Source organism: Miniopterus natalensis, chromosome 2 (genome assembly GCF_054644295.1).
Source record: "Miniopterus natalensis isolate mMinNat1 chromosome 2, mMinNat1.hap1, whole genome shotgun sequence".
Classification (NCBI taxonomy): Eukaryota; Metazoa; Chordata; class Mammalia; order Chiroptera; family Miniopteridae; genus Miniopterus; species Miniopterus natalensis.
In genome coordinates, this window is record NC_142082.1 from 148,183,707 (window position 1) to 148,255,795 (window position 72,089).

At 42.5% G+C, this 72,089-nt stretch overlaps 1 pseudogene; it reads left to right on the forward strand.

Moving 5' to 3' along the window:
• The first annotated feature begins 15,520 nt into the window (after window positions 1-15,520).
• On the forward strand, window positions 15,521-15,673 carry LOC148093874 (U1 spliceosomal RNA; annotated as a pseudogene).
• The last annotated feature ends 56,416 nt before the right edge of the window (window positions 15,674-72,089 follow it).

The window sequence follows — 72,089 nt, forward strand, 5'->3', positions numbered from 1 at the left end:
GGACTCTGGGTAATCAATATTAGTTTATCAATTGTAACAAATGTATACCACCCTGGTGAGGGGTGTTGATGCTGGGGGAGGGTATGCACCTGTAGGGCCACAGAATATGTGGGAAACCTCTGTACCTTCCCTGTAGATCTGGTGCGAACTTTAAATTGCTCTAAAAAAATGGTCTTAATTTTAAAAAAAAGGCCAAATTAAACATGTTGTGCTTATTTCCCAGGGTGAGCAAGAAACTTATTTATAGTTATTATTGGGGCTCCTCCCAATTCCCTTCGGTTGTACAGAACCCGGGAGTTTCAGTGGTGCCTTGCTTTACGGGGAGGATGGCCCAGCCTCAGCCCAGCAAGGCCACAGCTGGCATCTGCGCCGTCCAAGCCTTAGAGGCAAGCAGCTCTATGGTGCCTGGACCAAGGTTGGGCCCAAGAACCTCGCCCAGCCCTGAAAGCCCTACCCTCAGGGGCCTGATCTTCATGAGTCCACTTCTATGCCCTATAGCTTAGATACAGAGAAAACAACAACACAATGTACTAGCTCAAAATATCATCCTGCCCCATCTACAGGATGGGACAACCGCATCCCTCCTGCCTCCCCTTTCTCAGGGATGTTGACAGGACTGGGTGAGGCGGGGTCTGTGAAAGCACTTTTTCCACTATGCACGCTGGACAGTGGAGGAGCCACGGCTCTGAGGACCGTGGGGGGGCGACATTGTCCCTCACTAGGGTTTTTCCTCCCACATCTAATGTTTCCTTGGGTTGAGCAGCAGGTGAACAAGTTGTGCCCAAGTGTGTTTAGGGGCTGTGTTATCAAAAACACAAGCCTTTAGATCTTAATCACATTCAGTGAATGAGATGCCCTCACTGTGAAGCATCTGAGAACAGAGTCAAGCTGAGTGGCCCACGTGGCCCTGTTTCCAGTCATTTCTCCTTCCACAGCGCATTTGCATGGGTTCAGAGATGTTGCTTAAATTACTTAAATGGTTCCTCCTGGACTTTTTCTTCTCTTTGTTTTTCTCTCTCTCTCTTTTTTTTTTTTCTGTATAACTGACTTCAAGTTCAGTCTGACTCTGATGTGACTGGCTGGATTGAGAGAATTACAAGATTTGAAATCAAAGCCTGGGATTCAGTTTCCAGCGTTGCCACCTTTGTGCTGTGCACTCTTGGCCAGTCACTCAACTTTCCTCAGTGCCCTTTTCCTCACTTGTAAACTTTGGGCTAACCATGCCGACCTCACGGTTTGGGAAAGGCAGAGGTGAGGTCATGTGGCTGGAAGCACACTGTGAATGCAGTGCTTGTCAGGAATTGGTTAGATTGTGATTTTTTTGGACTTGCATCTTTAATACCTTGTCACTGCTAACAATCTGATCACTTGTTAGATCATCTTTTGTCCCTTACCCAAGGATGTTATGACCATCGAAAACGTACTAGTGTTTAAGCCCATGGAAAGGCTTTTTCTAAAGTCAAAGTTCATATTTTGAGTTTTTTGTACTGGTTGGGGACCCAGTTAGGAGCGGGGTTTAAAGGTTTCTTTAAAATTATCCTGGGAGTACGGACCTCCCCTGGACTCCCCCACCTGAGGAAGAGGGGCTCTGAGGGAGGTCCAAGCAAAGGGGTTCTCAGGGATACATCTGGGCTGCAAGGCTCAGGAGCAGGGCTTTTGGAGTGGAGGTGGGGCCAGCAGCTTATGTCTTTGGAGGCTTTTTCCCTTCCTGATTGCTCCCTTCCCTGTTAGTCCCTGAGGCTGGTGTCATTGAATAGGCTCCATCTGCTTCCAACAGGTGTGAATGACTTGGAGGGACGTGCTCTGCAAAGCCTAGAGGCTGGACAATCACGCCTGGATGTGCATGAGAGAGGGTGTCTCGTTAATAATCACACCAGGCTTGCCCCGGCGAGCTAAGGCAGGGGTCACTCTCCCTAGGGAGTGGTTTCAGGAAGGCCTTTGTCTTGCTGTTCTCTTCATTGACATTCTTTTTCTGCACATCTTTCCAGGGAGTGGGAACTTTCAGGAGCTAAGATCAAAGGGAAGACCCAGAGGAAGGAGCCATGGAAGTTTCCTGGAGTTTTTGGTTCAGGGGCAGGAGGGTTAGCGTTTTATATAAGGTTTATGGTGAGTACTTACAGTAACCAGCAGTGGGCATTTGACTGCCTTGACTTTGTCTTCCTCAGGGGCCCAGCTGGAGGTAGAGTCTGGCTGTGGTAGGATGGGAATCCGAGGTCCCCATTTCCATTCCACTTATCACAAGTTGTACTGGGGACCCAAAAATGAATCATAATTCATACAAGCTAACATTCATCGGATGCTCACAATGCAAGTTTGCTGATCATTTTCATGGGTTATCTCACTTAATTCATACACCCATTCCAACAGGGAAGTTGGTATTGTGTCCATTTTTCAGATGAGGAAGCTGAGGTGTAGAGGATAAGCTGCCAAGCTCGCAGTCGGTAAGTGGTAGACCTGGATTTGGATTTGAGGTCTAGCTGTAAAACTAGCTCTTAACCATGACCCTGGCGATCACAGCCCCTCCCTGAAGAAGTGTAGGGCCTCTCAGACGGTGAGCTGTTAAGTTCACGCTGCTGTGAAAAGCACTGTCATACGGACTTATCCACCTGAGAGTCCACGCACAGAACAGGGCGCATGACCCCTTGCAAGGAGAAGCTGAGACACCTTCAGAGATGTGACAGTTTAACCATCTCACCGTCTCTATATTGTTTAGCTTCTGAAGCTTCCCCCAAAGCTGGCTTGCTCACACTTTCTCTCTAGCCTGACAGTGTAATTAGGCTTCTCTGCAACTCCTCTCACCTCTCCTTAAAGGTGGGAACTAGCTGCTCAGGACCTGGCTGTGTGTCTTTTCTGTTGCTGGGTTCCTGGAAATAGACTGAGGCTAAGGTAACAAAAAGCCAAGTGAGGGGAGACATTGCTTAAGACTCTCAGGCATTCATATGAAAATATTTTTTCACATTTCAACGAATTTTCACGGAAACTAAGAACGGGGAATGTGTTTTAAAGGCTTGACCGTCTCCTCGGCTTAGATAAACGATGTGACAAAACAACAGCAGAAATAGACACTTGCTACAGAAATGGGCCAACTTACAGCATTTTTCTTATGGCAAACATTTACAGGTGTTTTTTTTTTTAAAGTAAGAGATGAGTCAGATCCATGGAGACAACTGGTACTTTGAATCAAAGCCTGTCACTTAGGGTGCTTGTTGAAATTGAGATACCTGCACCCCAGGGTGGTGGAGTGCAAGAAGAATTCATATTTTAAAAACGATTTCAGGTGACTTTTTAAAAGGTCAGTTAAAGTTTGAGAGCCATTGCTTTTAATTAATTACTTAATCTAGTCATTCAACATTTTTTAAAATATAATTTTATTGATTTCAGAGAGAGGAAGAGAGAGAGATAAAAACATCAATGATAGGAGAGAATCCTCGATTGGCTGCCTCCTGCACCCCCTCTTGGGGATTGAGCCCCCAACCCGGGTATGTGCCCTGACCGAGAATCGAACCTCAGTCTCCTGGATCATAGGTTGATGTCCAACCTCTGGGCCACGCTGGCCGGGCAAGTCATTCAATATTTAATAAGCCCTGTGATCTGTCACTCATTGCAGGGCTTATAGACTGGGACTCTCCATTTCAAGGACTTACATTCCAGCTGGTGAAGTGTAGGGAGGGTTCATGAAGTCAAGCTATTTAAGCACCGTAGGAATTCTGGGCTCTCGGGACTGGCCCTGGAGGTACATGGCTCTACGGTGAGGACCTAGGAAGTAAGCTCCCTGGAGAGAAGCTGCTCTGACCGCCAGTTTGTGAAACATTGGGAGAACACTCGGATAGCCGGGTCAACATCAAGTCTTGATCTCTAAAAGGCATGAGCAGGGCCCCCAAGGAGCGCATCGAGTGGCCCAGTCTGCTCTACCCGGCCCTGGGCTGGAGCTGGCCAGGAGATGTATTTGGTGCTGCCTAGCAAGTGTCTCATAGCCTGGTGCCAGTTGCCAGGGGAACTTAAAAATATCTGGAAGAGCTGGGCTCCCCTTTTGTGGCCATTTTGGCTGGGTGAGAACCTTACCTACTATGGTGAGAGAAGCAGCTGCTATCCTGGTGATGGGAAGCCACGGAGGGCCCTGGATTTGCATGTATCCACAGCATCGGTTCAGCTCAATGAGCTGATAAAATTGATTTTCTCACTGCATTGACTGGTTGTCATGCTGAATCGCTGAGGTGATTGACTGGTTCAGCACCTCACAGATAGAGCCACAAACTCCAATGACTCGATCACATTCTAAAACATGAATTTTAGAAATGCAGTTTTTTGCCTTTATCAGTTTTGAACCCATCTGAGAAAGTTGCAACTTTGCTAAGAAATGGGTAAAAATCTCTTATTCGGTGGCATTGGCAAAACTTGGTATAGAACATTTGTGGTTCTGGATAACAGTTCATTCAGCTGAATTTTACCCTGACGTGGCTTTGAGAATAGGATGAGTGATAGTTAAATAAATTAGATATATCCTACTTTGCATTCTGTAGGCTAGCGGATATTTTTTCCTATTTGCTGTAACCACCTTCACATTTTGAGTCATCAAGCTATTAATTGAAGGTTGAGACCAAACTCTGGAGGGCTCTCAATGCTAAGCACAGGGAGAGCTTTTCCATAGAGCACCATTTTTACTTGATTTGCTAGACACCACTTGCGATTTTTGAAGTCTGTGTAGAAAACAAATATACTCCGCTTTCAAGTAGGACATGCCTGACTAGAACCCGCAAATGATGTTAGCATCACTCATATAGCATTAGTGAGATCCCTGTCATTAGGAAATGTTATTTTATATAAAAAAGTTGATAATAGGAAACAAAGATGCTAATATAATTAGGTGATGAGCTGATAATGGGAATTTTTTTCATATCACTGATTTTCATTCGTCACCAGCAAAGCTGATCTCCCTAATATGATATGATATTATAATAAAGCCTAGGCAGAGAGTCAGCAGTGGAATTTATGATGCAAAAGAAAAGTCAATAGCATTATAAATCTTAGAAACTGATTATATTTCAGCTGTCAATGCTCTCGGCTAGAATATCTCCTTTAATTCCCATGTCTTAGTCCTATTCACTTTGCTGATCCTGAGCAAGGAAATGAAATAGATTTAAATCTTTATCTTAAGGATAACTTTAATGAGTGACAGTCAATTCCACATGGCCTGGTGGCTGCAGATCTGTCACCTTTGCCTGGCTAAACGCCCATCCAATTACGTGTACATTTAAATGCAAGTAGTTGGCAGGGTGTAGTCAGCAGAATTTAATTCTGTGAGATATAAACCGAGTTTTCTCTGATATGATGGTTTTAAGTAATAAATGGCTGCCTGAAGGTGTGGGGCAACCATCTGAGTATCATCCATGAATTATTGGCAGGCTTCTGTGATAGGTTAGAGAAGGCAGGTCCTTCTTTTCAATGAAAGTAGAGTCTGGCCAATGAGAATTTTTGAAAAAACATCTCCCTGGGTGGGGACAGGGGGCAAAAAGCAATGAGATTCTTTGGAACCATCCCATCATCCAATGAAAATCTCTTGAGTTTAAACAAAAATATGTAAGCAATCACGTCAAAGTAGTGACTCGACAGTTGCTATGACTATCAGTGGGTTAGAGACATTCTCAAAGGGATATGGCAGTCCTAGCAGCCTGTGAGATGCACCACCAGGAATGTTAAATGATGGTTCTCCCTTCTAGCTTATAGATTAAAAAAGAGGTAGCATTGAAGCGTTTTTTTCTCAACAGTATAACAAATACTGTGATAAGATGTGAAAGTCTTAGTGTGAGTCTGTTTCAGTGGCCAATGCATTGCCTATAAATCTATTATTCATCATTGATAATATGGAACAGCAAACTTGAGAACAATGAATGTGGGTAGCTAGGTGAATTTGTAGGTATAGTCCAAGAACTGGGTGAAAACCATTACTGAGAAAGCCTTATCCACTGGGGTCCTAATATATATACCAAGATCAACTATAGTGTGGAGGAGTAGGAGACCCTTCTAGCAGCTGTTTTTGTTTTTTAAATATATCTTTATTGATTTCAGAGAGAGGACAGGAGAGGGAGAGAGAGAGATAGAAACATCAATGATGAGAGAGTCATTGATCGAGCCCGCAACCCGGGCATGTGCCCTGACCAGGAATCGAACCCTGATCGCCTGGATCCTAGGTCGACGCTCAACCGCTGAGCCACACCCGGCCGGGCATAGCAGCTGTTTTTAAAAAGCTTTATTTGGGGACATGAGGAGAGCTTTGTTTCACTCATGCTATGCCAGAGCTATGCCACCCAGAGAAAGACCCTGTCCGCTTAGCTTCCATAAATATTTTTACCTGCAGAGTTTCCAAAAAACTTTATAAAGCAGTATGGCTCCCCTCATCTGCATAGCTCATGTTGGCTTCAGAATACAGGAGAGAAACCTCACGCTTTATGTGTGCTGGGCCAGTTCACTTCTTCATAAGATAGTCACTTGCATAGTTCAGGGCCAGAGAGTGCCCCTCCTTCTTTCCAATAAAATACTTGACTTGAACATTTCCACTTTAAAATGTGCATTGAGCTCTTGGCTTACCATGAACTTGGCTGGGCTAAACTTAGACTTGATTGGACTAAGGTTGGGTCAGAAGCCACACGTGCAGCTTTGCGCTCCGTGTTGGTAAGAGTTGCTTGGAACGGGCAGTAAGAGGAACAGCCCCAAGGAGGCCAGTGGAATTCCCGCCTCTCGCTGATTTAATCGACCCTGTTACCCTAACCTCATAGGCTAGGTCCACCTCTTTTGGTTCCCAGTTATAGGCTCTGCTTCAGCCCGCAGCCCATCCCGTGCCTGCTTTCCTTGGCTTGGCACCTAATGTGCCCACTGTGTGCTCAGAGGCCACCTTGGGCTCATGATGCATGAGGGCCCACTTCTGCCTCTTGGTCAGTTTCTCCCAGGAAATGTGGCAAGTGGGCCAGAAATAACTCACCATATGTGATTATTGTGTAGGAGTTGGCTCCTGGCTTGTAATATTTTTTTTCAAAGGATATTTGATTATAACAGGGCTACTTTTACAGTTTTTCCTTTTCTTTCATCAACATGTTGCCCGTGAATTGTTTGTCATTAATAATTTTTTTTTTTTGCATAAACAAATGTTAAAATACATCTTTCCAGTGAGTTTCTAGTAATGGACACTTCCCAGCCAGAGCATGTGTCAGGCATTGCAGCAATGCATCTGTTCAAGTAAAATATAAGATAAAGTGGGGGAAGGGAAGGGAAGAGAAGAGATGGGGTGGAGGAGGGAGCCAGAGAAGGGCAGAGATGTAGCTACAGCAGTGCCTCCTGGCATTACAGTAACTACAAGCCTAACTTTTTCCGAGTCCTAAGCATCTGCCACACATTTGTATTTATATATATATCTTTATTGACTTCAGAGAGAGGAAAGGAGAGGGAGAGAGAGAGATAGAAACATCAATGATGAGAGAGTCATTGACCGGCTGCCTCCCGCAGGCCCCCTCCTGGGATCGGGCCAAAACCCAGGCATGTGCCCTGACGGAATTGAACCCCAATTGCCTGGATCCTAGGTCAAGGCTTAACCGCTGAACCACACCTGGCCGGGCGTGCCACACATTTTTAAATGCTGTCCTTGAAGCTACTCTGTGAAGTTCATTTCTATAGCCAATTTAGAGGTAGAGAAATTGAGGCTCAGGGATTTTCTCAAGGTTATACAACCAGTAAGCGTAGGGATTTAAATTCAGATCTGTCTGACTACAAAGCTTTTTTTTTTTTTTTTTTTTTAAATTTTAACAGTTTATCTGAGCCAAAGTGATGACATATGCTGGGAGCAAGATCTCCAGAGAGTAACAGTTTTGCAGCTTCTTTTATGCATTTGAAATTAAGGAGAAAAAGTAAGGAAGTTCACACGAAGGAGAAAAATGCAAGGCAGGGACAGGGGTAGAGGCTGGTTAAGAAGACTGCGCGCTCCCCCGACGGCGCTCCGGCCATTTCAAAGGTGCGCTCCTGTAGATGCGCAGACGGGAGGACAGGGCTTGCTGGAGGCAAACATAAGCCTTTACTAAAGAAGTTACAGACCTGGGGTGTGCCTACCCACAGTCGCCTGCCCAGCCAGGGATGAATGATCAGATCATCCTGTGAGGGCACTTTTCATAGAGACTTCCCCCGTTTTTTGTCCACAGCTCCTCCTTTTGGTCGTACATCCATCCCAAGGGTGCACTGGTGACCGGCATTTGACCCGATAGTGTGTTGTCACAGCGCTAGGAAAGTGGCTTCAAAGCGTAAATTCTTACTCACCTGGGAAGATTGCTTACACAGTTTATAAGTTGATTAAAAAAATACTTGACCAAAATTTGTTAAGAATTCAATATGTCCTTCAATAAATTCATACTTTATGAATTACACAGTGAAAAACACTTGACAAGTAGCAGCACTCCCGCTGAGAGGTGAAGGCTGGCCCCGCGCGTGGTTTGAGGTGGAAGCGACACTGGTGGCCTCCAGGGCAGGGTCCTGAGAAGCCTTGCTGCTCCCATCTGGCTCTTTGTAATTCTCCTTGTCTGAGCGCTGCCTTTTGCAGCCTCGCCACTCCACCTAGAAGCCGCATCGACGTGGAGAGCCACGTGGAGGGGTTTTGATGGACGGCCTCAGCTGAGCTCCCAGCCAACTCCAGGCAGTGAGCCCGTAAGTGGGCCATCGTGGGTGTTCCAGCCCAGTTCAGTCCCCAGAAGACAGCAGCCATCCTGGCACCCCAGCAGACGCCATGCGGTGTGAAACCACCTGTCAACCCAGAAAATTATGAGAATCATTTTTGTTTTAAGCTGCTACATTTTGGGGTGGTTTGTTCCACAATAGACCACTGGAACACAGGTCCTTTGTGACAATATGACTTATGTGTTCTGCTCACAGCAAATGACTATGCTCATACTGATTTGAGGATCCCTGGCAATAACTGTAGGCCCGTAGAGGTTTGAGGCCAACTATCTGGGACCAGAGAAGAGATTCATGGGAAGCTTCCTGTAGCGACACATCCCCCACATATTGGTTATCTCCAGATCCATCCTGGTCCCAGACAGTGCTCTTCACTGTCTCACAGGAGAAAATTCCCATGAGGCACAGTGGAAAGCCGAGTTAAAATGCACACACATATGCTATTTAGATGATCTCAAATGAACACTATGTATCTGGGTGACATTTGAAAGAAGAAGCCATTTGGATTTCTCTCTTCCAAAGACAAGATTCAGGCTAAATGATGCATCAGTAAGTGCCTTCTGCAGGCGTTCTTAATAGCCCCGGTTTATATGCCTATAATTCTAACATGGGGTTTTAGAATGCAATAAACAAAGAACAAAGTGCAACCATTTTATGATATTATTAAAATAGTGCACATAATTGTTGTCTAGTAATCAGAATATATTAAAAGACACTTGATTACAATGAGTGCTATGCTTTAAATGTTTTTCTTCTCTCAGCATTGGTTGAGAGAAAGTTTTACAATTATTCTTTTGAAAACATGACCCAAACCTTTACGGTTTCATTATTATTTATTTATTTATTTTTGTTATAATGATAGTTTCTATATTTTGTAGGGCACCTTTGTGCCCTACATCATGGTAAATCCTTACACAACCTTGCAAAGTAGTTATTACCATCCCCTTTATAAAAGGGGAAACTGAGGCTTAGAGAGCTTAAATTACTTTCCCAAGGTTACTCAGTAAATGCAGAGCTGGGAGTTGAGTCACAGTCTGTCGTATTCCAAAGGCATATACTCATGCTGTGTTATGATGACCGCATCTCCTATTGCCCTTCTAAAAAGCTTATGATTCAAAAGGCAATTTGTAATAAAGAGCCAGGCTGGTGAGGGTTTAAAAGCACTGCCTGCCCTTTCAGGTATAAAACATTTTGTTAGAAGCAATAACAGCGTAATTATAGCAAATGTCTCCACCTTCGCTGTCACCACTGTGCACGGGTCTAGGTTACAAGTTCGGAATTTCACTGATTATTGGTGCATAATTGGCTTCATGTAGGTGATAAATGTATTACTGATTGATTATAATGACTTGGTCATATTTGAAATGTCAAAGTAGAAAATTGAATTGTCATATTATCGCATGTTCTCATTCAAGCACCAGATAAATATTACAAATGATGCTTTCCCACTGAGTACTATATAAAGAATTTATGGAATATTAATAATACTGTTCTCCACAACCTTCATGCTTGGTGGATGACCCCAAATTGAAATCACGTTTGACTTCTGAGGAGTAAACCTGCCGACTGATCTGCTTCAACCGCGTCTCCGCTGCGCGCAGCTTTGTAGTGTGACTGCTCCTAAGGCCGGTGCCCGCCTCTCCCGGAGAGAACTGGGCGTTTGTGACCTGCTTGGCTCTGCTTTCTTGCCTCTTCCTTTTCTGCTCACCATGCTCGATGCCAGTCAGGGGTGAAATCAGATCTTCACGGAGAAGGAAGTAGTGGCTCTGAGACCGAGGCTCAGTCCTCAGTTCTACACACGGTGAGGCCCTGACAGCTTTTGAAAATGCTGCTGTAAGGAAACTGCAGAAACCCAGCATTTGCTGTGAGCCTCCCTATCTCCTAAAAGGTCTGACCTTCTTGCTTCCCATGGGCACTAGGGCTCTCTCTTCACAGACCAGTTAAAAAGAAGAGCCTGGGAGGAAATCCCTTGAGATGACAGGCTGGGGCAACACATCTCAGCGGGTGGGACTCAAACCTCTGCTCCGGGCCCTCCAAATGATTAAAGGGATCTTCGAGTTCCCCAGTGCACCAAGCATTGCCTGTAGACTGAATAAACGAAATGATTTAACTCCTTTTTAGGCATATGTAGAAATTGCTGCACTTAATAAGAAAATGCAAGTTATTTTAAGGTAATACTGAATTTATGGTGCCTTTTAACAATATGCATTTTCTTAACGGATAGTAAAAATAATATAATAGAGGATGGGTGGATTCCCCCCTCCTCAAATTATTTGGAGTCATTGACGGGGCCAAGGAACCATTAGTTCAATCCTGGCTGTTCTGGGAAACTGGAAGGGCGGCCAGGAGAAGGCAGCCCCTGCTCACCAAACCCTGCTAGCTGATGAGGCCGTTGAGGAAAACTTACCTTCTAGTGTTTTTACGATTCCTTTGGTCAGACTGGGTGTCGATGCTCCTTAAATGCTCCAGATCTGATCCGGGACTCAGTTCAATCATCCTTTTAGATGCTGTGATCTTCAGGTCTCCGTGGTGTAAACCTAAATATTTTTCGAGTCTCTGTTTCACTGTACGCCCCGTCCACAGCATGTGCTCAGTAAATGCCCCCTGACGCTGGTGAAGGGGTTGCTTTACTCACCAGGCCTTCATTGTCAATCACGCTCCTGTGGAGGCTGGGCTTTCTGGGTGAATGGAGAACCCCTGGGTGAGAAAGAAGGGAAATCAGCACTTGGAGAAGGTTATTGAACGGGTGTCTTTTCCGCCCCTCTTTGTTATTTAGAAAAGGGTCAAGATGCAGTCTAATCTCAACCAGCCACCTGGCTTCCAGAAGTGGCTTCCTACAACAGCTTGATTTAAATCTCTGTATCCATTTTCCTTGCATGAACATTTATATGTTTGAAGTGGAAGTGCGGAAAGGTATGGATACCCTTTAACTTGTAAACGTGGAGTGGGCATGAACCCCAGGAGATAAGTGTTTTTGGAGCCACCACATTCCCTCTTTCTTTGTGTTCTCTGCCTAATGCCCCTTTAGTTATTAGTGCCAAGGTTTAACTAGGTCCACAGCGAAGCCATATTATGGATAACCCAGCTTTGGTTGGCTAACCTAAGAGCCCAGCAAACATTTGTGGTTTTGCTTTTACGAGAAATGTCAAACAACTGTCTTTGTGACCAAACTTGCTTGGGGCTGGTGAAGCCGGCTCCAAGGGCCCCCTGGGTCAACCCGTCATCAGTACACGGTTTCATGCAGGGTAGTGCAGACCAGCGCCCTCGAACATTAGTGAGCTTCAGGGTATCCCAGCGGCCTTGTTAAAATGCAGAGTCGAGCCCCACTCTCCTAGATTATAATTCACTGGATCAGGGCTGCGGCCCAGGAACCTCTGTGGAGGCACCGAGGAGAGCGTGAGTTGGAGGTAGCAGAGCGTGGAGTTAGGGGTGTGGGTGCTGAGGCCTGACAGGCCTGGTTCTGAATCCCTGACAACCTTTCAGACTTAAACGAGTTACTTCACCTCTCTGACACTCAGTCTCCTCATCTCTAAAATGGGATAATGTTGGTATCTATCTACAAGGGTTGGTGTGAGGACCAAATGAGAAAATGCAGTTAACGTGCTCAGCACATCTTAGGGTCTTAATGAACATTAGCTTTTATTATACATACATAAGAAAAGTTGTATTAAATTTTCTTTTTCCCCATTGTCATAGAATTTATATTTTGAGATTTTGTTTGTTTCTTTTTTTTGTTCTGTTCTGATAGTCGCTAAGTTACATAGAGAAGTAGGAAGTACCCAGAGTCCGATGAAAAGCAACAGAATTTGTTGGGAGGGGTATAGACTATGTATTCTTCTAAAAAAAAATAAGAAAATCCCTGAACATTTCCAGTTTTATGTATTTCGAAGAGAGAGCCGGGGCATAGCTGGAGGAGGGCATGGACCATCAGCAGGACTTCATGATCTGGCTTTGCCACCGGCCTGCTATACAATTTTGGGCAACTTAGGACCTCTCTGTGTGCCTCGGTTTCCTCATTAATAAGTTGAGAGGATTCTGAGAGCTTTTCTGTGGGGAGCAGTGCAGGGGCTTTTGAGCAGAGTGTGGGTGCAATGGGTGCAGAGCACGGCAGCTCTTGGAAGAATTGCCTGTGCCGGAATCCCCCTTTGTTACTAACAGTGTAACTGTGGGCCATTTATGTCACCTTTTGGACCTCAGTTTCTTGATCTTTAATATGGGGGTAGTTATTATTAGATCTACCTTAACGGATTATTAAGAGCATATAAGCAATTAACACATGTGAAGTGTCTAAAATAGAGCCGGGCACACTCGAGCGCTCAGCAAATGTCAGCTATTAGCGTACTGATGCACCGTCAATGTGGAAGCAAAATATTCCTTTTAGGGAAAAGCTTTTTCACTGGGAGAATTTAGATTAGTCTCAAGTCCTTGCCAAATTCAGCCCTTATCTTTCATTATTTCTCAGGCTAAATCTTTTTTTTCTGAGCGAGGTTCTCATCACTGTCCTCAGTACTTCCATTACACTTACTGAGAACTCAACACATGGCCGCAGAGTGCTCTCAGAGCCTGTCACAGTTCATCTTCGCCACCACCCCACAAGTGTGCGTCCTCTCCACTCTCAGCCCACGTATCTGGTAAGTAAGTGGCAGTGGCTGCTCCAAAGCACATACTCCACCCCTGTTTCACTCTCTCAGAACCCTGCATATTCTGTTCTCTGTACTGTTCATTTCACCCCAACCCCACCCAACCACAGTGCCTTCTCCTTTTTTTTGCATTTTTAAAAGTTTATAATCATTTAAGTTCTGATTGTATCTGTCACCCCGATAAATTCAGTAAAATTTTTTTAAAAAATGCTTTCCCTTCTTTTCCAATTCTATTCTTTCTATGATCCCTGCTGACCTATCTTGGCTTTGAAACCCTCAGGGTAGCCTTTACCTCTATTGGACCTCCTGTTATTTTCTAATTGTTTCATCCATGTGTGTGTCTTTCTGAGAGACTGTAAATCCTTTGAGGAAAGGGTCCATGACATCCCCTAACAGTGCAGTTTTATGTCAGACAAAGAAAGGTAATTACTTGTTAAATTGAATGCAATATGCATGTGTATTAGTTTGCTAAGGATGCTGGAACAGAATATTACAGACTGGGTGGCTTAAACAGCAGACATTTATTTTCTCACAGTTCTGGAGTCTAGAAGTCCAAGATCAAGGTGTTGACAGGTTTAGTTTCTTCTGAGGCCGCTCTCCTTGGCTTGCAGATGTCCCCCTTCTCGCTGTGTCCTCACATGATTGTTTCTGCCCTGCGCATGCATCCCTGGTGTCTCTCCGTGTGTCCAAATTCCCTCTTCCTATAGGGGCACCAGGCGCAGTAGGTTGGGGCACATCCTAATGGCCTCATTTTAACTCAGTCACCTCTCTGAAAGCCCTGTCTCCAAATACAGTCACATTCTGAGGCACTGGGGTTAGAGCTTGGACATATGAATTTTGGGAGGACAGAGTTTAAGCCCACAACAATATATGTCTTTAAAATAACTCATAGCTGGCCCTAGCTGGTTTTGCTCAGTGGTTAGAGCGTCAGCCCACAGACTGAAGGGTCCCAGGTTCGATTCCCGCCAAGGGCACGTACTTCAGTTGCAGGCTCCATCCCCATTCCCAGTTGGCGCTTGAGTGGGAGGCAGCCAATCTATGTGCCTCTCACATCAATGTTTCTCTCTCTCTCCCTTCCACTCTCTCTGAAAAGCAATGGAAAAAATAACCTTGGGTGAGGACTGAAAAACAAACAAAGAAAAAAACAAAAAACTCTGTTGTACTGAATGTGAAATGATAAAATCTTTAGAATTTCTATAAATATATGATCTTATATCACGTATGATATATCATATGAGTATCTCATATAGTACATTGAGGTATCCTCAGTGTATCTCTCATATAGGGAGATTTAATGAAAATTAATTTCAAAATTTACCAGGCTTGATTACAATAATTTTCAGGTGTCCAACAGGTAAGCTAATGATAGCTGTGTGGCCTGCCTAATCACAGCCCATCTGGGAATTTAAAATAACATTTATTTTACACAATTAGCACATATATTGTAGATCATTAAGGCCTAACCACCCACCCACATCTACTCCCTCCTCAGGTGTCACATTAGCAGGTGTGAATCGAATTAGTAATTTGTGATGGAAACTGAATGTAATCAATTATACCATCTTGAGCTGTTCAGATTTAGTTCCATTAAATTCCATCACAAAACTGGTCCATCATAAAGTACTGAAAACAAGATGGAAAGAAGCATAAATAAAGGGCTTCCGCTGGGAAATGCTGTTATGAGAGAGGTTGTGAAAAGACTGTCTTTTGGTTCCTCAGACCGGGTATGAGTCCCAGCTCTGTCACTTTGTGGTAGTATGACTTTGGGCAAGTTTCTTACCTTGACAAAGGCTCAGTTTTCTCACCTGGGTAGTGGGGACAATGACAATCACTGCGTATGTGTGTTGTGAGAATTAGATGAGACGATGAGAGGAAAATGAATCCTCCGGGGTGCGAACAGCATGTGAGCAGGGACCTTGTCTCCTTTCCTCGTTGCTGTATCTCTGGTGTTTAGAACAAGGCTGGAAAATGGAGGTGCTACATTTTAATAAATAAATATTTATTGAATTATTATTTAACCTATTGAATGAATTAATGACTAAAGACATTAATAAGACAAAAGGGAGAATTCCCACGGAGCAATAATGACCATTTCCGTGGACAAAGACAGTGGTTCTCGTGTCTGGCTGCGCACTGGATTCACCCGGGGAGCTTTGAAAAAGGCCGATGCCATACTCACCTCGCAGGGGAGATATTATGATCACCAAGGTGGTTTTCCTAGGGTGAGGCTTATCCATTGCACTCCAAATGTGCTTACCCCTGCAATTTCCCCAAATGCGGGAAACTCGACTATATAATTTGTGGTAGTCTGTGTTCACACTCTCCCTGTAAAAAAATAAGCAAATGAATAAAAATAAAATAAAATAAAAAATGCTGATGCCAGGACCCCATGCCCACAGAACTTGGTGAATTGGTTTGCATTCGGCCCCCAGCAGTGGAGTTCTTTTTCCATAACACATATCTTCTAATATACTATTTAATTAATGAGTATGCTGTGTAATCTTTTCATATGGTAGACGTAATATACTAAATGTAATAATATAATGTTTTGTGTTATTGTTTATAGTCTGCCTTCTCCCTCTAGTATGTAAGCTTCGGAGTGCAGATTTTTGTGTGTGTTTTATTTCTTGATGTATCCTAAGTGCCTAGGACATCTTTGATACAATAGTATATATTCAATAATAAACAAATGAATGAATAAAAGAATGACCAAGGCACATTATCCAAATAATTTGGAGGTAGATTAGGTTGATTGTTTTTTAGGTATCAGATTTTCTGCACAAAAAGAGATGTACTTTGAAGCAAATAATAAAGTGATAAGGGTGAAAAAAACTTAATTAAAAAGGGAGATGTAAGGTCAATCAGTTGGTGGTAGGAGGTGGGTTGGAGGGGCTATAACCAGAGCTGGTGGGTGCTGGAGAAGGGATCCCACACCTCCCGGGATGAGTCCTTGGCAGGGATTGGACAATGGAAAGCCCAGAGAAATCTGGTGAAAATTCCAGAGCAGGAAACTTGTGCTTTGTTTTCTGGGTGAAGCCTGAGAAAACAGAAAGCCTCTTAGACCAAGAATCTCCTGTACCAACTGGGCACCGAGTAGATTAAAAGTGACAGAGTGGTTTACTTAAGAAGAGAAGAGTTGACAGCCCACAATCATCAAGTTTCCTTGTCTCCGAAGTGGTGTGGAAGGGTAGAGAAAGTTTTCTGTGTCCTGAAGAATGGTGCAGAAGTGGCTGAGAGTGGCCAGATCTGAGAGGCCTAGACATCAAGACAGGAAGGGTGCAGGTGACCAGCAGGTCCTAGTGCCCGAGGAACAGGGTGCAGCCTGTATGGCTCAGCAGCAGTATGGTTAGTGCCCAAAGAGCATGAAAATCCTGCAAGATATATAGTAGTGGACACAGCATATGACCAAGGAAGGTGGAGACGGGGAAAAGATGCTCTCTACCAATGCACAGGAAGGCTAGCGAAGCCCCCATGACTGAAATAATCTCTGGGCAAAAAAAGAGTTAATAGGAGAGGGTGAGAACTCTGAATTGATTGAGTTTTTCTGGAAGGGACTAGACAAAGTTTTCTGTTTCAGGTGAAATGGAGGTTTGAGAGCTAAGGTAGATTGAGTTATAGGGAAATGATTTTTTAAAAGTTCTATTTATGTACATCTGAGTTTGTGACTGCAAAATTTATACCCATAAGTAAGTATTTTAATACTTTTTATCATGAATTATGCACTTGACTCATGTTTGTGTTCAGTTCAGTTTCCATAGCCGCATACTTACCAACAGAGTGCCCACTTGGCTGCCATGCATGGATCACACGGCCCAGCTCTGAAAGTTCCTGCCGACATCTGGCCATGTGAAGTCGTTGGGTCTGAGGCAGATCTTGGATGCAGTAGCCTCCAGACAGCGGCTTGTCGGATAGTCTCCGTGTTATATCTTAATTTCTCAGTCAATTTATTGAATCTGTTTGATTTCTGTGGCCAATCATTTCTCAAGACAGCAGGAATTGGACTGGAGCCCAAAGATGATTCCAGAAGGATAGTGAGCTGGTCTCTCATGCAAACACTGATCTGACCTGAAAAATATTCTGGTTGTTACAAGGTTCAGCTCCTTAGATCAGAATTTAAGAACCTACACACACTAATCTCCAAACATTCCCACAAGCACACATGAAATTCTTTAATTTCCAGCGTGTATCAGACTCTTTCAGTGTCTCAGCTGTCCTTTGCCCTGGGAGCGGAGTGCAGCTGTCCTTGATTCCAGGGTCACCTCCTTATTTAAAAACTTTCCATGCCTGACTGGTGTGGCTCAGCAGTTGAGCACTGACCTATGATCCAGGAGATAGCGGTTTGATTCCTGATTAAGTCACATGCCTGGGTTGTGGGCTTGATCCCCTGTGGGGTGCGTGCAAGAGGCAGCTGATACACACACACACACACACACACACGCACGCACACGCACAAATGGCAACTATGTGAGGTGATGGATGTGTTAACTAACCTTATCATGGTCATCAATTCATAATATGTATGTATATCAAATCATGACGTTGTACACTTTAAACCTACAAAATGTTATATGGCAATCCTATCTCAATAACGCTGGAAAAAAGAAATGCCGATTCTCAGGCTCCACCCGAGCCCTGCTGTATCAGGAGCTCAGAAGTGGGCCCCGCAGCCTGTGTTTTCATACACCCCCAGGGGATGCTGTGCGTGCCAGCTGCTGCCCGAGCTGGGGGTTGCCAGGCAGGGGGCCCGGCAGGCTGCGGCGGTGGAGGAGCGACCACAGGGCCTTGGCTAAGGCTGGGCTGGAGGGAAGTCTCAGAAGGGGAGCCACTCCTCTGTCCCCCACCTGTGGCCGTCCTCACAGGTTTCTACAGCCGAGCATTTCCGCTAAAATTAGAGCCCTGTGAGGAATAAGTACAGAGCTCTGCCACCTCGCCATGGAGAAAATCGCCCTGACGCTCTGATGCATGAAGCGGGGTGACCTTGGGGGACTGCAGGCCCCTGGCGCGTCCTCTGGCGTCGGGGCAGCTCCGGGAGGATTCTGCGGCAGAGCCGGCAGCGCCACCTCGCGGAAAGTCGGGGGAGCGAGTGTTCCCGGGCTTTGTGAACCCTGTGGAGGAAATCATGGTTTATCTATGTTCGCTTTTGAATGTAGTTGGATTTTTATTACAGATATTTTTCAAAGATGCAAGCAAGTGGGGACAGCCCTGGGGGAGCACGCACCTCAGAAGAATGTCCCCGCGGCGACCTGATTGGCAGAGGGGGCGTTCACATTTTACAGAGGGCCTGAAGTTGGCTTTCACAGGGGTCAAACCGGAATGGAACTGGAAAGTTTTAAATCATGACTACAAAGTGCCTGGTTTTAAAAGGAAGATTTAATTAATTTATTTATTTATTAATTTTTAAAAATTTATCTTTATTGTTGAAAGTATTACAGATGTCCCCTTTTGTCTCCCCCTTCCCCCATCCCTGCCTTCATGGCACTATTGTCTGTGTCCATGGGTTATGCATACACGCATATGTGTTCATTGGTTAATCTCTCCCTCTTCCCTCCCCTCTGACATTTGTCAGTCTGATCTGTGCTTCCATGTCATTGAATCTATTCTGTTCATCAGTTTAGTAAGTTCTTTAGATTCCACATATAAGAGAGATCATGTGATGTTTGTCTTTTTCTGCCTGGCTTATTTCGCTCAGCATAATATTCTCAGGTCCATCCATACTGTCCCAGATGGTACAAGATCCTTCTTCTTTACAGCTGCGTAGTATTCCATGGTGTAAAGGTCCCACAGCTTTTTTATCCACTCAGCTACTGATGGGCACTTGGGCTGTTTCCAGATCTTAGCTGTTGTAAATAATGCTGCTATGAACATAGGGTGCATATATCCTTTCTGATTGGTGTTTTGGGACTTTTAGGATATATTCCTAGAAATGGGATCACTGGGTCAAATGGCAGTTCCATCTTAAAAAGAAAATTTAGCATAAGTGAATCACAGGGCCACCTAAGTGCTGTGGAGAGATTCTGATTGAGAAAACAAGGAAGAATTAGGGTTGCATCTAATTAAATGGGCTAATTAATTGAACAGACCACACCACTTGCTGCTTTTTCAGAATTCCCCTTCTCTGGTACAATTTAGACTAGAACTGTACCCATTTATCATCCCTGGAACCCGGCTCAGCGGCAGTGCCTCTTGCAGTTGCCCTCATCACCAACGCTGATCATCAGGGCCAGTTCCCCAGCTGACTGACTGTGTGCCTCTTGGCACCAGTCATCGAAAGGGGCCTAAGTGACTGTATTGTGTACATCACGAGGAGGTGCACTTCTCTTGGAGATGTGGCTGGTGTCCCACTCCTACTTGAATAGCACAGAACTTCGAGCTGTTGGCGCTAAAATGAAAATGGACATTCTAATTAAAAATTTTCATTCTGTGATTTTGCCTCATAAACAAAGGCATTTGCTCAGCTTTTGCAAGCATGTTGAATTTAGGGACACCGTTCTCTTTTTCCATGTTGGTATGAAGTTAGCCACGGGGGAAAATATGTTCTCAATAAATGAGGAATGTATTTCTTCTCCAACATACCATTGAAACAGGGCATAGGAAAATGTTTTACAATAAAAAGATGCATGAAGATGCCAAATGATGGTACTTTCCTTGTATCTGATTTCGTAGTTCTCCCTGTTATAGGATAGTGCAACAAAAACACTGGTCCTGGAAGGAAAGCATGCCCCTGGAATGGGAAAGCAAAAGTCAAATATGAACATTTTTGTTGATAAAAACTGTACATTTAAAGGTTTTAGATAGCATTTTGAGTGACACTGTTAGCTCTCATTCGTTGATGATTGCCATGTAGTACCGTGCCTAGAACTTGGTGTTTGTTTACTCACTGGTTAATTCACTCACGTTTATTGAGTTACTAGTGTGAGCTCTGATGGCTAACAATTCACACAACTTAGCAAAGACCTGCCTACTAACTATATAGTTCACAGCTGAGGAAACTAAAACTCGGAGACCTGAAGTCAGAGGTTCTCAACTTGGCTACATTGGAGTCATCCGGGGGGCTCTGTGTTTGAAAATACTGATGTCTGGTCCTGACCCTAGATCAATTAAACCAGGATTGCTAAATACAGAGCTGGGGACCGGCATTTTCTTTTAAAGTTTCCCTGGATTCTGATGTGCAGCCAGGGCTTGGGAACACCAGTGCACGGTCACATTGGATTGGCTGGGGACAGGCATCTAAGCCACAAAGCCAGGGGACTATAGGACATTATGAATGGCTAAACTCCGCATCTGTGCCCTGGTGTCAGATGTTAGGAAGCCAGTTGTTATCAGCAGGAGTGTGCTCCGAGGGGCGCCTCGTTTCTCAGCACAATCTCTGCTTTAGGCCTGTCAGTTTCTCAAAAAGTCCTGTCAAGGTTCCCCGTCTGAAGACAAATATGTGACCCTCTGAAGGCTTTCCACTTAATAGACTTCTACCCACCATGTGGCATGTATGTTTTGTAATTTCACTTAAGAGGTTTGTTATATATATTCCAGCAGTAGCAGTAGCAGAGATAGCGGGGAGAGCGAGCACGCCGCTGAGGGCTCCGTTGGCCCTCTCAGAGGAGAGCAAGTTATCGCTTTGTTTTCAAATAATGCAGTTGGTAATAAGTTTTTGGATGTGTGTGAGCTGTAAATCGTTCTGAAAATTGAACTGAAGATACAATATCGTAAATCTCTTCCTTGGTGGTGGAATATTTATGGGGAGAGCAATATAATCAGTTATGTGGGTATGCTGTGCCTGACATCTGACTGCACGGGACCCTGTCCTGAGGATCTATCGCCTATTAGGAAATTCCTCTAGGTGAGGGTGTGTGTGCGTGCGCTCTGGAGGACTATTTTAAATAGGAATAATCAGATGATCCTTTGTGAAACCCGTCCGGAGCTCGTTAGGGAGCGGGGGGGGGGGGGGCATTTGGGGCAGCACAGTGCTGGGAAGGACAAGGAGCTGCGGGCTGCACTCGCCTTCCTGGGCAGCTCCTCCCCTGGTAGCCGTATCGTTTGCTTCTCTAAATCAATGCTTGTGTATTCTAGGAACTCACAATCCTGCCCAAAGTGCACATTTTATTAGATTTGTTTTGAAACTCATTATCCTCGGTATAAATACCTCTGCGCGGGAAGTAATGAAATAAAGCCACGAGCAGTAGTGAAATCATGGCAAGCTGTGAGAAGTGAAGAACCAAGGCCTGGCATATGCCATTATTGGAATTTTCTTTTGAATAATTATGACAATTATTTAAAGAAAAAACCCTATAATCACTATTTAATGGTTTTCAGACTTTTTTGGGGGCGTGTGTAGTGAGACTTTTTTCAAACAAAATGTGATTTGCAGCCACATTGTATAAAACAGGCTAAAGTTGAGGCGGGGAAGTAATTCAAATCTTTGGCTCCTTGGCCTCCAGTGTCATCTCCTTCCAGGGCCCCTGATGTACCTCCACCACCCTGTGCCAATTACAGCTTTGTAACTGTTGACCTAGTCCAGCTCTCTCTGTTCATGGCCGAGGAAACCAAGTCCAGGAAAAGTCAACTGGCAGAGAGAACAGGGACCCACCCTCTTGTGTGGCTTTCATAAAACCAGGCTGCTTACTGACGCAGAAGAAGAGGGCCGCTTTGGGTACCATAGCTCATTTGTCAGAGGAATGTGGTTGATTTTACCCCCCTCAAGTCTTTTATTAAATGTCAGCTTCGCCTTCTTAATAAACTTTACCCCATCACTCCATTTAAAATTGCAATTCTCTCTCTAGCTGGGTACAACGTTCTGTATATTTTTTTCACAGCACTTATCACCTACCAACATATGACAGCATTTATAGCATTTATTTGTTTGTGTTTATTGTCTGACCAAGCTGTTGCCTCTCATCACCCGCCCAATTGCCCTCTACTGGAAGCTGAACTTCATCAGGGCAGGGATTTTTGGGTGTGTGCCTATTTTGTTCACTGGTATATCCCCAGTATCCAGAATAGTGCCTGGCACATAGTACTGAAGTATGTATTGAGCATATACATTTCAGTTTATGAAGACTGTCTGTGGAGTTGCACACAGGTTTCACCCTTTGGTCTAGTGCTGAATGACCTACTCCTTGCACCCTCCAGCTACCGTCCGGGATCCTTTCAATGCCTTTATGTGCCACTTGTCACAGTCCCTGTTTCCCCCACTTGATCCAATCCCTTCATTCAACAGACTCTGCTGTAGGTAATTTGGTACATTAGTGAACTATACAGGCAGCATTTCCTGTCCTTGTGGTGCTTATATTCTAGTGTGGGGAGGGGAGCATTAAATAATCAACATAACATAATTAAATTACATAGTATTTTTAGAACATGAAAAACCGCAATGGAAAAACCCTAGAGCAGGATCTAGAGTGAGATTGAGAATCTTTGTTCTCCTGAAGGGCGTCGGCGGGACAGTTTGGTTTGATTGGCTCTGGCCCGCCCTGGTCTGTCTCTCTCCTGGTTTTGTTTGCCTAGAGCTCCTCTCAGCCTGGGGTGGGACAGTCGTGGGGGCTGTGACCACATCACAGAGGCCCCAAGGAGAGGCAGGCAAAGCAGGGCAGGGCTGAGCACGGTCGGGGAGCTCTGGGGGTAGCTTCTGGCATGACATAGAGATCTGGGGAGAAGAAGTAGGAGTGATGCTGAAAACATGCCAAAGACAAACTTTCTCTTTGCCACAGTTTCTCCCAGGGCGAGTCCCAGCAAAATCTGCTTAAAAATTCAAAATCTAACAAACCTTCATTCTTTTCCAGCTTCTACAATGAAATGAGCTTCCTACCTGAGGCTACACTATTAGAATGAACTAAAATGAAAGAAAATGGAAAGGTCACTTCCTCAGTCCCCTCGCCTCATTCCAGGTGCTCCTGTCCTCACGGGCAGGGCCGAGTCTGGGCAGCTCTGCTCCGGCCTGAGAGCGTGGCCGGACCCAGCGCTGAGCGGGCAACTGGACACAGGCGCCCCAGAGGCCTGCGGTTACCCAGGGTGCGCTTAGAAGCCGCGTCGGGCTGCGGAATGACAAGGAGGCAGGACCTGGAAATGAGCAGATCCCAGAGACTGAAGAGCCAGGAGAGCAAGTCAGGTCCACAGGGTGGCTGTCAGAGTAACGAAGACGAGCGGGCTGGAATGCGGGGTGTCCGTACAAGACCTGTGGGGGACACACGGGAGGCCAGGCCCTTGTTACTGCTCTTCTGCCCCCAATCGCTGAAGCGTCTGGGGCCTATTCCACGCTTGCTTTTCTCCCCGTGGGTGCCCAGCCATCCAGGCCAGACGTTTTGAAAAACACACAAACCTGTGACTTTTTCTGAACTCTTGACCCCACCCCTCTTCCTGCCTAAACTGTATTCCTATAGTCCCGCTCCTGTTGCTCCCACCTGAGTCCGTTCTTTATTTTCCTCTGCCTTGGACTATTATAAAAGCCAAGCCCCCCTACTAGCACCGATCTGTTCACCTTCCAGTCTTTCTGATGTAAGTTCAGGCTTCCTAAACCATGGCTCTGAACTTTATCTGCTGCACCCCAAACCTTAGCAGCCTCTCCTGCCTCCGAAATCAAGTCCCCAGCCTCCCCCCTGTCATTCGAGACACGTTGTGAAATGCCCCAGTCTAGTTGTCAATGTTCTCTCTTCGTACTCACCGGCTTGTGTCCCAGTCTACAGCCAAATGGGGTCGGGGTGGCCCCCGGCCTGTCCTGCTGCGCCCTACCTTGATTGACTCCTGTTGCTCTTTCCACCTGGGACCCCTTCCCCCACCCTTTCAGCTTCACCTTGGGTAACCCAACCTTGCTTGCAGGCTTATTTTGAATTCCACCCCCCAGCCAAATCTTTTCCTAATTTCCCTCTATGTTAAATGTCCTTCATTTACTTCCTCAGATGCACTCTCTACCTGGCTCCACTTGGTTCTGTGCCCCGGAGGCTGACCCTGGATTGTGTCATTTGCCCTCTGGCTTCCAGTCGGGTTTGGACAACAGGACAAGGTCAGAGGTCAAGAGTATATACAGTCAGGGTGATTGTTTCCCTGGCTCCCTCCTGCCCAGCTGCAGGTGGCAGAGACGGCCCTCCTTACTGAAGGCTCCTACAGCTTCTGCCCTTCCAGGTCCTCTCAGGCTGGGGGTGGGGGGGGCTTTGCTCTCGTTAACCCTGCAGTGCTGTACCTTTTTTTTTTTTTTCATTTTCTTAATTTGTCCCATGCTTTCGTGAGTAGTTATTTTATGCAGTGCTCTGCAATTATTCCTTTTGAATGTTCCATCCGCTTCCTACCAACATCCTCTCTGGTATACTCCAGAGCAGACACAATTGCTCTCCTCTGGATCCCTTCTCTCTTCAGGCGTTTCCTGTAGCCTTAGATTTCCTTATTAGATTAGAAGCACCCACAGAACACTTACATCTGTTGGTCACTATTCTGGGGGCAGAAAATACAGTGATGGGCAATAAAGGTAAAGTCCTTGCCATCTTGAGCCAGATAATAGGACTAGCAATGAATACGTGCTTACCATGTGGCAGGCACTTTAAAAGTCTTTTACGTGTAGTAAGTCATTTAATCCACATAACCTTGAGATATATTGTATAAATGAGGAAACAGAACCCCAGAGAGAGTCAGTCATTTTCCTTGGGTCACACAGCCAGGAAGCAGCAGGGCTGGAATTCTGACAGGTGGCCTGACTCATGCTCTTAACCACATCACTGTATTGCCTCTTAGGAGTGTAGTGCCCTTTGCAATAACTAGCCCATGGCAGACACTCAAGGCATATTTGTTGGGCTGATTTGAGTAGTCAGTCTCTTTAGGACGAGAAGACACCAAAGGGATTATGCTTTCTGTAGTCTCAACAAAATTTTGCTTTCCATAGTTTGATTTTCTTTTATTTTGTTTTAGTTTCAAGTGTTTGTATGCAGTAGCAGGTGGTAAACCTTCTCACTTAACCGAGCTAAATTGCTGCTCTCAGGGCTGGGTCTCTATCATACACAGAATTGTGTGCTCTGGCCCCGGGCAGGAGACAGCCTCTCTGTGACACAGCACTGCTCAGGGGATAGTATTTGCAGCACGTGCTTAGTTACAAGAGAACTGCACCCACCTTGTAGTCATTAATAGGAAACCATGTAAGAGTTCACTGCCGCTGTGACTTCTACTGGTGAGTCGCTCTGTTTGAAATATAATGTACTCAAGAAGCAGCAAACACTGTAGTTAGAAATCACTGTAATGTCTTTCATGAAAGCTATCGCTAATTTAGGGCCCAATTAAAACTAGAAATCCAATTATTGCTGAATAACATAATTGCAAGAAAGTAACTTGAATTGCACATATGTCAGTAATTAAGGAGGAAGCTTTAATAACAGAATCCGTCAGAACCACTACAAGGAGCGGCCAAAAAGGTTGAGCATCGGCTTTGTTTCTCCCCCAGGGTGGGTCAGAGCAAGAAATGCCCAGTCATTGGGTGGTGGCAGTGGGCTCTGAATCTGGTAAGCATGGTGCGCTTTTATAGCCTAGCTCACGAGTCCTCGTAAGATAAATGCAGAGTTTACGAGCAGGGTAAGGTTGATATCTGAGTCTACATCCTGTGAACGTCAAGTACATTGTTAAACGTGAAAAATGAAATCTCAGGAGGTGCTACTTGTTAAATATTTGAGATGTGATAGGAAGCAGTTGGCAGTGTAAATGTCAAATGCTGCACCTTTATAGTTCAGACTCAGATTTTGACCTTGTGGCTAATTTCACTGCATTGATTCTGTTGTTTGCAGTGGAGTGGCCAGGCGGCTGGAGGTGTGGGCTTGGGGAGCCTCAGATTGGGCACAGGCTATGAAGAGCTCTGTCCTGAGCGGAGCAGGATGAGGTCAGCTGTGTTTCTATCTTCATGGTCTGCAGAGGGCGCTAGCAGCATCTCTGACAGAACCCAGGTAGGGTTGTCATCTTACTGCAGAGGCTATCAGGTGTGGTGAACTTTCACTGAAATATGCTAGGGCGAAAGTCTCAAGTTGTGTCCATCAGAACTACCTGGAGGGTTTGTTAAAACGCGGATGCTGGGCCCCACCCCAGAGTTTCTGCATCAGTAGGTCTGGGGTGGGGGCTTGAGAATCTGCATTTCTAATGGGTTCCCAGGTGATGCTGATGTTGTTGATCCAGGAACCACTACCAGTAGGGAAGGGAGGGTGTGGGAACTGGGAGCACCTATTATGGGTTTTCAGCACTGGCTGAACTGTAGAATCATTTGTGATGCCCAAGTCCCCCAGACTATGACTTAATTCAAAGGGGCAGTGAACTTGCATCACTGTTAAATCCTGGTAGGTCAAATCTACTGGCTGGGGCCTGGAAATGGTACAGCAGTTGGGTAATAGTTCAGGTCATGGAAGACTGGTGATTTGGGGAGGTGGATTGGCTGGCAAGAGCTAGGGAGGGGGTCAGATGCCCGACCTATTGGATTGGGGCTCAGGCTATGGCTCCAGCCCCACTGGGCATCAGGCAAAGAGACAAGGCAGAGCACAAGAGTAGTAGTTAAAATAGGCACCATTTATTGAAGTCCTACTATGTGCCAGGTGTTTTACGAGCTTTATTAATAATTAAAATAGTTATACGAGGAAGGTGATATAGTCTAATTTTACTGAGAAAGAAACTAGAACTACCACTCCAACTCCATCTGATCTCGAAAGCTGAGCCCTCCCTGCAGGTGAGCAAAATGGGTGAAGGGAGGGGCTACAGCTCTGGGCACTTTGAGCAGCAAGACTGTTTCCAGAAAGATCTGGTGAGACAGAGGTTTCTGAACTCCTACATGTTCCTGTAAAGATTGGCCCAAAGCCTGGACAAGTTGAGTTTTCAGGTGAAGGGTCTCACTCAGTACCTGAGTCAGAGGGGAATGTAGGAGCAGAGTCACAGCCAGTGCCCTACAAACCCCAGTCCTAAGTGGGAGCGAAACATGTCCTTTGAATTTTAAAGAGGGAAGATCCTGTATTAAATTTCCGTGGCTAATGTAAAAAGGTTACTAAAACCTGGGTGGCTTAAAACAACAAATTTATTCTCTCCTGGTCCTGGAGGACAGAAGTCTTAAATCAGGGTGTCAGCAGGGCCACACCCCTCTGGGGGTTCGAGGGAGAATCCTTTCTCATGCGTTCAGCTTCTCACGGCTGTGGGCTCTCCTGGGCTTTCCTGGCTTGTGACCACATCACTCTGCTCTCTGCCTCTGTCTTTACATCACCTTTTCCATGTGTTTTCTCCTCTTGAGTGTCTTATAAGGTCACTTGTCTTTGGATTTAGGGCCCACCTGGGTAATCTCGTATAATTTCATCTCCAAGTTCTTAATGACGTCTGCAAAAACTGTTTTTCTGAATAAGGTCACATTGACAGGTTTTAAGGATTTGGACACCTTTTTGAAGGCTACCATCCAACCTACTATGATCCTTAAATAAATAAACATTTCCTGGGAAATCAAGGTAAAAGGCATTTTACCCTTGTTGAGGAATGGATGAGATGTTTTCTCAAAAGTCCTAATGAAATAATTTGCTATTGACCTGGAAGCCCAGATTTTACAAAGAACATTTTTGGTAAATACTTTCAAAGACGGCCACCAACATTTCCTCCCAGGAACCCCTCCCTATCCTGTGGGAGCTTGTGTGCATCAGGAGGTAGGATCTATTTCTCCCTTTGCACCTGAACTAGCCTTGGGGTTTGCTTTGGCCAACGGAGGGCTTGGAGGTGACCTTCTGCACTTCTGAGCTCTGGGCTAAGCTGCCGGGCAATGTCTGCTTTGTCCCTTGGGAGCTAGCTGCTTTGTAAAGAAGCTTGGGCCACACAGCTAAAGAGTGTGGAGGAAAAGAGAGACCCAGCCAGCCCCTAGCTGTTCCAGCCACACTCTTGGATGCACCAGACATATGAGTGAAGCTATTTTGGATTTTCCAGCTAAACGCAGCCACAAGTGAGCCCAGTCAACACCACTTGGAGCAGAACTGTCCATCTGAGCCCATGCAATGTACAGACTTGACAGAAATAACAAATTGTCCTTCTAAGCCTATAAATTCTGGGGCAGTTGTGTAACAATAGCTGATTAAAAGCAATGTGGCACATTGTGTCATTTAGAATTTAAAAAATTGTTTTGTGAGCTAAGGAAAATAATAGACACAGTATAAGTAGAAACATGTTTTGCTATTGGGAATGAAAGTCTTTTTTAGTGTTTTGCCGTGGACATTGTTCAGGATCTGAAAAGAAAAGTGTGCACAGGACACAGAGCACGAAGCTGTATGGGAGGAAACGTCTCATGGTCTTGTTATTTGGGAACTATAGCTCATGGGGAAGATTTCTTTAGACAAACTGACACTGAGTTTTGGTTTTATTACTAATTAGCTGCAAGACCATTGGAAAGTCATGCATTTTCTTCAAGTCCCATATAAGAACATCTCTGTGGCTGATAATAACTGTTTCTAATGGTTTGGCCCCTGGCCATTCACTGGGGCGCATGGCGGGCTCAGGAGCGTCTGTGAAGCTCACAGAGTCTATTCTCCCTGAGCGCTTTCTCCTTTAACCGGTGTCTCAGCATCATCTCTCCGCCTCCCCCTCCCTCGGCCCCAATCAGCAGCTGGCTGCCAGTGATTTTTATTCTTTGCCATGTTTTCTTTATCGGTCATGTCCTGCACCTTTCCGCCTTTATCCTGGTCTGGTCTGGCACCGTCTTTCGCAGAAGCCCCTTATCTGCCTCACCTTCAGTCTCTCCATCAGTGTGTTCATTGTTTGCACAGCCATCAGAGTTATCTTCCCACGCACAGGTTCGAGAATGTCGTTTGCTTGTTTAGAAGACTTCAATGGCTTTTTTATTGCCTGTAGAATAAAGAAAAAATTTTTAAAAATTTAGGATGTGAATAACTAGTGTTTATGGGTACTGGTATTTCCTAAGCAAAAAAACAACACAAAACAAAACAGAGCATCTAACCTTTTCAGCTGCTGGAAATTTCTATCAAGTGTTTCATTTTTGGGGGGGGAGGGGGAGAAAAGTATTAATGAAACACTGGCTTTATACATTATTGTTATTGTTACTCTTATTATTAACACTCTTGACAATGAAACTGTTGCTCCTTTATCTTCTATATAGAAGGAGTGGCCCATCCCTGCCTCTTTTCTGCCTCCCTTTGACTTTGATACACATTCAAACTTACTTTTTGATGAGACTGGGTTTGAGCTAGAATTCACTTCTAATAAATGATGGGAGTCATTTGCTAAAGACCCAGTTTAGGAAGTTCATTAGCCTGGTAATTGCTAGAACTTCCCAACAGACAAGAACCAAGCTAATCAGAGCTGTCCTTGCTCAAACCTTCAGACGGGAGCAGGGGTACTTATTTGGACTTCACTGGGCTTTCACTAGGCAAGAGCCCCTCCCGCGGGCAGAGAGAAGACAATTGATATTAATATCCAAAATGAACTCTAAGCTGAGGTTGTCAAGAAAATATATCAACAATCCAAATTACTCTGATTGTTCAACCTACAAAGAGAACCAGCTTGGGAGCCCTACCCCTCAAGTGTGGTCACTGCTAGGTGGCAGGTGGCAGTGAATGGGAGGGAGAGGAAGACCTGTGAACAGAGACGAGAAAGCAGGAACATGAATTTCTAACTAGCTTCGCGTTCAAAAGCAACAGCTGCTAAAGGAGTAGAATTTTCTGATGTTTTATAGTGCATTCCAGGTTTTCCCCAAATTTCTCAATACCAAGGACCTCTTTAGTGATTGACACGTCCCTCATGTACCCAGTGTTAAAAATATCTACAAAATGGCCTGGCTGGGCGTAGCTCAGCGGTTAAGCATCAACCTAGGATCCAGGAGATCCCGGTTTGATTCTCAGTCAGGGCACATGCCCGGGTTGCGGGCTTGATCCCCAGTTGGGGGCGTGCAGGAGGCAGCCGATCAATGACTCATCATTGATGTTTCTATCTCTCTCTCCCTCTCCCTGAACTCAATAAAGATATATATATTTTTTAAATCTACAAAATGATTTTATTAAGTGATGACTAAAATATATTCTTTATTAATCAAACAAGAACAACAGCAACATATGGTTGTCAGTCAGAATGTCCGATGAATGTGAGAGTTGACACAATTCCAGCCAAATACTAATAAGCTTTCTGTTGATGTTGTTGGTGTGTGCAGATGTATTGTTTAATTTTTGCTAGACCTTCAGAAATAGAAAAATACTTAGGGGCCCCCATTTGCACCTTCCCAAATTGCCAGGAATCCAGGAAACCCTAGAATGATACTAGGTTATTTTATAACCTTTCTGGATAGGAAGCAGCCACCCCAAGATATTAAAAAGGGTTAAGTGTAGAGTTCTGGGTGTTACAAAGTTATGGGATGAACTTCTGCCGAATGCTGGTCAAGACAAGCTAAAGATAACTGAATTATGAGCACTTAAAACTAATCTGTGCTGACCTGTCAGGAGAAATTTATGATTTCATTTATAGAAATAGGGTAAAGAAATGAAATAAAGTCTAATTCCAGGGTGTAAATTAGGGAAATCAACCTCTTCCAGTTTAGTCCTGAATAAACTGCTTTCTATTTGACATGCTCAAGAGCATGGTCTTCCTTTTAATTCACATTGTGAAGTAATTGCCCTGGTGGAAATCAGAAACATGCAATGTAATATATTAGTTTTACTCAATGATTCTTGAGAGGTGATACCTCAATTAACAAATCCTCAGGGAAAGAGGCAGTGTTGAAAAAAATATGCTCCGATCTCATCTTCATAAATCAAGCCAGGCAGAGCTGCCACTAGGCCTTGGCAAGACAGAAATGCCTCTGAGCAGGGTGGCTCTCAGCCTTGCCCAGATGTGGGCAAGCAGGGCCATCCTTTGGCAGATTATAAAATATTTCAACGCTGTTTCTCCACCTTCTGTGATCGGTGACCTCTTAGGGGTCGCCCTCCCCCAACTTAAGGAATCCCACATCTTTTTTTCCCCCCTCCATCAGAAACTGATTTTGTAAAAATTATGTTTGTCAATTAATACATGGAATGTTAATATAACCCGAATGAATTTTAGTGGATGTGGTAAACCCGAGAATCTGGGGACTCGGCCCTGCTTGCCGTGGTCCCCACAGCTCTAGTTCAGTACCTGACAGGCAGGTAGCCAACTGTTGTTGGGTGGATAATGAAGGAGTTGGTTCCATCTCACTTGAAGAAATTCACGCTGAAGGGGTAGGAGAGGAGAAGGCTTGGGTGGGGTAAAAATGTCGGGAGGCTCAGGGGAGTGGGTGGCCTGAAATCCCAATAGGTCCTCTCTGAGTGTCTCTTCCTTCCCCCCAAACCCCAGCCTTTTTTGTCTCTGGGGAGAAGAAGGAGGGACTGTGGCTCCTGGGTGCTCATATTCCCTTCATGGGTTTCTCTTCCTTCCCCCCAAACTCCTTCTCCCCTTTTTTGTCTCTGGGGAGAAGAAGGAGGGACTGTGGCTGCTGGGTGCTCATATTCCCTTCATAGTTATTTTGCTCCACTGAGGACCAGCTACATCATTTGCTGGGCCCAAGGTAAAATGAAAATGAGACAGCCCTTGTTCAAATTTCTGAAGAATTTCACGAAAATCAAAGCAACAGTGAAATGTAACCTCACTCTCACTAGGATGGCTATAGTAAAAAAGATAGACAATAGCAAGTATTGGTAAGGATGTGGAGCGATTGGAGCCCTGGCACAGTAAGGCCTCACTTAGCATTGTTGATAGGTTCCTGGAAACTGCAACTTTAAGTGAAACAATGGGTTGCAAAACCAATTTTACCACAGGCTAATTAATATAAACACGAGTTCAGTTCCTAGGGCATATTTCTGGTCACAGAAACATCACCAGACTTCTAAATAAAGACCAAAACACTTTTGAAATAAATGTGAGCTTTATGAACATTAAGAAAGGCTAATAAAAACAAGTAAGATAATGATTTCCCAGCCCGCATATTCTAGTTCACGGACATGGATGACCAGAGCCTGTCCTGGCAGCTCAGGGCACCAAGTGGGACCCAACCCTGGACATTAGAAGGCTGAGTGGACAGGAGATCTCTACCCTGGTGCCAAATTTTTCACTAGCTGGCTGTGCCAACTTGAGCAAGCTGCTTAACCTCTCTGGGCCTCAGTGCCTTCACCTGTGAAATGTGGACGTTGGAGTCCTAAAGCTGGTGGCCAATAGCCATGTAAATATTTGCTAAGTTTGTAGCACCTGGAATTGACCCGCCCTGATCTACCTGACTCTAAAATCAGACCACTCTGCTTTGGTCATTTACTAGGATGACATCTTTGGTTAAGTATCTTTCAGTTTTCTCATGTGGGGTGGTTGCGGAAAGTGAGATAAATAACATTTACAAAGTGCCTGGCTCGGGGTAGACTCCCGTTAAGTGCTAACTATGTATTAGTTTTTGTATTGTCAGAATCTGAGTTTCTGATAAGAATGTGCCGTTAGAATACATCCTAGTCAGATCTGGAGGTCTTTGAATAATTGCAGGAATCCTTTTGTCTGCTATTGAAGATCATGTAGAATGTCATTGTTGGGTGGGAGAATATATTTTGTTCCAGCTTTCTTATTTAGACGGTTTCAGCAAGGAGGTTTCTCAAAAATCCAGTCTGCATCTTCCTAACACATAGCTGCTGTGTCCTTAGGATAGAGCCATCAGCTACAGAGATAAAAAAAAAAAATCATGAAAAACACCTGCAAACAGGATGCATCGATATGGTTTCCATGGTTAAGCAAACTAAGCTTTGCTCTTTGAGAAAGAGCCGTGACAAAAGTTCAGAGCTCGAGGTTTGCTGTGCAGGCTGCCTCTGACCGCTGACGGGGGCATGTCACAGTTCTGAGTCTCCAAGGTCTTTGTTGGGTATTTTTTTGTTGTTCTTTGGTCCCAGCGCTTCATCAGATTTACATGTTGGAGATATAATTAGCTATAGACTGATTGCAAAGAATCAGCCATAATTTAAAAATACGCATTAACATAAAATGGCAAGCGTTAAAAGTTAATGTTAACTTGATGCGCATTTATTTTTGCATCCAGATGAGCCTTATTAAGTTACTTAGTCCATCTAAACATCAGGATTTTTTTCTCATAAGCTAAGTTGTGATAACAATTTCTCTTATGCTAAACTCTGATGACGATTTTTAAAAATGCAGGCCCTGTCTGCTGTGGATGTTCGATTTTTGGTTTCCTCCGTGACGGGGCACGGCTATACAGTCTAGCGTATTCAAGTTCAGAATCTAAATGGGGACTTTATGTTTTCTAAAGAGCTTTCTAATGAAAATGGTGTTGTGACTGTCAGTGCCCTGTGGTTTTCTTCACTGTCAGCACAACCAGGAACTCTGGGCAGGTGGATGGAGTGCAGATGGGAAAGGAATGCATGGAAATGTAGCAGGTCTGTGCGATCTGGGCTTAAGTAAGCAAATCAAGCCAATTGGCTCAGAATTATGATGGCTGGCTTTCTAATGCATATTCAGAGAGGGCTGAAGAAATGTATGAAATTTAATTGTACCATAAAGCTGTCACAAGAAAATATATACTGAATATCAAGTAGGGTAAACTTCTTCTGGAGAGTTAATCCATGAAAGTTAAAAAAAAAATTTTTTTTTAAAGAATGTTATAGTTGAATAAATAGCAGGAAGAAGTAGGTGCTAGGGAACGGTTTTTGGAACAAGAAAAAATTGCACAAACATATTTAATAGGCGAAGCATATTTGATATATCATAGGTATTAGCAATTTCCCCATTGAATGTATAGGACAAATTTGGGGAAAAGAATTTAAAAAGTGAGAGTATTTTAATATTTTATAATCCAGAGTTTTGAGAAAAACGTATCAACAATATTTAGGTAACCACTATATTGTGATGCTATATGCATTAGTATCAATGGATGAATTGTTCCTCTGTATTGAAAACCCAGTATTTCTTTCCTTTTTCTTTTAGATGTATCTTTATTGATTTCAGAGAGAGGAAGGGAGATGGAGAGAGAGAGAAACATCAATGATGAGAGAGTCCCTGATCGGCAGCCTCCTGCACTCCCCAGACTGGGGAACGAGCCTGCAACCCAGGCATGTGCCCTGACCGGGAATCGAACCGTGATCTCCTGGATCCTAGGTCGACGCTCAACCGCTGAGCCACGCCAGCTGGGCAACAAACCTAATATTTCTATAAACCAGACTGAAAATACCTGATGGTCCATCTGTTGGAGGTTGCTCCTCAGACTTTAATGTGCATATGAATCACTTGGGTGCTCTTCTTAAAATGTGGATTTTCTCATTTTAAAATCTGATTTGTTTTCTACATACCTATCGTTAATCCATATCCAAACTCTCCCTCAGAGCTATAAATCTCCTCTCAGACATTCAAACACATTAAGTAGTCTATCAATTTCAACTTTTTCTTGGAAACCTTTCTCTTTGAGCCTTCTATCCTATTGCTAAAAAAAAAAAAAAAAAAAGTGGATGTTTTCATTTTTATTGAGGTTAAATTCACATAACATAAAATTAATCATTTATCATTTTAAAGTGTACAGTTCAATGGCATTTAGTACATTCCCAATGTTGTACAACCATAATCTCCATTTAATTTTAGGATATTTATGTCATCAAGGAAACCCCATGTTCATCAAATAGTTAGCTCCCATCCCTCCCTCTCCCCAAGACCCTGGCAATGAACAATCTGCTCCCCATCTGTGGGTTTACCTATTCTCTATTTTTCCAATAAATGGAGCCATGCAACATGTGGCTTTTGTGTCTGGCTTCTCCCACTCAAATGTAGATTCTGATTCAGAAGGTTTGGGGGCAGAGCCCGAGGTTCTGCATTTCTAACTGCTCCCAGTTGATGCCGAAGCGGCTGGTGGAAGGATGGTGCTTGCATGGGGCGGGCTCCCAGGTGGAGGGGCTGCAGGCCAGTGAGGAGCAGGGAGGCCAGAGCACTGACTGGCTGACGTCAGCAGGACAACCAGTGAACTGACCACTGATGGAATCGAACAATATTGAAGATCTGCAAAATATCTTTCCCACAGAGTTGATAAGACTTTTCAGAACACGTGTGCTGCAATTCACGCTTTACTTTGTTAAATTATTTTTACCGTCTATATCAGGGGTTGACAAATTATGGCTGGGAGTCCAAATCTAGCTCACTGCCTGTTTTTGTACAACCTCCAAGCTAAGCATGGTTTTTATTGTTTTAAATGGTGGAAGAATAATATGTTGTGGCATGTGAATGCTATGGAATTCAAATGTTAGTGTCCATAAAAAAAGTTTTCCTGGTACACAGCCATGCTCATTTGTGTACATATTGTTCATGGCTGCTTTTGTGTTACAACAGCAGAGATGACGGAGACCATATGGCCCTCAAGCCAACATATTTACTGTCTGGCCTTTTATAGACAAAGTTTGCCAACTCCTGGTCTATATGATCACTTCTTGCTGCAAGTGCAGAATATAGACAACTTATTAAGACCTTGTGAAGAGAATTGCATGTGAGACCAGGCATACAAACCAGCAGTTAAACATTATCAGGAAAAATGAGCTCACACAGCTAAGTGGTTCAAAGCACAGCTTGTAAAGAAGTTCTTATTTTCTAGTCAAAACAAAGAGCTAAATATCAGACTTTTCTGCTCCCAACCAAACATTAGAACCCTTTTTCTTTCTTTTTTTAAGAAAGCCATTCTTGGCCATCTCTTTCTAAGCCTCTTCACATTTCCACGGCTGTAAAGCTGTATGTGAAAATGTCAAGTGCTTTTTAAGAATGGATTTTACACTTGCCATTTTCAAGTGCAGTGGATTTACACTTCAAAAGTCAGACACGGGTTCATAATTGAATTGCACCTGATCTTTTCAAGTGCTGGGCAAGGACAAACTCAGAACTAGAATGAGTTTTTAGAGGTTGCATCTATCCTGAATTCAAGTCCTCAGAAGGGATAACAGAGGACTTACGCAGCTGAAATGCAGGCAAGGAGGAAATGCTTGTCAGTTTCAGACCAAGTGGCTGATGGAGGTTCACAATGTTAATTCTCTTGGATTATCTTTTGATATTTAAAAACAATAGGCTGGATGACCTAGGATTTATGATATAACCACATTTGACTGGGGGAGCCACTAGGGCAATCTCTAAGGAAATTACAGACTAAGCTTTAGGGATTTCTCAAGTTCTCGTACCTTAAAGATAAATAGACTAGAGACTGCCATTACTAAAAGCCCAAGGTTTCCCCTAAGAAAGGTTCAGTAGAAGTTGTTGACTACTCAGGATCTCAATGCTGAAAGATAGTCATATACACACCTAGACTTTCACAAACATGTAATCTTTTTTTTTAAATTTAAAAAAATATATTTTAAAATATGTCTTTATTGATTTCAGGGAGGAAGTGGGTGAGAGAGAGAGATAGAAACATCAATAATGAGAGAGTCATTGATTGGCTGCCTCCTGCACGCCCCCTCCTGGGGATTGGGCCTGCAACCTGGGCATGTGCCCTGACCAGGTATGGAACTAGGATCTCCTGGATCCTAGGCTGATGCATAACCACTGAACCACACAGGCCGGGCACAAACATGTAATCTTTGTAGCTCTTTTGAAAGCATGGAATGAATCAAAACTCTGGTATTCTAGGAAATAATTTTTTTAATGGAGTAAATTAGGAAACCAAATAAACATTTTCCTCTGACTCACTAAAAAGCAGCCAGGCAAATATTTTGGCAAAATTTATGCTCTTTGCATCAAGGAAGTACACTGATTCTAGTATTTGAGTTTTCAGTCACCTCTCATATGCTAAAGGAGAAAAAAATTGTGCTTAAATCTTTCTAAGATGAAGTCACAGGTACAGCGTGAAAATAACGTATGTAAATGTGCCCTAATGGCATGCATTTTATCAGCACAGTTGTGCATCTTTGTAAAATGTGGATGTGCTGTGCAGTGGTTCCTTCTGTTAAATCTAGTGAATGGTGCTGGAAATTCAGAAGAAGCAAAGAGAGAAAGAGACCCAGAGAATATAGCCTCACCAAAAACGGAGAGTTGAGGTTCCACTGACACATGGTCTTCTCTTCTTTTCCTCTGAACACAGGGAGTACTGTCACCCAGGGAAGCTCACCTGAGCTTTGATGTCAGAGTTTTCACTGGGACTTTACTCACAGGCATGGCTGATTGATCGTCTGTGCAGTTGAACTTGGTCACCCGGTTGACTGAGGCCATGACACCCTAAGGTCCCACTCTAAACCGCATGATTGGTCTTTCTGACATGGCCAACCCCCAACCTAAGGCCCCAATCCTGAACAAAAATACTCCAATCCAGTAAGTATGTCAGAGATGACCTCCCAGAAGCCAAGGGCAAAGGCCAGGCCTCTCTTTGGGTAAAACATGTTTTCTACTATACGTTTTCCTTTCAAAATAAAAATAAATATATATACTTGAAGCCAATTATCTCAAAGGATCGCCAGCCTGTGGGTTAGCCCTTTCCTGTGCTTCCTTAAGCACCTTGCTTTACACTCGAGATCAGTGAATAAATGGAGAAGAATCAGGGTTCTGGTGTCTCTTGCTAAGTCTCTCATTTATATCCCAAAGACAAGGATTTTTGTTTGTTTATTGATTTAGAGAATAGTAAGACCTTTTCCTCCAGGCAGACAATTTCGAAGACAAATCACTGTAAAAAATGTAGAGATTGTCCACTGTTCTAAATCCATCAGGATTAGATGTTCAGCAGAAAACACAAATTAAACTTTAATCTTTTTCATTACTTACAACTTTCTGAGACCAGCTTTATTGTTTTTGAAATGATAAAGCATACACATTGTAAAACTTCAAACCATAAAGTAAAACAGAATGAAGGAAAACTCCTCAGACGTTTCACTACCCAGAGAGAGCCAATGTAGTAATCCTTTTATTTGCTTCTTATCAATTTTAACAAACTGTAATTTTTCTTTTTCGCTTTCTTTCTTGCCCGTCTTCTCCACTTGACCATGAGCTTTGTGAGGGCAGGGACCAAGTTTCTTTTGTTTACCACTGAATCACTAGCTAAGTCAGCACAGCATCTGGTACAATCTCTAAAGACAGGCTTGATCAATGGTGAACATTCGTCTAATCAGATTATTCATATCTATCTATCTATCTATCTATCTGTCTGTCTGTCTGTCTGTCTGTCTGTCTATCTATCTATTATCTATCTATCATCTATCTCTATCATCTATCTATCTATCATCATCTATCTATCTATCTATCTATCATCATCTATCTATCATCTATCTATCTATCATCTATCTATCTATCATCTATCTATCATCTATCTATCTATCTATCTATCTATCTATCTATCTATCTATCTATCTATCTATCTATCATCTATCATCTATCTATCTATATCTATCTATCACCTATCTATCATCTATCTATCTATCATCTATCTATCACCTATCTATCATCTATCTATCTATCATCTATCTATCATCTATCTATCTATCTATCTATCTATCTATCTATCTATCTATCTATCTATCATCTATCTATCTATCATCATCATCTATCTAATCTATCTATCATCTATCATCATCTATCTGGCTATAGAATATAATGTTTATGGAGTCAGAGCTTTTTGTATATTTTGCTTCACTTATATATTCCAATTGTCCAGAACAGGGGTTAGCAAACTAATGGCCAGGGGCCAAATTTGTCCAGTAGCCACACCCATTTGTTTACATGTTGCCCATGGTGGCTTCCATGGTGGAATGCATAGCTGAGCAGCTGTAGCAGGAACCATACACCTGCAAAGCCTAAAACATTTACTATGTGAAATCTTCCAGGGCAAGTCTGCTGACCTCTGCTATAGAACATTGTCTGTTACTCTGGAACAATGTCTGTTACTTAGTGTTTGACAAATATTTGTTGCATGAATACTTTTAATGCGAATTTTATATACTGTAGAAGATGTTTCTTATTAAACAATATTTTAAATGTCCTATTAGTTTAAATAGTTGTGTTAAATTTTATTTGCATACCATAATATATTTGACTAGTTGCCTTTTATTGGACATTTATGATGTTTCCTTTTTTATTTTATTTTTCTGTTGTAAAAAGCACAACAGCAAGCATGAATCTTTTTCTAGGTGTACAACTATATCAGGGTAAATTTATAGAAGGGGATTTATGGGTTAAAGGATAATCACATTTTTACATTTTTTTGGTATATTTTGGCAGATTTTCTCCAGAAAGGTAGAACCAATTTACACTCTTAACAACAGTGTGTTTCCCCATAACTGTATTGATACTTGATATTAAGACCAGCATTTTTATTCAGGCAAGACATAAACACGGAGAAAAAAAGTCAGATGGCAATCAGATGACTTCCAAGCTTCTTTTAGTAATAAAACTGCCTTGTCCTGCCACAATAAATGGTTTTTACTTGCCAAATTAAGAGCACGGTGGTGTCCTTGATTACATTTACATTTATCACTAATTCTCCGAGCTCCGGAACACAGGGGAAAAATCATTATGATAATGAAGGCAGCTATTTTTAAACAAATGTATGCACGTACGTTTTGGAAATAGAAATGTTACGTTCTTTAGAGAGTAAAACATGCTTCATATCGTTCATTTGTTCAAGGCATAACTTCATATCCACAATAAAATAGAACAGATTAAAAATTTTTTTTTTTTTTAAATTTGGGTGATTGCACATTTAGAAAAGAATGAAGGGCCCGTCTAATTTCTGGGCACTTTGGTGGCCGCGGAAAGGTACTATTGACAGCGATGCATTTGGGGATGACCCTGATCCAAGAGCTCACAGAGACGGGCCCAGCTGGTGTGGCTGGGCGGCTGGGCACCGGCCCGCGCGCGGGCGGTCAGGGTCCCGCTCCGGGGGGCACAGGTCAGGGCCCGCGCCCGGCTGCCGGCTCCATCCCCAGTCGGGGCGCGAGGAGGCAGCGGGTGGATGATTCCGCCTCATCATAGATGTTTCTCCCTCCCTCCCTCCAAAATTAATAGAAACAAATTAAAAAACAAAGCTGGTCGGGCGGGAGCGGGGCGCCTGCGGCGGGCCCCAGGGCGTAGGTGCGCCCCGCGGTGGGGGGGGGGGGGGGCGCCCCGCCCGTGCTCGCCGCGCCCTTGCGCCGCCAGCAGGAGGCGGAGCCGAGCTGGGCCCGCGGGCCGAGGGCGCGGGGTGCGTCCCGGCGGACGCCGGGCTGCTGAGGTTTGAAACCTGCCGTCGGGGGGATCCCGGCCTGCGTCTGATGGCGGCTGAGCGGCGACGCCTCAGACCTCGGCCACCCGCGGGCCGGCGACTCGCAGGCGGAGAGGGCGCCCGCGCCGCGCTGGGGAGACGCAGGCCTTCGCGGCGGCGAGGGCGCCCTGCCCTCCGGGTGCCGACCGAGGCTGCGGCTTCAGCCCGACGGCCGACATGGAATTAGGCGGCTGGCCCCGGGTGGGGCTCCGGCCACGGACAGGGGAGGAAGCCGGGCCTCCGCGCCCAGAGACGCGGGCGGCTGCGGGGCCGGGCACGGGGTGAGGAAGCCGTACGAACGAGGCTCTCCGGAGCTGGAAATGGACCTTGGGCCATTGCCACAGCTCAGAAGCCCCCCGGAGATGCCGGGGTCCCGCTTCTGAGAGGCGAGTGCCGGAGACGCATTGTCAGAGAGTCGGCGCCTCCCCGGGAAAGGATGAACAGTGCACGGGAGGACTGCCTTCTTTGTTTGGGCTTTCCAGCTGACTTTTCCTTGTTTCCCTGTGCAAATATCTCCACCAACTCGTGTATTGAGGGAGGAGAAAATAATGGTTAAAAAACACCCCCACTCGCGAGCTGACTACCGCCGTCCCCACCTGCATCCCGCAGGCAGCGGCCCCGCAGGCAGCGGCCCCGCCCCGCGCCCCGCGCCCCGCGCCCGCAGAGCAGCCGCCGCGGCGCCTTGGTCCCAGCTCTCCTCTGGGTGCCGGTGCGTAGAGCGCCGGGAAGGACGCTGGCGGTCGTCTGGAAGTTCTGTCCACGGAAACAGACGTTCTCAAACATTCCTGATGTGTGTGCAGCTGTGTACAGACCCCAAGTTAGTGGGATAATTGCCATCTTTGCTTCCAACTTCCTCCCAGTCTCTTTTACAAATTACAATTGACAACTAGAACTGAACCAGAAAAGAAAATCCATATGATTGCTGATTAGATCACTCAGGAATAGGGAATATTTATTTGCTAAATGACTTCCAAAGGTTATTTGCTGAAAGGCCGCTGCTAAACTGGAACTCCTAAATCAGGATTATTGACTGTAACTCTTGGGTTCAGTCCATTAGAAACAAGTCAGGATTACAAACGAGGGGATTATCATTTTAGTTACAGAGTAGATGGTGAGTAGATGGAATATCAGGCCTGGGCAGTCATTCAGTTTGTTGTTAATTCCTCAGATAGTTCACCTTGGTGGTTATACCTGAAAGTGGCAAAGAGTCAAGTTAATTACTATAGGTGCTTTATTGTGATTTATTTTTTTGGGTGACATCTGCCTTTTTCAGTTTCTATTTTTTTCAGGCTAAAATTGTGGTGGCCCAATTCTTTGAGCAAAATATTGTTACCTCAATGAATGCCACTGTGTAGCAGAGAACATTCGAAATGACTTTCAAAGGAGAATTTTGTTCCTGGCCTCAAGTGCTCCCCATGCTCCCCACCAAGTGGAGGTGAAATCACCCTTCTATGCTTGTCAGGCTTTTCAATTCTCACCTAAGAAGGTTGACTCTATCCCCAGCTCAACCGTCTGCTCAAGTGTGAGGATGTGTACCACATTGACAGCATAAAATAGCCATATTTAGTTATTTTTTTGAGGAGTGCAACACTAAACTTACTGCTCTATACAGTAGTCCCTCCCCCCCATCCATGGAGGATCTGTTCCAAGACCCCCCAGTGGATGCCTTTAACTGCAGATAGGACTGAAACCTATGTGCACTATGATTTTTCCTATACATACATATAATAAAGTTTAATTTATAAATTACTCACAGTAAGAGATAAACAGCAATCACCAATAATAAAATAGAACAATTATAACAACATACTGTGAGAGGTTATGGTGGTATCTCTCTCTCTCTCTGAAAATATCTTTTTGTGATGACGTGAGATGACACAGTGCCTGCCCGTTGAGATGAAGTGAGGCGAGCTGGCGTGGACATTGTGACAGTGTTAGGCTACTGTAAGGGTTACTTGAACACTGCACTGCGATACTGCGACGGTTGCTCTGATACCCGAGAGGACTGCTAGGCGGTTTATGGGCCGGTAGTGTATGCAGTGTGACTACACTGACGAAGGGGTGGTTCGTCCGCTCCTGGGGGAGACAGGGTGGGACAGCGTGAGATTTCCTCATGCTCCTCAGAGCAGCGCACAGTTTAAAACTCATGAATTGCTTACTTCTGGACCATGGTTGACTGTGGGTAATTGAAGCCACGGAAAGTGAAGCTGTGAATGAGGGGGACTACTATACATTCTCTCTCAAAACCTAAATTGAGATCAGCAGTATTCACAGAGGGTTGTGTGAAGGCTGTGCCATATAAATAGCTTTCTAGGTAACCCCAAAATATCCCTGGAGCAGGCCTGGCTGCATACACCTGTGTACTGGTCCCTTCCAGATTGGTTCTTTACTGATTCGATGTTGGACATGTATTATCACCAGGGTGACCAGCTATCCTAATATGTCCCAGACAGTCCTGGTTTTAGAACTGAGTGTGCCATGTCCCAGGAATTTTCCTGGTCCTAGGCAAAGCTGAACGGCTAGCTGGTCACCCTACCAGCCAGTCACACATCCCCATGCAACTCACCTGTACCTCTAATGTAAGGCTGTAAAGATCCTTATATGAACTCTCAGGAAGTATTTCTCTTTGGCTTTGTTTTTTCTTGAGCAACTCTGTACTTAACCAGACATCTTAGAATTGATGAGTTTACTTTCTTTTGCATTGGCAAAGAAAGAGCCACATTTATGACCCTGCTAAGGGATTCATTTTTTGTATTAGCCACTTGCCTGACTCCGCTTTGCCTTTTTCCTTGGTTTTTTATTTTTTATTCCTTCATCCTTTCTCAGCCACCTCTTGTATGTTAACTTGTATTTACATATTCATGAAAACTGCCTTGGATGCTTTTTTGTTAAAGAGGAGGCATAAATAAACATTGCTGCGCTTCCCCACAAAACTAATGTTGCAGGTGAGATTTCCCAAGAAGCAGACTCTGAGGAGGAAATTTGTGTGCAGGAAGTTTGTTAGGAAGTGCTCTCAGGATCTACACGGTGGGGGGAGGGAAGGAAGCAGGACAGACAGACAGGGAAGCTGAGCGGCATGGCAGTTATATCAAGCCTTCAGCCTGTTCCAGGGGAGCTCTGGAGCTGGGATGGCCCTTAGGGTTTCCTGGGTTTGGGCTGGTCCTTGGGTTCCCTCCACCTTCCTGAGCTGGGGCGTGTGGCTGCCCCAGGGGAGAGGTGTGGCGGTGGGTGGGGGGCTCTGGTCAGCTGAGGGCAGATCTCAGGGAGCTCAGACGGGGAAGGCTGTCAGGCAGAGCAGGCCCAGCAGCGCAGACCAGGGGTCTGCCAAGCACCACAGTGCCCTCTACGGTGGCACTTCTCCCTCTCCCGGCAACCCCCTTGACGGAATGGCTGCGGAGTAGCAGAAGGAGCAGCGAAGTCTCAGCTCTTTCTCTATAAGATTAGGATAATACCTTCATTGCAGAAGTTTTGTGAAGATTAGCCTATATAGATTAGCATATATAGGTACATATATATGTATCTATATAAAGGACTTATCACAGAGCGTCCCATGTAGTGGACACTCAATAAGTAACCACTATCATTTCTCTCTCTCTACCGGGCCCTGATGAATCAATGTATGCTGAAGGGATCATTTTACCCGATGATTTGACTGCGCATAAATATGGTTATAGCGAAAGCTTAGGTTAGGAAAAGACAACAAAGACAATTTGGAACATGCACACCCTACCACTAGTAGTTATAAAGTAACAGGCTTCTCTAACAAATTAATAGCAAAAGAAAAATGACATAAATTTCCTAGGTAGATTATTTGAAAGTCCCTATTACACAAGATTATTTGTGAGTCCCTTGAGTCCTCTGGATGATGGAATTAGAGGAAGCCAGAGGAGCAGGTACCAAGGTGGCCGGGCAGCTTCGGTACTTTCCTGTTGTAATTGGATTCCTTCCATTGTGCGCATTCCTATGACCTACATTTTTGTCAGGCACTGTGAAAGCAAGAGGCCAGAAATGAAAAGCAGAAGATGAGAACAGTGGTGGTTAAACAAAATGAAAGAATTTAAAGAAGGTGAGACAACTTCTAGAGCTAAAATATTTTAGAACAAGATAAGTGATGCATATTTAAATAAACTGCTTTTAAAGACAAGTATAAAAAGCTTAAAGGGAAGCTAAACCTATGAGGTTGAAAACGAATAACATAATGCTGAATTAAAAATAAACTAGAGTGGAAATTTAAAACAAGAGAGATGAAAAACAGAGCACAGAAATATTTGAAATTCTCTTGAACAAATGCAGCTATAACATTGCATAAATGTATGACCAGAAGAGTTATTTTACAAATCTCAGACCAAAGATATAGAAATTAAGACCAAAAATAATCTACTTAAATTTAAGATGATAAAGAAGCCATCTAAATATGTTCATCTTAATATTTTCAAATTGAATGTCTGGACCTTTAAGGAGTCATTTGGTATGTAGAGTGTGAATTTGCCTAGAAATGTGAGTGAAGATAACGGGATGATGGGAGAACACCGTTATGTTCACTTCTCTGAAAAGACATTTGGGAATTGACAGGGCAGTTAGCAAATCTCTATCACTGTTACTACCCTCTCCCCCCAACCCCCTGCCCCCACTTCCCCACCCCAGTGCCCAGTTCAGAAAAGAAATTTGTGGTCCTAAAGAAGTGTTTAGATATCATGTGCAGATTAACATTAATCGTTTGGGGTACTTATTAAAGGCACTTATTCTTAGATTTCTCTCTTCTGCCAAATCAGAGTTGCTGAAGCTTGGGAATACGTATCTTAACAGATGTGACAGGTGATGCTGATGTCCACTGTTTGAGAACCACTGTTCTAAATGATAGGACTAATAATGCTAGACTGGGTAGGTGAGAACTCCTGGTGACACACTGGGTCACACAGGGCAGCTGAGAGGCAGTGAAAAGGCCTTTAACACTTACATTTGAAAAATCAGCTGTCTCCAAGCTGAAATTGACACAGAAAAGAGAAAACCATATAAGGGATGCTTATCAAATGTGTAGACAACTCAATAGAAAGAAGGGTTAACATGATAGATGATAGCATTACAACTCAAAAGGACCTTGACAGGCTGTGAAATAGGATTGAAATCAAGACGTTGAAACGTAATAGGGATAAACGTAAAATCCTATATTTGGGCTGACAACAAACATTCACTGCTCAAGGTCAAGATGCACGAGAGCAACTTGGTAAGAATTCATGAATGAGGACCCAGGAGATTTTGTTGGCTGTCACCAGGATAGGAGTGACTGCAGTGAAGAGGCAGCTAACAAAGCTAAGACAATACGAGGCGGCAGCCGTGCAGCAGTGGAGAAGCCGAGTGGGAGAAGCAGCCTTGAGTGTCTCCAGGCTGGTCAGGATGTGCTCCTTCGTGGCTGAAACATTTCCAGGAGAACATTGGTGACAGAGCTCGACCACAGGAAGCAGCCAGGATGAGATCCTCTCATAATTATGCTAAATGAGGGATGACTGAGATTTAACTCAGAAAAGGCAGGCTTTCCACATATTTGAAGTTATCTATCATTTACGATAGGGAACAAAGAACAGATGAGACAGTGGAAGCTAAAGCTGGAAGGATTGAGGAGAATCAAGTAGAGCAGAGTGTTCTAAGGAACTAGGACTGAAAGAATGAGATTTGATTGAGTAGAAAGTTCATTCAGTTAAATGGTAGATGCAGAAGACTATTTAATTGGAAACTAGAGAGGAGGTGAGTGGTGAATACACGGAGGCCACATCTGTAGACAACAAGGTCTAGACTTTTGGCAGAGAAGAAAGGAAAAATGAATGAGTTCCTAGAAAAGGCACCGGACTGAACTGTAATTTTGTTTTAAGAATAGGGAAGTCATGTAGGTATTCGATGGAGTGATCGGATCTAGGTTTACAGATTTAAATGTGTTATGCTGAGCAGTGTTAACATACTGTTCCTTTAGACTCTCAGAGGTATTCTGATGTGGACCATAAACCTCATGGTGTTGCAGCATTAGAAGGCTGAGGGAGGCGAGCCAGGGGAGAGGGCATGAGATTGAAGATTTGGTAGTGAGCACGCATAATGAGGGAGCCAGTCTGGCCAGGTCCTGGCAGGGCAGCAACAGGCCAGGGTTGGCCAGGGAGCTGGGCTGGGAGTGTGGACAGATAGGGGAGCTCTGGCAGGTGCTGGGGATCCAACGGCTAGAAGCCACATCCAGAACTGCACTGCAAGCAGCAGGCCTCTGCGTGATGGAGGCTTCTGCATTTTAATAGAGGATCCTCTGAAAGAGAAGGCTTCGGAGCTCCAGTGGATGTGAAAGAGGAGAACAGTCTGGGGCTTCTCTAACCAGACCATTCGAAGGCCAGCTTCAAAGCCCATTGGTTTTCAAAAGCATGCTGCCAGAGCTCTCCTTCCTGCTGTGCTTTCTCTCTCCTGAGTGGAGAGGGAAAGATCTTGCTTCATTAGCAAAAGGCAAAAAAGAGAAACCTATTAAACCAGAGATGTGTAAGTCTGAACCTCGAAACCATGATAAATATACCATCAGTGAGGGCTCTTCTGTGAGTGCACATTTAACAGGACCCATGGATTTGCATGTCCTGCAGAATCCCCACTGACAACAGGCAGACTCGATGCCCTGGCTTTTCAAATGCAAGGGAACCCTGGACCGCCAGCAGTCCTTTATCTATTCTTGGATTAGCCTCTTTGGGGCTATATTTCTTTCTCCAACATGAAGGATAGATGTGGATATTACAGCCTCATCTGTGGTTAAGGCATAGGCGTTGCAGTCAGAGAAACCAGTGGAAGCTTATTTCCATTACTTACCATTTGTTGTTTGCCTTTGGGCAAATGACTTCATGTATCTGACCTCAGTTTTCTCATATGTGGAATGGGAATAATGGCAGTACTTATGTCCTAAATTTGTTGTGGGGATTAAGTGAGGTAGTGAATATGAAGTGATTAGCATGTTTATTTTAGCCTGTTATAGAGTTAGTGTCAATAAATAGTGCCTGTTGGTATTTTTACTCTTATGCTGCCTTGGGGGATTGAGGAAAGCTCAAGTATTGTCAGGGAGTATTTCAATTTGGGTCTATTCATTAAACATTTAATGAGCACTTCGTATGTATGCAAAGGACTTTGCTGTTCAATAAAGTAATTTATCACCTCACCAATGTGGCTCAGTTGGTTGAGCGTCATCCCATGCACCGGAAAGTCACCGGTTCGATTTCCGGTTGGGGCACATGCCTGGGTTATGGGCTCAGTCCCCAGTAGGGGGTGTGCAGGAGGCAGCTAACTGATGTCTCTCTCTCATTGATTTTCCATCTTCTCCCTCTCTCTCTAAAAAATAAATAAAAACATATTTAAAGAAAAAAAAGTCACATCAATAAAGAGCTTTGCCCTGCTCTTGTCTAGTGGATATTGTCTGTGCACTTTGAGTGAACTACAGTTGACTCCTTAGTGATGTGGCTGTGGATTTTTTGAATAATATTTAATAATAATAATGGCAAAACAACAACAACAACAATAACAACAATACATGCCACTTAAAGCTGTGTCGTGCAGAGTACCAGCAGGGCCACTAGAGACCTCCCTGAGTGTTAGAACTCACCTGGACAGTGCTTTACAGTTACTCAATGTCTCCAAACTGTGTGTGTGTGTGCATGCGTGTGTGTGTGCGTGTGAGTGAGTGAGTGAAGATATTTTCCTCATTGTAGTAGCCACATGGCTGTGGGTGGAGCAGATATTATTTTCTTCATTCTTTTGGTTGAACTCAACTGCTTTCGAAAAAGAATGAATTGAGCAGCTTTTCTGAGAATAGGCAAAATTACATGATGCTTTGTAATCTTCAAGTGATTTATTTTGGAGAGAGTTATGAGTTCAAACGTGGTGAAAATTTTAATTTATGCTGCATGTCAGGATTGCAGATTAGTTAAAAAATGTTTAAGCCCTTCAACCTTGGAATTAGTAATTTTTTACCATTCCTTTTTCTTTTTCTTAGGCTTAGAAGGGATGCATTGGCTATCACTCAGCATTGAGTGCTTTAAAAATGACTGCCTTTTCTTTCTTCCCTCCCTCCCTCCAACATTTATTTGGCATTTATTGTGTGCAGCTCAGCATTGAAATATACAGGCTAATGTGCTTTTAAAGTACACTTTAATTAAAAATATATCTGCATATAGTCATGTGCCTTTCCGGCTAGCCTGATTTCTTTTTCTCCATGGGCTTAGTTTGTGGGTCTGGAGTCCATTTGCATAACTGATTAAAGTAAGCCTAGATAGTTTGTGACCCATTTTTGTTAGTAGTTTTTCTCTCCCTCATCTGCTAACACGGCAATTAAGATAGTTTTCACTAGTTTGGCTAATGATTTTCAGATTTAATCTCAGAGAACTGTAGGCATGAGGTTTTTACAAACCCTTAGAATCACTGAGTCTGAGTTCTCTTATCTGGGAAATAACGGTATCAACATTTTACTGAAACGTGATGAAAGATGTATCTTGTAATCCTTGGTCTATAGCCTTTTAAGGCCAAAACTTTAGCCTATGTAATTCTTAAAAGCAAAGTATTACTAACTTGATAATAGAGGTCTCTAGGCCATCACTGACATTCTCTTATTAATGGCAATGCTGGTAGTGATGCCCGTGGAAAATAGATGAAAAAAGACTCATAACTATAACAGCATAGTAATTAACATGTCACTGGTGGTCCTTTGGCACTATAGTTTGAGGTAATAATGAAAATGTCATTTCAAGTTATTCTGTAATTTATTAAGAAGAAGTAAATGAAGTTCTCAAAATACAGGTCAAGATTAATAGGTGTTCTTTGAGCCATTAGCTGCAGGGTCATTTTAACTTTAGTTTGGTGCAGAAGACACCTTGTCACTGTCTTCCTGTTGCTGCCACACATTGTTACCTATGCACCTTGTGCATTTTGCATGTGTGGCCTAGTAAACTGAGCATTGGCCTTGGGGTCAGTTACACTAGGGGCAAAATCTAGGGTGGTTTACTTGTAATTTATGTGACACACGTAACTGTTTCTAAGATGTAGAAACGAAAGTAACAATACCTTTCTCAGTGTGATTATGAAGATTAAATATGATAATACCCGACATAAAACATTGGTAGCATTTATTGAGTGCCTCCTCTATGCTTTATCAAAATCAAGAATTACAACGTTGACACAATCTAATAATCTTATCCATGGTCTTTGTTCAAATATTGTCAGTTTCTAAGACGAGCACACCTCAGATACTCAGACACCTTTCCAACCATTGGAGACCTAGCAGTGAACCAAATAGGCAATGTTCCTATTCATTGGACCTCCATATATTTCTTTTCCAGTGCTATTTGTGTGTATGTGTGTCTGTGTGTATCCAAGTTTTAGCCTGATATTGTTATGGACTAAATGTTTGTGCCCCCCTCCTATCCCAATTCATACGTTAATGTCCTAACCCCCCACCGATGTGATAGTATTTGGTGATGAGGCCTTTGAAAGGTGATTAGGTCATGAGGTCAGGGCCTTGGTCTAACGGGATTTGTATCTTTATAAGAAGAGACACTAGAAATCTTGTTTTTCCTTCCTCTCTCTGCCATGTGAGGACACAGCAAGAAGGTGGCCATTTGAAAGCCAGGAAGAGCGCTGTCTCCAGAACCCAACCATACTGGCACTATGAATATGGACTTCTATCTTCCAGAGCTGTGAGAAAATACATCTCTGTTTTTTAAGTCACCTAATTTATGGTATTGTTTTTTTTTTAAATAGCCCAAGCAGACTAAGATGGATATCTTCTCCCTTCTGCTTGAAAAACTTATTTAACATTGCTTACAGAATAGGTATGCAGGCAATGGTTTCTCTGTTTTTCTTTATCTGAGAAAGTCTTTATTGCTTCTTCATTTTTGGTAGATACTTTTGCTGGGTATAGAATTCTAGTTGACAGCTTTTGTCTTCCAGCACTTTAGACAAGTCACTCTCTTGCCTTCTGGTTTACATAGGTTCTGATGAGAAGTCTGCTGTAATTTCATCTTTGTTCCTTTATATGTAATATGTCTTTTTTCTCAGGTTACCTTCAAGATTTTTGCTTTTTCTTTTCTTTTCAGCAGTTTGAATATGATGTACTTATGAGTAGTTCATAAGGGAAATAGAAGCCTCATCTTACTTATTGGTGACAGGAGGGTCCCACCAAGAAGTTCCCTTGCTGTTTGACAAGTGTTGATCCTTTGCCTATGGTGCTCTTCCAACCTCTAGTTCTCATCAAACCCTATTAAGATATTAGGAACTAGCTCAAGTCCCATCCCCAAGAGGCCTTCATAGCAGATGAGTACCATGCTGTACTTTCTGGACTTACAAACTCTATATTCTTTGACCTTGACACATTTTAGACAAAATGCATTATTTCTCTTATGAAATGATTTTGAAATGCTTCACCATTCACAACCTTTCTTTAAACATCCTCTCTTGACTTCTAAAAATCAGCCCATTATTTAATCAGGCATTTTGGGGTTTTTTTGGTTGTTTGTTTTTTGTGTATTGTCAAGTAAATCCCTTCAAGTCTTTCTTCTATTAATATGATAAATGTCTTCAAATCACATGATTAACTTAATTAAATTGCTTTCCTTTTTTAATGGGTGATCCGAAAGGTAAGGGAACAAAAGCACCTGCCCCACTCAGAAGGACCTCCTGCTTGGTTTTATGCTTTGCTGTTATGTTGAAATTCTTAATAACATTGGAACAAAGGGCTCCACACTTTCATTTCATACTAGGTGGCCATGAAAATTATGTAGCTGGGTCCTGGGTTTGGGATTAACATCTCAGTTGGAAATTTGGATAGTGGGAGTGTGATATAAGAGTATCAGGCGTCTTGGCAGATAGAAAAGAGAATACAAGGAGGCAAAGCCAATCTTGAGGCAGCCAATCCAAAACTTTGTCCTTCAGGGCATTTCATTTCTGTACCATATATGAAAAGGCATTAGTAGTCAAATTTCAGAAAAGTGTCAAGAAAAGTTAAACAGGTTTCCTTAGGATAGAACATCTGTGGGGAGCCGCTGTGGCACGGAGGAGCTGCCTGGGTGAGCTGCAGAAGTGCTCCCCTGTTCCCTGGGAGATGTGGGTGAGCTGCTGTGGCCCCAGGCACAGTGCCTGGGTGAGCTGCAGAGGTGCTCTCCTGCTCCCTGACCCAGTCCTTGAGGCACCAAAGCAATCCTAATTTAGCTTGCGGCCATAAATTCTAGAAAGGCTAATTAGGAAGCTGGCCCCAGCCTGAAGGGTTAAAGCCACATACCAAGCCAAGGACTCAATCCTCCCCAAAAGTTCCCATTAGAAGCCGAGATAAAGATACTTTCCAAGGCCTGAGCTCCTGCAGGAGGCAGGGTGTTTACTCTGAAAAAGCATTCGTAGGAGGTTGGAGGAATTACTTTGTATCGGGCAAGGGGAAGAAATGCGGGGCGGGGTGCTATTCAGCACAATCAACAGTGCCTGTATATATTGAGCTGAGAAAATAAACTCGGGGCTGCGGCAGCCACGAGCTGCGGCCCTCCCGATCCCATCTTTTTTGTGTCTGTCTTTTCTTCATCCTTACCCCTTCCTCAGGACCGTTCGACTCTGCCGGCGGGCTCCGGCAAACATCTCAGTCTTTAATTTGAGGAGCAGTACTCTGACTAACCCAAATGGGATGCCATCTGCAGAATTTCCAAAACTCATTTAACTATGGCTACTGGTTTGTAGGAACAAGTGTTCTTTCTTTGGATCACAGTTTTGGAACACAATTTGACAAATGGCGACAATAGTTCCAGGCTCTCAGGGAGCCAGGTAGACCTGCTCCTACCAGCAGCTTTGAGAACTAGGCTTGTGGATTGGTAAGATGAAGGAATAGAGAGGGTCACTGTTCTCTACTTATGGACCAAAGGTACTGTTGTATACAGTGAGTCTGGGATTGGCTCTATCACCATTTCTACTCCCAGGTACTTCCTGGGTCATGTCTTTCCTTACTTTCCTCTTTACGATTGCCCTTCAACTTACATCTTAGTTAATTTTTACCTGATGAAAGATGACTGTTAAATCATATGTATGTATCTGCAATGTACATGTCTCCATGGGAAACTTTGGAGGGGATATTCTTTAAGGGACAGAAAAAGACAAGACAAGAAAAGAATAAAGGAGAACTCTTGCTATAGATGTGCAAAACCATTTATAACCAAGTGAATGAAAGCAGCGATAAGAGCTTGGATCCTTTTCTCTTTGGGGATCTCCATGCACAGCATGCTCTGCATATCCCACTATACTAGCCCTGGCTGGGAGCTGTAGAAATCACATTGAAAGTGATCCCATATTACCCTCTAATGTAGCCATCAGCCTTACTCTATAAATTGGCTGGAAAATGAGCCTACACTTAAGAAGCTGGTGTCTAACACACAGGAGACCACTAAGAAGTGTGTTAGTAAAGAGAGGAAGGAATAAGTGGGAAACACACACTAGGAGCTGTCGGGAAGTTGGCATGAGTTAGTGGGTAGATTGCCAGTGAGTCTTTATTATGTGCCCATTGCTTGTAGGGTATATTTAATATCTAATAATGGCATGGTTTTGAGCCATGGTTCTCAATTCTGGCTCAATCATGTATGAAAACTTTTAAAAAAGAGATAAAATTACAGTACCTTTCTGAGAATCTGATTCAGTTAGTATGAGCTGAGCCCAAGTATCTGAAATTTCAACAATTTTTTTTCTAGTGATTCTAATGTTCAAGAACTACTAAATGTTGAAAAACACTGATATAGGCAATAGAGTAAACTGAGCAAAGAGCATTAAAAACACACTTGAAATTCACAGTATCTGACCTTAAAAAAAAAAAAGCAGATGTTAATGTAATCTGAAGAAAAACTTTGCCATCAAATTTTCCTGAGATCCTCTCCTTTTTTTTTGAGCTAATTTATACTTTTTTTTTTAAAGTTTCTTTATCTTTGTTGTTGAAAATATTACAGATGTCCCCTTTTTATCCCCATTGATCTCTTCCACCCAGCATCCAACCCACCCCCAGACCTTCCCCACACCAATGTCCGTTTCCATGGGCTATGTCCATAAACATATAAGTTCTCTGATCAATCTCTCCCCACCTACTCCCCCATCCTCACCTTCCCTCTGAGATCCCTCAGTCTGTTGCATGCTTCAATGTCTCTGGATCCATTTTGTTCATCAGTTTATTTTGTTTATTATATTCCACATATAAGTGAGATCAAGTGGTATTTGTCTTTCTCTGGCTGGCTTATTTCACTTAGCGGAATACTTTCTAGTTCCCTTCTTGCTGTGCCAAAGGATAAAAGATCTTTCTTTTTTTACAGCTACATAGTGTTCCGTGGTGTAAATGTGCCACAGCTTTTTTATCCACTCATCTATTGATGTGCACTTGGGCTGTTTCCAGATCTTAGCTATTGTAAATTGTGCTGCTATGAACATAGGGGTGCATAAGTTCGTCATGATTGGTGTTTCAGGTTCCTTAGGATATATTCCTAGAAGTGGGATCACTGGGTCAAATGGCAGGTCAATTTTTAATCTTCTGAGGAAACTCCATACTGCTTTCCATAGTGGTTGCCCCAGTCTGCATTCCCACCAGCAGTGTACTAGGGTGCCCTTTTCTCCACACCTTTGCCAGCACTTGTATTTCGTTGGTTTGTTGATGGAGCCATTCTGACAGGTGTCAAGTGATACCTCACTGTGGTTTTAATTTGTGTCTCTCTGATGATTAGTGACTTTCAGCATTTTTTCATATGTCTCTTAGCCATTTGTATGTCCTCTTTGGAGAGGTGTCTATTTAGGTCCTTTGCCCATTTTAAAATTAGATTGTTTGTCTTCCTTTTGTTAAGTTGTATGAGTTCCTTATATATTTTGGATATTAACCCTTTATCAGCTGTTTTGTTGGCAAATATGTTCTCCTATACAGTGGGCTCCTTTTTTGTTTTGTTGATGGTTTCTTTTGCTGTGCAGAAGCTTTTTATTTTGATGCAGTACCATTTGTTTATTTTCTCCTTAGTTTCTCTTGCCCTAGGAGATGTATCAGCAACATACTGCTAGAAGAGATGTCTGAAATTTTGCCGCCTGTTTTCCTCTAGGATTTTTATAGCTTCATGTCTTATATTTAAATCATTTAGTCATTTTGAATTTACTTTTGTGTATGGTGTAAGTTGGTGGTCTAGTTTCATTTTTTTGCATGTACCTGTCCAGTTTTCCTAACACCATTTATTGAAAAGACTCTCTTTACTCCATTGTATGTTCTTGCCGCCTTTGTCAAATATTAATTGACCACAATGGCATGGGTCAATTTCTGGGTTCTCTGTTCTGTTCCACTGATCTGTATGTCTGTCCTTGTGCCAGTACCAGACTGTTTTGATTACAGTGGCTTTGTAGTATAACTTGATATTTAGTATAGTGGTCCCTCCAACTTTGTTTTTCTTTCTCAAGATTGTTGTGGCTATTCGGAGTGTTCTTTGGTTCCATATAAATGTTTGAAGTGTTTGTTCTAGAACTGTGAAATATGCTGTTGGTATTTTAAAGGGATTGAATTGAATTTATAGATTGCTTTGGGTAGTATGGACATTTTAATGTTCATTCTTCCAATCCATGAACATGGTATATTTTCCCATTTGTTTTTATCTTCCTCTATTTCTTTTTTCAGTGTCCTGTAGTTTTATAAGTAAAGGTATTTTACATCTTTGGTTAAGTTTATTCTTAGGTATCTTATTTTTTTAGTTGCAATGGTAAATGGGATTTTTTTTTAGTTTCTCTTTCTGAGAGTTCATTATTGATGTATAAAAATGTCATCAATTTCTGGGTGTTAATTTTGTATCCTGCTACCTTGCTGAATTCATTTATTAAATCTAGTAGTTTTTTGTGGAGTCCTTAGGATTTTCTATGTACAATATCATGTCATCTGCAAATAATGACAGTTTTGTTTCCTCCTTTCTAATTTGGATGCCTTTTATGTTTTCTTCTTGTCTGATTGCTGTGGCTGAGACTTCCAGTACTATGTTGAATAAGAGTGGTGAAAGTGGACACCCCTGTCTTCTTCCTGTTCTTAGGAGAAATGGTTTTAGTTTTTGCCCATTGAGTATGATGTTGGCTATAGGTTTGTCATATATGGCCTTTATTATGTTGAGGTATGATCCCTCTATTCCCACTTTGCTGAGAGTTTTTATCAAAAATGGGTGTTGGATTTTATCGAATGCTTTTTCTGCATCTATTGATATGATCATGTGATTTTTATCTTTCAGTTTGTTTATGTGATTATCACATTTATTGATTTGCGAATATTGTGTTAGCCTTGCATCCCTGGAATAAATCCCACTTGGTCATGGTGTATGATCTTTTTACTGTATTGCTGGATCTGACTTGCTAATATTTTGTTGAGGATTTTAGCATCCATGTTCATCAGGGAGATTGTTCTGTAATTCTCCTTCTTTGTAGTGTCTTTATCTGGTTTTGGAATTAGGCTAATGCTGGCCTCATAAAAAGAGTTTGGAAGTGTTCCTTCCTCTTGGAATTTTTGAAATAGTTTGAGGAGGCTAGGTACTTAATCTTCTTTGAATGTTTGCTAAAACTCTCCTGGAAGCCATAGGGACAGGGCTTTTGTGTACTGGGAGTCCTTTGCTGCTTCAACTTCATCAGCAGTTATCAGCCTATTTAGGCTTTCTGACTCTTCCTGATTGAGTTTTGGAAGGTTGTATTTTTCTAGGAATTTATCCATTTCATCCAGGTTGGCCCACTTGGTGGCATATAGTTGCACATAGTATTTTCTTACAGTCTTTTGTATTTCTGTTGGGTCAGTTGTTACTTTACCTCTTTCATCTCTGATTTTGTTTATTTGGGTCCTCTCTCTTTGTTTCTTGATGAGTCTGGCTAAAGGTTCATCAATCTTGTTTACTTTTTCAAAGAACCAGCTCTTGGTTTCATTGATCTTTCATATTGTTTTTTTAGTCTCTATGTCATTTATTTCTGCTCTGATCTTTATTATTTCTTTCCTTCTACTTACTCTGCGCTTTTCTTGTTCTCTTTCTAAGTTTTTCGTTGAGGGTTAGAGAGTCTATTAGAAGTTTTGTTTTTTGAGGTAGGCTTGTAGTGCTATGAACTTCCCTCTCAGGACTGCTTTCATTGTGTCCCATCGATTTGGAGTTATGTGTTCATTTTCATTTGTTTCCAGGAAATTTTTGATTTCTTTCTTGATCTCTTTGGTAACCCATTCATTGTTTAAAAACATGCTTTTCAACCTCCATGTGTTCAAATGTTTTTCAGTGTTTTTATTGTAGTTGATTTCCAATTTCATGCCATTGTGGTCCGAGAAGATGCTTGATATGATTTTAATCTTCTTGAACTTGTAGCGACTTGTTTTCTGTCCTAACATGTGGTCTGTCTTTGAGAATGTTCCATGTGCACTTGAGAAGAATGTATATTCTGCAGCTTTGGAGTAGAATGTTCTGTAAATGTCAATTAAATCCATCTGATCTAGTGTGTCATTTAGGGTCACTGTTTCCTTGTTGATTTTTTGTCTGAAAGACCTATCCAGTGAAGTCAGTGGGGTGTTAAAGACCCTTATTATGACTGTATTGCTGTTGATCTCTTTCTTACAGTCTTCTAGAAGTTTTTTTATAAATTTAGGTGCTCATATATTGGGTGTATATATGTTTATCAGGGTTATATCCTCTTGTTGGATTGTTCCCTTTAGTATTATGTCATGATGTTTCTTGTCTTTCATTATGGTCTTCATTTTGAAGTCTATTTTGTCTGATATGAGTATTGCTACCCTAGCTTTTTTTTTCTTTTCCATTTGCATGGAAAATTTTTTTCCATCCCTTCACTCTCATCCTGTGTGTCTTTTGTTCTGAGGTGGATCTCTTGTAGAGAGCATATATTTGGGTCATGTTTTCTTATCCATTCAGCCACCCTATATCTTTTTATTGGGGCATTTAATCCATTTACATTTAAGGTTATTATTGAAAGATACTTATCTACTGCCATTTTGTTTCTTTATGCCTATGTTTCTCATTCTCTTTATTTCTACTTCTAATTATAGCAGTCCCTTTAATATTTCCTGTAATGATGGTTTTGTAGTGATAAAGTCTTTTAGTCTTTTTTGTCTGGGAAGCTCTTTATTTCACCATCTATCTTGATTGATAATCTTGTTGGATAGAGTAGTCTTGGTTTCAGATCCTTGTTTTACATTACCTTGAATACTTCATGCCATTCCCTTCTGTAGAGTTTCTTATGAGAAGTCAGCTGACAGCCTTATGGGGGCTCCTTTGTAGGTAACAGGTTGCTTTTCTCTAGCTTTCTTTAAGATTCTTTGTCTTAAATTCTTGGCATTTTAATTATGATGCCTGGGCGTGGGCCTCTTTGGATTCTTCTTGCTTGGGACTCTCTGTGCCTCCTGAACTTCTGTGACTTTTTCCTTGACCAGGTTAGGGAAGTTTTCTGCCATTATTTCATCAAACATGTTCTCTAACCCCTGCTTACTTTCGACCTTCTCTGGCACTCCTATAATATGAATATTGTTATATTTCATGCTGTCCCACTGCTCCCTTAGACTGTCCTCCTGTTTTTTAATTGTTTTTTGTTTTTGGGTCTCTGATTGAGTGATTTTTTCTACCCTGTCTTCTAATTCACTGATCTGATCCTCACCTTCCTCTAATCTGCTGTTTATTCCTTCTAATGTATTCTTTATTTCTGCTATGTCATGTCTTCATTTCTGACTGGTCATTTTTCATAGTTTCCATATCTTTTTTCATGCCTTGGAGCATCCTTACAATCAGTATTCTGAACTCTATATCTGAGAGATTGTTTATCTCCATTTCATTTAGCTCTTTTTCTGGAGACTTCTCTAATTCTTTCATTTGGGGCTTGTTTTTTGGTCTCCCCATTTTGGCTACTTTTTTGGGTTTGTTTTTAAGTGCTAGGTAGATCTTATAGGACTCTTAGTCTTTTAGGAGGGTCTCTGGTACAAGCCAATGTCAGATGCAGTTTGTGACTGGCCCTGAGCACCCTGTTTGGGGCTATCAACAACCCTAGGCTTGAGGTCTCCACTGTTGGGGCTGGGTGCATTTGGAAAGGACCAAGATGCACACCAAAGTCTGCTTTTCTAAGGCCCAGGTCTTGAAGCATATCAGGCAAAGACTCAAAGCACCCTGAGGTCTGCCTCTGCCTACAGACTGATTAATCTGATTCTCTTAATGAGCCTCAGGCTGTAGAAGCTCCACAGGGTGGGGGGTCTGGTTGTTATCAGTCTCTTAACAAGCCTCAGGCTGTAGAAACTCCTTTGGGCTGGGTGAGAGGCTTTCCAGCAGAGTGGGGCAATTGCTTTTCTCCTCAGGCAAAAGCTGAAAATTCACAGCCCAAGAGAGCTGTCCTCCACAATCTGGGGGAATGACATGGCACAGGAATTCAGACAGGCATCCCTTGATCTCACTCTCCAGAGCCCACAACCCCAGACTCTCCTCACACAGCTCCAGTCTACTCCACTCCGCCTCTGCCGGAGCCCAAGGTGAGTGGCTGCACACAAAACGTTGTGTGTTGGCTTTTTAAGAGGGTGCCTGTAGTTCCAGCTGCCTGTCCCTGGCAGACAGAAACCCAGCCGCTTTTCACAGCCTGATGTTATGTGGGCACCTTTCTCAGTTCTGATTCTCTAGGCTGGGAAGCCCAGCCTGAGGTTTAGGCTCCAGAGTCCTCAGTGGGAACCCCCCACAGCTGAGATATTCCTTGAGACCTTCAGCTGCTGCCTGTGGGAACCCAGCCAGGCCTTCCCGCGTCCGCACTTCCTACCAGTTTCTGTGTGGTCTCCACTTTTCCTCCTTGGTTATGAGGGTTTTCTCCAGCTCGTCTTCAATTGGTTTTCAGGATGGTTTTTCCATGTTTTAGTTGTAACTCCAGATTGGTCCTGGGAAAGTGTCAGTGCAGCTTCCACTCAGTCCTGATCCTCTCCTTCTTAAAGAATATTTTTGGTGATAAAAGAACCTATCACACAGTTTCTGTGATTAAGATCTTGTGCTAATATTCTTTTAATTATACTTTTATTTCATAATCACTATAACTTTTAAAAACTGCTCATAGTATTTTTCTAGGAAAATAGTTATATATCAGACAATACTATAAATGCTTTGTGACACTATTGTAATTAAAAGACTATGTATGTGTGCCTATGATTTTAAAAAATTGTGCCCTTCATGGAATTTCTTTAGCAACTACTGTGAATTTTTTCTCACCATTGAATTTTTACAATTCAGTTTTGCATTATTCAAAACAAATTTTCCAATATTTTATTATGAAAACAACTAATTTTACAGTGAATACCCATATGCCCACTGCCTAGATTCGACATTAACATTTTACTCTATTCCCTTAACATATATCTACTTGGTTATTTTTCCTCTTCTTTTCCCTTAATCCATCTTAAATTTTGACACATTTCAAAGTAAACTGCAGACATCAGTCCATAGTCTGCAATATTTATTTACTGTGTTTTGCTGTACTAAGAAGTGCACAGCTCTTAAGTATATACTTAATGAGTTTTGACAAATATAAACCTCTATACAATGCAGACCCCTATCGGGATATAGAAAAGTTTTTCTGTTAACAAATGCTTTGTTTCTCTTGGGTGAAATCCTAGGAGTGGAATTACTGTCTCATAGGGGATGAGAGTTCTGTTGACTCCATATCCTTGCCAACATTTGATATTGTCAATTTTTAAAATTTTAACAGTTTTGGCGGGTGTGTAGAGTACTTTATTATGATTTAAATTTGCATTTCTTTGATGATTAATGATGTACACTTTTCCATGTACTTGATAATTCATGTATCTTCTTTTTTTTTGAAGTGTCTGTTCAAATCTGTTGCCCATCTTTTATTAGGTCCTCTTTTTATCATTGAATTTTGGGAGTTATTTTCTTTCACAGTAATTTGTCAAATATTTGTTTTGCAAACATTTCCCCCTAGTCTATAGCTTATGTGCAATTTTAAAAACTTACATATTAAATATGAAAGTAAAAAAAGGGAGAGAAAACTCAGATTCTATAAAAAGGCAAAACATGCTGATTGATGGGTGGTGGGACGTGAGGCTGTCATTTGTAGGAAGAGGTGATCACTGAAGTGGGGAGTAGAGAATTATAACTGAGAAGTGGAGCTATAATTTTAGGTTCCTATGTATCACTTGACATGCATGTCTGATTTAAATTTATCAACATCTTTGTGAAGTAGGTCAGATCCCTAAAATCAAAGTTCTGAGAGTTTTCATAAGTTGTCTAATCGATTTCTCTGTAGGCTAAGTATTGTGGTCCTCAGGATCATCTGCCTGACTCTTCTGCCCCACCAATTCTTTCTCTAGTGAAGAAAACAGGTTTTTATGTAATTTAAAAATTGCTTATGACCTGTGGTAAGATTTCTTTTGATAAAACGGTGACACTAGTATTTTACCACCAGATAAAAAAAGATGAATGTAATTAAAAAAATTAATGTGTCAAGCTTTGTTTTGAATGGAATCTTTCCTCCAGATACTTAATATAAAAATTATGTATTATAACTTTTAAATCCATACATTTGACTTCTAAACTGTGGGCTTAAAAGTAAACTCATAGATATTTATATCAGTATTATTAGTATATATCCAAACACAAAAATGTTTCTTATGAATTTAATATAAAGATAATTAAAAAGTTACTTATGAGTTAAGTTTTTTCTCTGTCCCCTAAATCTTCCAGTAAAATAGCAGCTTCAAGAAGAAGCCCTATGATCATTTACACTGTGGCTGTGTGCCCTGGAGGTACATGTGCCCTTGTAGGAAAACCGCAAGGTTGGAAAATATTTCAGGATATTGGATTAAAAAAAAAAAATCTTTATTGATTTCAGAGAGAGGAAGAGAGAGAGATAGAAACATCAATGATGAGAGAGTCATTGATTGGCATGTGCCCTGACCGGGAATTGAACCCGGATCTCCTGGATCCTAGGTTGATGCTCAACCACTGAGCCACACCCGGCTGGGCAGGAGATTGGATTTTTTATTCAACAAAATTCATTGTGCTTTTATTACCAAATCATTAGGCTGTGGACTAATGATGTAATCATGAATGTTCTATGACGACTCCACCACATTGCATTCCGTATACTACACCCTTTTAAATGTGTTATCTCCTTTTACTCCCCCATTTAGATGGGAGGAAACTGAGGCTGGAGGACATGAAGTAGCTTGTTCAGGGTCACACAGTTTGCAGGTGGAGGAGTGAGGGTTCCAACCCAGGCAGCCGGCCTCGAAGCCCACACTCGGGATTGTTAGTGGACAGATAAACAATCATCTCATCTCAGTGTACCAAATGTTATCGTGATAGTTGTTAATTTAGGAGAAGTGAAAGTAAGGAGTGAAAGCAAGTCGCGTGAGTGTTGGGACAGAAGAAACACTTCATTTTGTAATTTCCATTGATTCTGTTAAACAGCCTTCTTTTCCCAAACCTCAAGTTTTTCCTCTCTCCCATATGATGTGAATTCTAGAGGGTCGGACTGGCCTGTGTCTGGTTGGCTGTGCTAGGGGTTGGAGGGCCGAGCGCTCCAGTGCTTAGAAGGTAACTGATTTCCCTGGTGGCCCTCTTCTAGGATTTATGACTTGGGGAGGGTGGTAAAAGCCTCCTAAACAGAGTTGTTCTTTTTATGGCAAGGTCTTTCTTCCATTTACATCTAACCGAAGATGCTTCTTGAGAAATATTTTAAGCTTAATAGTCAACATTTATTTGTTTAAATCATTTACAGCCCCATTAAAAAAGGCATTGCCAAGTAGAGATGGATATCTACTTTGGTTAAGATTGAGATTTATTCTTCTAACTGTTCTAATTTAAAGCTTCAGATATATTGATTACAGTGAGGTGGTGTTACTTGATTCATCTTAGTAATTTAAAAACTTCTGCTTAAAAACCTGCAATAAACCTTTGGTGAATACTGCATTAGACTGATGCATCTCTGGCTTCCTAGACTTCGGCTGGTAGCGAGCCTTCCCCACTCCTGCCCCCTATCATTCACTCAAATAAATTTTTTTGTAATTGGACCATTTCCGCACTCTCCTATAACACACCGTTCCTTTCCTGCCTCCTTTCTTGCGCTGGTCCCCCATCTCATCTCTTAGCTTATTCAGAATCAGCAATTCCTGCTCTAATCCCACCTCCTCTTTGAACCTTTCCCTGGCAAATGGTTGTTAAGAAGGCAAAATCTGGATTCAGTTACACTTACGTTCAAAGCCTGGTTTACCTGTTGACTGGCAGTTTATTTGACCTTTCTTAGTTTATTTTTCACCTGTAAAGTGAGAATAACTGTAGCGCAGTAGATAGGCTTTTATGGTGGCTCTCATGTTACCTGGTCCTGGTGTTCCCACCCATGTGTGATCCTCTCCCTGTGGGTGTGGCCTGCGACTTGCTCCTAATTAATAGAATACAACCAAGGTTGCAGATTATACATAATTACATATATATGATGATGTTGCATATGATTGGAACAGCTGCCTTGCTGGGAAACACTCTTCCTTGCTGGCTTTGAAGAACAAGCTGCCATGTGGGCAGCTGCCATATGGAGAGGGCCCTGTGGCAAGGAACTCACAGTGGCTGACAGACAACCAGAAACCGAAGCCCTCTATCCAACAGCCTGCAAGGAACCGAGGCTGGCAGCAATCATGTGATCCTGGAAATTGATCCTTCCCTGTCAAGCCTCAGATGACAACCCAGTCCAGACCCACACATAGATTGCAGAAGACCTAGCTAAGACTCCTGACCATAAAACAGGAGAAAATATGTATTGTCAGTTTAGGCTGCTAAGTGCATAGTAATATTGCTCTACAACAATAGATAAGTAATACAGATAATATCTACCTGTGACATAATAAGTAATATTAGGTCTCTGCCCCTGTTTCCTGGCACACAGCTCCTAAAACTCTTGGAATCTCCAAGGTAAAGTGTTTTTTTTGTATGGTAATGAAATGACTGGTGGCTGAAGGCCCCTAGATAGCCTTAGGGTGAGGGCTAGTTGTCAGGAGAAACAACCCTATGATTAGAGGGTGGAACTTTCAGCCCCACCCCTGGGGAGTGAATGGGGCCTGGAGGCTGAGTTAATCAGGTGGCCAGTGATTTTATTAATCCGAGCCTAAGTATGAAGCCTCCATAAAAATCCTAAAAGACAGGGTTCTGAGAGCTTCTGATTGGCGAACACATCCATGTGCTGCAAGGGTTGTGCATTTCAACTCCAAAGGTATGGGAGCTCCTGTACTCAGGACCCTTCTGGGCCTCACCTTATGCATTTCTTTGTCTGGCTATTCATTTTATCTTTTATTATATCCTTTACAGCAAACCGGTAAACATAAGTGTTTCCCTTAATTCTATGAGCCATTAGAAAAATATAGGACCCAACGAGGTGGTTCTGGGAACCCTGATTTATAGCCTGTTGGCCAGAAGTACAGGTGGTAATTTGGGACTTGCCACTAGCATCTGAAGTGGAGGCAGTCTTGTGGGACTGAGCCCTTAACTGTGGGGTCTGATGCTAACTCCTGGTGGTAGATAGTATCAGAGCTGGATTGAATTCTAGGACCCCCCAGCTGGTGTCTGAGAATTGGTCATTGTGGTGAACCCCCCCCCCCCCCATTTGGTGACCAGAAGTGTGAATGCTGTGTGGAGAGAGAAGGAAACTGGAATTTTTCCTTACAGTATCTTATATAATTATTGTAAGAATTAAATGAATTAAAGTATGTAAAGGCTTAGTACAGCCCTCGGTGCACAATAGATACTCAGAAATTAAAAGCTTTGTCTTTTGACTTGGCAGTCTTCCTTCCAGCTCTTACTGACTTACCAATTAAATCCCTGTGGAAGTTACCAGTGTTGGAAGAGACAGTTAAGTTAATTTAGTCTCACCTTGCAGCTGATACTTACTTTCTTCTACAAATTTTCCGTTTGTCTAGTCTCTGCCTAAATAGCTCCAGTGTCAGGCAGCTCACTCGGAGGTTGCCCCTTTTACAAAAGTCACAGCCCCAGTGTCATTTGCTAATCAGGACTTACATAGATTCTCTGAGGCCTGCAAAATCAGCAGTACTGCATCCTGTTCATTTGAAACCTCAACCCTTCTCAAATATATCTGTTGGAGCTTTATTACAAAAGAAGATATTCAGATAGTCAGTGAACATATGAAAAGGTGCTCAACATCACTGGTCATTAAGAAATTTCAAACTGAAGCCACAGTACAATAAAAACAATAACAATACCTAGTGTTGGCAAGTGTATAGAGCATGCAGAACTCCATCCCTGGTGGGTGTTGGTTTGGTACAACCACTCGAAAAGCTGGTCGTATCTGCTAAAGCTAAACATATACCTACTTAGCAGTTCTACTCCTTGGTTTATGTATGACATAGCTGTGTGCTCATGTCCACCAAAATAAATGTACGAGAATGTTTATAGCATCTTTATTCATATTAGTTAAAACCTGGAAAAAAATGTCAAATGTCCCACAGGGGCAAATAGATAACTAAACTATGGTATAATTACACAATGCAATAGTACACTGCAGTGAAAAATATCAATGGCTACATGTAATATGGAAGAATCTCGCAGATGAAAAGTTGAGTGAAAAAAGTCAGACATCCAAGAGTAGACTACTCTATGTCTTCATTTCTATGAAGTTCAAAAACAGGCAAAACTAACCTATTGTGGTAGGAATCAGAATGATGGTTACCTTTGGGGCAGGATAAATTGAGGGAACATTATGGAGTGTTGGAAATTTTAATATTTGGTCTGTGTGGTAGTTATACGGGTATGTACTATGTAAGTGAAACATTTACTGCTGAGCTATATACCATTAAAACTTGTGCACTTTACAGTAAGTTATACTTCAATTAAAAAGTTTTTAAAAAGTGTCTGTTGAGTGTTAAGCATCTGGATTTTTCTATCCACCAATATAGAGAACAGCAGGTTAAAGGAAGCTAGGTCACTCTGCAAAACACATGGATTAATTTTCAATGTGCAGATCTTAAACTTTTACATTATAGTCTCTGTATGTCCCTCATTGGCTTATGCATATTATCTTTACTACACTGGTAACAAGTTAGGGACCATGTGTGAAAATATTTGTATAGCCCAAAGCGCTTAGCAAAGAGCAGGACCTGTATATATTCCCAGTAAAGATTTCTTGAGAGGGAGAGACCAAGGAAAGACAAATTGTGGCTTTGCTTACCAACATTCTGTTGCTCAGCAGTCATGCGGTGGTATATAGGAGTCTTTATCTCTCTCTAAAAGTACTTTTTGCCTTTTTTTTTTTTTTTTTTTGGCATGATTTCTCCTTAAAATTGATTTACTATGAATCAAGGTTCTATTTATTCAATCCCCAAATACCCCTGTCTGACCAGTATTCTGTTCATTTAAATGTCACCTGAGAGACTGGAGATAGATAATAGGTAAACTCAAATTCCTTTTTAAGGCAACTTGGAACATTTTATCTCAGAAACCCCCTTAGAAAGAAATGAAATTTGAACAAAATAAAACAAACAAACAAAAAACCCAACAAGGAAAAACTGGAGTCAGTTCTCAGGTTAGGACCCCGTATCGGTCTGTTCCCATACACTATGGGCTCTTTGTTCTGATTGTTCAGACACAGCCTTCATCCTGGAGGCCTAACTGTCACCCACAAAGCTCAGGGATGATGGTGACTAAGATAGAAGCTGCCAGGCCCATTCTACCCCCTCAGCAAACATCCGAACTGGGATCTGAACATTTATCCTCCCTGAGAATATTTTTGTTTAAAAAGAAAAAGAAAAAGAAAACAATATCTCTTCTGGTAGATATGCACAAATCCACCAGAGACTCCTTTAGGATAATATGAGCCCCTGAGTATCTATTTCTATGCAATATTCAAGTACCACAGCAGGAGTATCTAATGGATAAGGGACTTTCTGTTTTTTCAGCTGAGTAGTGGGTAGGAAGCTGGGCAGAACCCCTCCCCAGTGCTTAAGGGGTGGAATTCCTTTCCTTGCTGATCCTCTTGGCTTCCTGGCTTCCTGATTTACTGCCAGCATCGCTAGACACCTCTGGTGCCTGATGTCACTGCTCCATTAGCATGTTTTGCACATTTGATTGCTAAGCAACAATTAGCAGTGTGAATCCTGCCTTCTGTGATTTCAGTTGGGGCATCACACATGGCGTCCTGCTTTCATCTCTGCAGCACAGCACAGTGTTCTCTGTTCAGTGAAAGCTGTTTCTGGGAGCGCCCGAGAGAAAAGATTGAGGAGTGAGCAGCAGGTATTCGGCCATTCAGTGGTACAGTTTGGAAATGTATATTTATAAAAAGCCCCTTCCCTAATTAGATACCCAATAATTTAATTTTTTAAAAAATATATATTGATTTCAGAGAGAGGAAGGGAGAGGGAGAGAGAGAGATAGAAACATCAATGATGAGAGAGTCATTGATCGGCTGCCTCCTGCACGCCCCCGACTGGGGATCGAGCCTGAAACCCGGGCATGTGCACTGACCGGGAATCGAACCTCAATCTCCTGGACCCTAGGTCGATGCTCAACCTCTGAGCCACTCCAGCTGGGCAATACCCAATAATTTTAAAATAATACTAAAGATTGACGATAACCTCAAAGCAATGCAATTTGACCTTAAGGGAAAGCTGATACATAATGGTGGAATAATTACGAAAATCCTGAAAGAAAGCAAACTAAAGGTCCACAAGAAAAAGAAAAAATCTTATGCCAAAATATATATATATATTTCTCATGATAATAATGAAAGGAAATGCTTTCCTTCCATTCTCACTACCATACAGAATTCTTTTTCATGCAGTTAATAGGATATTATGACAACTTAATGGGAACAATAGATCTAGAAGAAGTAAGTAAAAGAGTAGAACAAATAAAAAATTTGATCAAAATTAAATATAAACTGGTTCTTCTTTACCCATAAAAAAAAAAGACCATGTTTCAGCTTAACATTTTTATAAAAGTCCAGTTTCTTATGAAATACTATTATTAGAAAAATAAAATGATCAACATTTAGGAATTTGGTAAGTATAAAAGCATGCTTATTTTTCAGCAGATATAAGAATAATGTTAAAACGAAACTGACTGGGCCCTGGCCCGGTAGCTCAGTTGGTTAGAGCGTCATCCTGACACACCAATGTTGCAGGTTCAATCCCTCATCAGGGCACACACAAGAATCAACCAATGAATGCAGAAATAAGTGGAACAACAAATTGATCTCTTTCTCTTTCTCTCTCTTCTCTCTCTGTGTCTCTCTTTCCCTTCCCTTCTTTCTCTGAAATCAATCAATGAATTGTATATAAAAAATTTTCGACCGCCTGGCTGTTGTGGTTCAGTTGTCTGGGAATCGTCCCGCGCACCAGTTTGATTCCCGGTAGGGGGCGTGCAGGAGGCAGCCGATCGATGTCACTATATTCACCCTCTTCACTGAGGAAGAGAGGAAATTGTTTATACCATTTAGGGTAAGTAAAATCTAGACAATTTACTCTTTTTGTAACGAGAGATCTAATTTCTAGTCTCTCAGAATCTTGAAAGAGCCAGGGGGCATCATGATGGAGAAGAGCCATACCGCAGAAGGAGAGGATATGAGGTTTTTGATTCTCTCTTGTAGCTCTTTGAAAAACACAAAGAATATTGTTTTAAGTGGAACAACGATTTATAGGGGATTAAACTTTTGGAGTTAAGAGGAATTGATCATGGAGAGCCGAAGTCCCTCACAAAGTAAGAAACACTGTGACTAAAAACTCTTTGATTTTAAAGATGATTAATTCACAAGCATTTGGTTCCACTTGGAACAACAGTTGCTTAAATCTCTGACTTTGGCTTCACTGAACAAAATCTTTAACTTCACTTCCATTCAGTTTGACAAACATTATTAAACATGCTATGTAGACTCCATGCATATATCCAGTTAAATTAAAGGTTTCTTGTCCTCAAAGAACAAACAGTTCAATGGATAAGACAGATAAGTAAATAGAGTCATACATCATGTTTAAGTCAAGGATAGAGGATGGTACTGGTGCTATGATATGCAAGAGAAACTTCCCTGACTCATTTTGAGGGCAGAAGGTCAAGGAAGGATTTGTCATGGCATTTGAACTGCTTGGTTTTCATATGAAACTGCAAATAATGATTCTATGAACAGACACCTGAACTGATCGCACTGGTTACTCCGGAGGAGGGGAGTTGGAGGGAGAGAGAGGGTTGAAAAGAGACCAGCATGGTTTATTATATTTATATATATGTATTCCTCCTATATTTTTAAAATGTTACAGTGAGAATATATTCATTCATAATAAAAAAATACACAAAGAGATGTCAAAAAGAGAGAGAGTTCCTTTTCCTTTAATCATTTTTTGGCTCCATAGAGGCTTTGTTTTCATAAGCTATCAAGAAAATAGGGCCCCAATTCTAAATTTATATTATTGAATTTTAAACTTAAATTCAGATTTTATATTAAATCCTGCTAAATTTAATCTTGATGTTTCTGTCATTATTCCTACTATTGGAATAATTTTAAAGACTGATTTTGTCATCTGAAATATTATCTATCTCTCCCAGTTTAGTGATATCTTCAGAAATGATCAACACACTTTCTGTTTTCACTGAAATGGTTACTAGATACATTGAACAGGCCAGAAACAGGGACAGCGCTCTGTGGCGTGCTGCTATGGTCCTCTCTCCAGTTTTAATATTTATTAATTATTCCTTTCTGGGTTCTATACTTATTCGGCTTTGATTCTGCGTAGCTGTGCTCTTATCCAGCCCTTGGTGCACCTTCTTGATCATAGGTATTATGAACAATGTTGTTTATTGCTTTGGTGATAAACATCTGTCTATCCATCATCTGTTAATATTGAGCACAATGGGAGTATTTGTGGTGGGGTGGAAGCAGAGGTGATGTGAGAAAACAGTGTACCACTGTAGGATGATGTTCTGAGGGGAAATAATCTTGTGAAGTCTCAAAAATTCATGGAATCAGTCACATACCTAATGTACTTCGTGACACTGCTCACTGAAATTTTGCTTTGGAAAATGGCTGAAAACAGATTTCTTTAGGAGGGTTATTGGTAGGATTATGGACAGCTTTATACGGTGTAGATTTTTGAATTTTATACTTGAATTATGTTTATTTATCTATTCATTTATTCATTCAAAAATATAGTGAAAGATCATATGTGCTAGGCACTTCTGTATTCCACATGAGCAAAGTCAGATACGAGCCATTTCTTCATGAACTTGGTGTCTAGTGCTCCGAAAATAGAGCCCGGTGATTAAGAGTGAGGGTCCTGGAATTAGAATGCTTAGATTCAAATTCCAGCCTGTCCCTTATTAGCTATGTAATCCTGGTCAAGTTCCTTGGCCACTTTATGCCCCAGTCTCTTCACTGATAAAATGGAGGTAATAATTGCACCTCCAAACCTTTATGCTTAAAGGTTTGTGGTCAGGATTAGGTGGGGAAAAATAAAGGTGAAACATTTAACATACTATGTGGAACATAGTAATTTATTGTGTATTAGTATTAGTGGCAGAGACAGACATTAATGATATGTTCATACAAATAAGCATAAAATGGTCTGTGGGATAGGTGCTTGGTAGAGAGGTATGTGGTACTTTAAGAGGGACGGTACCTCTTGTGGGGATGAGATGGGGACTGTGATATGACCATGGAGATGTTCCTGAAGAAGTGATGAGTGAGCTGAGATATGAGTTACTTATCAAGAAAACAAAAAAGATGTCAAGATCCCTTCTAAAAAACAGCTGGAAAAGAAAGGGAGCATGCCTGGAAAACAGACTGTTTGACTGATTGCCTCTTTGCTAATATCTGCTGGTTGTCTGAGCGTTTATGCAGAGTGGTCTTCGGTGGATACTACGAGGTATGTGAGAAGCAGAACATAGCTGGGAGACAAAGTCAGAAGGAATGAAGTTAGAGGCTCAGCGCCCCAGGCTATTGGTTGCAATAGGACGGATCCATTCCCACTGGGCAGGCTGAATTCCCATCATGAGGTGAGGCAGGGGCTGCAGCCTGATGCCCTCAAGGCCCTTGTCCCAATTTCAATATTAAGATGTTAAATAAATCCTGGGAGCTGCAAAGGCCATAAGGGTCACTGGGGAGGAAACTTCTAATGTAACTCTTGCCAAAATGTACTCCAAGGTCATTAATTTATTGGATTTAGCAAGGTTGTTTTTTTTAAAAAAAAGATTTCCTAAAACAGCATCAAATTTAAACATGTTTCTTTATTGTGGGCATTTTTAAAACTTTTAATATGTGAATGGACTTTATGAACCTTCTAAGGGAGGTTCTCAAATGTTAAATCATTAGCCCCTTGGTTACGGAGGACTGGTTATGAGAAGCATGCATGGGAAATGTCCTCGCATGCTGTCAGGGCTGGCTCCCAGTGGCCCACGGCCGCAGAGAGCTTTGGAAGGGACGGACAGAGGGTATGGGCTGGCGGGAGAACACTTGGAGAATGGAAAAGGCCGGTAGAGGGAGACTGCAGGATGCCGTGAGGGCAGGGGAGAGTTCAGGGAGAAAAAGCTGGCTCCAGACAAAAACAGTGACCTTGCGTCCCAGCTCCCAGATGCCATCAGTTAGAAGCAGATTGTGTAGGGACCCACCGACCACAGGGCTGGCGGCCGTGTGGGCCCCGCCTCTTGTTCCTATCAGGTCTCCGGAATCGTTTGCAAGGCGAAGCGCGCATCTAGGGGAATGGTAACAGAAGGAAGCTAAAGTTCACTCCCTTTCTAACACCTCTTCTAGGTTTTCAAAGCTATCAAGTCAAGAGTTTTTCTGAGACTTTGTGCCCGACGGTTTAAGATACCCATAATTTTGAAAACCAGAGCCTTCTGGCCTCTTACTTAATGTTTATGGGTCCTCAGGTATTAGCGACGCTGATTCCTCAATTGCAACTCCTGGTTCTGGGATTCTGGCCTTATTTCAGAGTGCCTTGGAGCTGCTTTGTAATAGCCTCGTGTGTCTTGGGCTCCTATTTTTGTGTTTCTTTTTTACTTTTCTACTTCTGTTTTCTGATTATAAAAGTAACAAATGTTCATTGCTTGAAGGCTCATAAAAATATAACACACAGAGAAAAAAATACCCATAATCTGACCAATCAGAGGCATATAGCCATCTGGTGGTTTTTCTCTGATTTTATTTTTTCATAAATCAAGATGATTTGCGATTCAATTTTCTATCCAGCTTTCTCCCCCACTTAATTTTATTCCATGTTTTCTTCTTTCTTCCATGCCATTAGGAACTCTTCATGAACATAATTTTTAGTGGCCGCCTAATATGCTAAAGATGGAGGCACTGTAATTTACTTAGCTGTTCAATTTCCTCTTACCCACATTTGTTCCTTTTCAATCTGTATGTCTTTCTTTTTGGTGAAGATGAGGCTGTCAAGGACTTGAATTCTCTTCTTTCTTAGTCATACATTACTATTAAACAGTCTTTCTCAAGAACTCGGCTTATTCCTTTCATTTTTATTGATTTATCGAACATGGTTAACCTTTGTATTGTCTTACTATTTTCTCCTAAGCTTTGGCTCACTGTGCTATTTAACT